Below are 72,089 nucleotides of genomic sequence, written 5' to 3' on the forward strand. Positions count from 1 at the left end.
TGATGCAAAAATACTTGGAAACTAAATCCAAGTACATATCAAAGACATCATCCACCATGATTAAGTAGGCTTCATCTCAAGGATGTAGGGGTGACTCAGTATATGAAAATCCATCAATGTCATCCACTATATAAACAAAACGAAAGAAAAGAACCACATGATCATCTCATTAGATGCTGAATAAACATTTGACAAAATCTAACACCCCTTCGAGTTAAATTCTTAGAGAGATCAGTGATACAAGATAAGTGCATACCTAGTGATAATAAAGACAGCCCTTCCATCCCTTCCACCCCTTCAACCTGGTCCTTTCTGCATGGGCACACTCTTAGCTGGTCTGCTCCAGTGAAGACACCATATCCTGACCTATCCTAGAGGACGCACTAAATTCAGAGCAGTAAAGGACCGGCTGCACTCAGAGCAGTTGAGGATCAGCTGCACCCAGAGTAGTTGGACAACAGCTTCAGTGCTCCACTGAAGACCCAATGGTCTGAAGGCCCCCAAGAGATCTACTGCAGCCCAGCCAACAGATCAGCAGCTTCTCTGCCCCAATGAAGAGCCCCAAGTTCTAAGGCCCCACAGGTGGTCTGCTACAGCCAAGGATACAGGCCTACCAGGAGACCTGAAGCAACAAAGGAACAAAAGAGGCAGACTCCAGACAGTCACCAAGACTAACAAACACCAGGGATATACAGATGACAAAAGGCAAGCACAAGACTATAAGCAACAGAAGCCAATATAGGTGAGCATCATCAGAACCCAGTTCTCCCACCACAGCAAGCCCTGAATACAACAACACATCTGAAAATCAGGAAGCTAACCTAAAAACCTATCTCATGAAGATAATAGTGTCCTTGAAGGAGCATATCAATAACTCTCTGAAATAAATACAGGAAAATACAGGTAAACAGGTGAAGGAATTGAATAAAGTGATCCAAGACCTAAATGTCAAAATAGAAACAATAAAGAAAACACAAATGGAGATAAACCTGGAAATGGAAAACCTAGAAAAGAGATCAGGAATTGCAGATGTAAATATCACCAACAGAATACAAGAGATAGAAGAGAGAATCTCAGGTGTAGAAGATATGGAAGAAAAGATTGACACAACTGTCAAAGAAAATTCAAAACATAAAACACTCCTAACCCAAAACATCCAAGAAATTCAGGACACAATGAAAAGACCAAATCTAAGAATAATCAGAATAGATGAGAGCAAATATTTCCAGCTGAAAGGACCTGAAAATGTCTTCAACAAATCATAGAAGAAAACGTCCCCAATCCAAAGAAAGAAATGGTTCTAAAGGTGCAAGAAGCCTATAGAACACCAAATAAATGGGATCAGAAAAGAAAATTCACTCATTACATAGTAATCAAAACACTAAACGCACAGAACAAAGTAAGGATATTAAAAGCTGCAAGGGAAAGGGGCAAGTAACATACAAAGGTAGACCTATCAGAATTACACCAGACTTCTCAACAGAGACTATGAAAGCCAGAAAAGTCTGGTCAGAGGTCATGTAGACTCCAAGAGAACACAAATGCCAGCCCAGGCTACTATACTCAGCAAAAATTTCAATCAACACAGATGGAGAAACCGAAATATTCCAGGACAAAACCAAATTCAAACAGTATCTATCTACCAATCCAGCCCTACAGAGAATCCTAGAAGTAAAACTCCAACACAAGGAAGGTACCTGCACCAAAGAAAGAACAAGATATTAAGCATCTCACAAGGCCAAAAAGAAGGAACCACAAGCACATAAAGCCACTTACAAAAACAAACATATCAGGAATCAAGTCATATATCTTTAATATCTCTTAATATTAATGGACTCAATTCACCTATAAAAGGACATAAGCTAATAGACTGGATATACAAACAAGATCCAGCATTTTGCTGCATTCAAGAAACACACCTCAATAACAAAGACAGACATGATCTCAGAGCAAAAGTATGGAAAAAGGTCTTCCACACAAATGATTCCAGGAAACAGGCAGGAGTTTCCATCCTAATATCCAATAAAATAGACTTTCAACCAAAAGTTATTAAGCATGATGAAGAAAGACACTTCATATTCATCAAGGGAAAAGTCCACCAAGAGAAAGACTCAATTCTGAACATTTATGCCCCAAATGCAAGAGCACCCACATCCACAAAAGAAACTTTACTAAAGCTCAAAACATACATTGAAACCCACACAATAATAGTGGGAGATTTCAGCATCCCACTATCACCAATAGACACGTCATTGATACAGAAACTAAACAGAGACACAGTGAAACTAAGAGAGGTTCTGAACCAAATGTATTTAACAGATATCTATAGAACATTTCACCTCGAAACAAAAGAATACACCTTCTTCTCAGCACCTCATGGTACCTTCTCCAAAATCAACCATAGAATTGGTCACAAAACAATCCTCAACCAAGGATTGAAATAATGCCATGCAGCCTATCAGATCACCATAGCCTAAAGGTGGTCTTCAATGACAGAAAAACTACAGAAAGACCACATACATGTGGAAACTGAACAACTCTTTACTCAATGGTAACTTTGTCAGGGAAGAAATAAATAAAGTAATTAAAGACTTCCTGGAATTTAATGAAAATGTTGACACATCATACCCAAACGTACGGGACACAATGAAAGCATGTTAAGAAGAAAGTTCATAGCACCAATTGCCCTGGTAAAGAAACTGGAGAGATCTTAAACTAACAACTTAACAGCACATAAACTCACCCAGGAGGAGTAGAAGACAGAAAATAGTCAAACTCAGGGTGGAAATCAACCAAATAGAAACACAGAAAACAATATAAAGAGTCAACCAAACCAGAAGCTGGTTCTTTGAGAAAATCAACAAGATAGATAAACCCCAAATCATACTAAGTAAAGGGTCAGAGGCAGTATCCAAATGAACAAAATCAGAAATGAAAAGGGAGACATAACAACAGAAATGGAGGAAATTCAAAAGATCATCAGATCCTACTATAAAAGCCTATACTCAACAAAACTGTTTCCAGTCTAAATGAAATGGATGGTTTTCTAGACAGATGCCACATACTGAAGTTAAATCAAGAGCAGGTAAACTATCTAAACAGGCCCATATCACCCAAGGAAATAGAAGAAAAACATTAAAACCTTCCAACCTCAAAAAAGTCCACAGCCAGGTGGACTTAGTGCAGAATTCTACCAGACCTTCAAAGAAGACCTGATACCAATTTTCCTCAAACTATTCCATATAATAGAAACAGAAGGAACACTACCTAACTCTTATGAAGCCACAATTACTCTGATACCTAAACCACACAAGGGCCCAACCAAAAAAGAAAACTTCAGACCAATCTTTCTTATGAATATCGATGCTAAAATATTCAATAAAATTCTTGCAAACTGAATACAAGAACACATTAATCTATCATTCACCATTATCAAGTAGGCTTCAGCCCAGGGATACAAGATTGGTTTAATATATGAAAATCCATTAACATAATCCACTATATAAACAAACTCAAGGGAAAAATCACATGATCATCTCCTTAGATGCAGAAAAAGCATTGACAAAATACAATACCCCTTCATGTTAAAAGTATTGGAGAGATCAGGAATTCAAAGCCCATACCTAAACATAATAAGGCAATTTTCTGCAAACCAACAGCCAATATCAAATTAAATGGAGACATACTTGAAGAAATCCCACTGAAATTGGGGACAAGAAAAGGATACCCACACTCCTCATATCTATTCAATATAGAACTTGAAGTGCTAGCTAGAACAATAAGACAACAAAAAGAGATCAAGGGGATACAAATTGGCAAAGAAGAACTAAAGGTATCACTATTTGCAGATGATATGATAATATACATAAGTGACCCCAAAAATTCTACCATAGAACTTTTCCAGCTGATAAGCAACTTCAGCAAAGTTGCTGGATATAAAATTAAGTCAAATAAATCAGTAGCCTTCCTTTATACAAATGATAATCAGGTTGAGAAGGAAACTAGGGAAATAACTCCCTTCACAATAACCACAAATAATATAAAATATCTTGGGATAAATCTAACCAAACAAGTGAAAGACCTATATGACAATAACTTCAAGTCTCTCAAAAAAGAAAACAAAGATCTTAGGAAATGGAGAGATCTCCCATGCTCATGGATTGGCAGAATTAACATAGTAAATATGGCCATCCTATCAAAGGCAATCTACAGATTCAATGTAATCCCCATCAAAATCCCAACACAATTCTTCAAAGACAGGGAAAGAGCAATTCTCAAATTCATCTGGAAAGTCAAAACAAAACAAAACAAACAAACAAACAACAAAACTGAATAGCGAAAACAATTTTTAACAATAAAAGAATGGCTGTGGTAATCACCATCCTTAGCCTCAAGCTTTAGAACAGAGCAATAGTGATAAAACTGAATGGTATGGTACAGAGACAGACATGTTGATCAATGGAGTGGAATTGAATACCAAGAAATAAAACCACACACTTAAGGTCACTTGACCTTTGACAAAGGAGCCAAAAGTATACAATGAACAAAAGAATGCATCTTCAATAAATGGTTGATCTAACTGGCTGTCTGTGTGTAGAAAAATGGAAATAGACTCATCTTTGTCTCCTTGCACAAAGTTCAAGCCCAAGTGGATCAAGGACCTCAACATAAAACCAGATCCACTGGATCTAATAGCAGAAAAAGTGGGAAAAAACCTTGAACTCATTGGGACAGGGGGAAAATTCCTAAACAGAACTCCAATGGCTCATGCTCTAAGATCAAGAATTGATAAATGGGACCCCATGAAACTGGAAAGCTTCTGTAAGGGAAAGGACATAGTCAGTAAGACAAATCAGCAACCTACAGATTGGGGGAAAAATCTTCACTAATTCCACATCTGATAGAGGGCTAATATCCAAAATATATAAAGAACTCAAGAAGCTAATCACTGAAAAACCAAACAACCCAATAAAAAATGGGGTATAGAAATAAACTGAGGCCGGGCATTGGTGGCACATGCCTGTAATCCTAGCACTTGCAGAGGCAGAGGCAGAGGCAGAGGCAGAGGCAGAGGCAGAGGCAGAGGCAGAGGCAGAGGCAGAGGCAGAGGCAGAGGCAGAGGCAGAGGCAGAGGCAGAGGCAGAGGCAGAGGCAGAGGCAGAGGCAGAGGCAGAGGCAGAGGCAGAGGCAGGCAGATTTCTGAGTTTGAGGCCAGTCTGGTCTACAGAGTGAGTTCCAGGACAGTTAGGACTGCACAGAGAAACCCTGTCTCGAAAAACCAAAAAAAAAAAAAAAGAGAGAGAAAGAAAGAAAGAAACTGAGATTTCACAACTGAGGAGGCTTGAATGGCTGAAAAGCACCTATAGAAATATTAAAAGTTGTTAGTCATCAGAGAAATGCAAATCAAATCAAAACAACCCTGAGATTCCACTTACACCAATCAGAATGACTAAGATCAAACCACAGATGACAACACATGTTGAAGAAGATTTGGAGGAAGAGGAACACTTGTCCATTGTTGGTCAGATTGCAAACTGGTACAACCACTCTGTAAATCAATCTGGAGGTTCCTCAGAAAATTGGAAATGGATCTAACTGAAGACCCAGCTATACCACTCTTGGGAATATACCCAAAAGATGCTCCACTATACCACAAGGGCATGTGTTCCACTATATTCATAGAGGCCTTATTTCTGATAACCAGAAGCTGGAAATAATTCAGATATCCCACGACAGAAGAATGGATACACAAAATGTGGTTCATTTATACAGTGGAATACTACTTAGCTATTAAGAATGAAGACATCCTGAGTTTTTCAGACAAATGGATGAAGCTAGAAAGTATCATCCTGAGTGAGGTAACTCAGGCCCAAAAGGATATGCATGAATTATAGGGATGGAAATGGAGAGGAGCCTAAGGAAAAGGTGGTCCACTGACAGGCCCAAAGTGGAATACAGCTCAAGGGGAGGTCCCAAGGCCTGATACTATTACTGAGGCTATGGAGCACTCACAGAAAGGGACCTATCATGACTGTCCTCCAAAAGACCCAACAAGCAGCTGAAAGAGTCAGATGCAGATATTTGGACCCAACCAATAGACAGAAGCAGCTGACCCCTGTTGTTGAATTAGGGAAGATTGAATGAAGCTGAAGAGAAAGGCAATCCTGTATGAGGTCCAGCAGTCTCAATTAACCTGTACTCTTGAGATATCTCGGATACTGGAACACCAACCAGGCAGCATACACCAGCTGATATGAGGCCCCCAACACACATACAGTAGAGGATTGCTGGGTCTGTGTTCATTCAGAGATTATGCACCTAACCCTCAAGAGACTGGAGGTCCCAGGGAGTTTAGAGGTCAGGTGGGGTATGGTGTGGGGATATCCACGTGGAGACAGGGGGATGGGGAGAAGGTATGGGATGTGGAAGGTCAGAAGGTTGAAAGAGATGGGGATAAAATATGGAGTGTAAAAGAATAAATATATTACTTAATTTAAAAAGATAATAAAGACAGTATACAGAAAGCCAATAACCAACACCAAATTAAATAGAAAGAAACTTAAAGCAATTTCTCTAAATCATGGTCAAGACAAGGTTGTCCACTCTCTCCCTAACTCTTCAATATAGTAGTTGAAGCTCTATCTAGAGCAATAAGACAACTAAAGAAGATCAAAGGGATACAAATTGGAAAGGAAGAAGTCAAGGTGTCACTATTCACAGATAATATGATATTATATGTAAGTGACTCCCAAAATTCTACCAGAGAACTCCTATAGCTGCTATACACCTTTTACAAAGTGACTGGATACAAAATTAACTCAAAGAAATCAATAGCCTTCCTCTACACAAGTGACAGGCTGAAAGAAGAGAAGTTTCAGAGATAGTACCCTTCACAGTAGCCACAAATAGTATAAAATACCTTGGTGTAACTCTAAGCAAGTGATGACCTGTATGACAAGAACTTCAAGTCTCCAAAGAAAAAAAATTGAAGAAGATATCAGAAGATGGAAAGATTTCCCATGTTAAATGATAAGTAGTGGCCATCTTACCAAAAGCAATCTACAGATTCAATTCAGTCCCTGTCATACTTCAAACCTAATTCTTCACAGACTGTGAAAGGCCAATTCTCAACATCATATGAAAAAACAAACAAACAAAAAACTCAGGATAGCTGAAATGATCTTAAACAATAAAAGTACTTAAGGAGGTAGCACTATCCCTGATACAGAGCAATAGTAATAAAAAAACCTCATAGTGTTGATATAGAAACAAATAGGTTGATCAATAGAATCAAATTGAAGACTGAAAAATAAATCCACACACCTATAGACACTTGATTTTTGACAAAGAAGTCAAAACCATATAATGGAAGAAAGAGAGCATCTTCAACAAGTGATGCTGTTCTAACTGGATGTCTGCATGTAGAAGAATGCAAATAGATCCATATTTATCATCTTGCACAAAACTCAAGTCCAATGTATCAAAGACCTCAGTGTAACTAGATAGGCTGAATCTAATAGATTAGATTCTCCAGAAAGTGGAGAATAACTTTGAACTCCTCTACAGGAGACAATGTCCTGAACAGAACACCAATGGCTCAGGCACTAAGGTCAAGAATCACTAAGTGGGACCTCATGAAACTAAGAAGCTTTTGTAAGTCAAAGGACATTGTCATTAGGACAAACAATAGCCTACAGTTTGGGAAAAGTTCTCCACTAATCCTTCATCTGACAGATGGATAATATCCAAAATACATAAAGAACTCAAGAAGTTAGACATCAACAATCCCAATAACCCAATTCAAAGGTTGAGTACGGAGCTAAACAGAGAATTCTCAATAGCGGAATCTCAAGTGGCCAAGAAGCACCTAGATAATGTTCACCATCCTTAGTCACCAGGGAAATAGAAATCAAAACGATTCTGAGGTTCTACTTACACCCATGAGAATGGGTAAGATAAAAGCTCAAAGGACAGCACATGTTGGCAAAGTTGTATAGCAAGGGGAATACTCCTCCACTGCTAGTGGGAGTGCAAACTTGTACAACCACTCTAGAAATTAATTTGGCAGTTTCTCCGAATATTGGGAACAGTTCTACTAAAGACTCAGCTCTATTACTCCTGGGCATAAAAACAAAAGATGGTCTACCATCCCACAAGGACACTTGTTCAGCTATGTTCATAGCAGCTTTACTTGTAATAGCCAGAAATTAGAAACAACCTAGATATCCCTCAACTGAAGATTGCACAAAGGAAATATGGTTCATTTACACAATAGAATACTACACAGACATTAAAAACAAAGACATCATGAATTTCACAGGCAAATGGATGGAACTAGGAAATATCATCCTGAGTGAGGTAACCCAGACCCAAAAGAACATGCAGGGTATGTAGTCACTTATAAATGGATATTAGCCATAAAGTATAGGATAACCATGTAATGATCAACAGATCCAAAGATGTCAAATAACAAGGAAGACTTAAGGGAGAATGGTTAAATCTTTCTCAGAGGTGGGGGAAATGGAATGTTGGAGGTCAATGGAAGCAGAGAACTGGTTGGAAGTTGGAATGGGGAGGGGAGCAGTGTGGGTGGAGGATCAGGGAGAGCAGAGGAGAGAGAAAGAAAATTGGTGGTGGGGCAATCTCTTAAGCTGTTCCATAGACCTGGGAAAGGGGGATGATCCTAGAGTCAGTGACTCTAGCTGAGACTAGTGAGGGATATGGTTCCTGAAGAGTCTATTTCCTGCACCCAGGCATGACTTCCAGAGGGAGAATAAGAAGAGCAACCCACTCACAAAACCTTTGACTGAAAACGTATCCTCCTATAAGATGTACAGGAACAAAGAAAGAGTAGAGAAGGAAGGAATGGCCAACCAATGACTGCCCCAAATTGAGACCCATGGGCAAGAACCAATCCCTGATACTATTAATGGTACTCTGTTATGCTTGCAGACAGGAAACAAGCATAACTGTCCTCTGAGAGCTTTACTCAGCATCCAATGAAAGAGATGCAGAGATTCATACCCAAACATTAGATGGAACTAAGGGAGGATTATGGAAGAGTTGGGGAAAGGATTGAGGGACCCAAAGAGGACAGGGACTCCACAAGAAGACCAATGAAGTCAACCAACCTAGACCACTGGGGCTCCCAGAGACTGAATCTCCAACCAAAGAGCAAATAGGGACCCCCAGCACATATGTAGCAGATGAGCAGCTTGATCTTCATGCTGGTCCCCCAACAACTGAAGCAGGGGTTGAGCCTGAGCCTGTTGCCTGTGGATCTCAGGCCCTTAAATGGATCACCTTGGCTGACCTTAAAGGTAGAAGATTCACCTTGTTCCATAGTGACTGGATGTGCAAGGATGGTAGAGTATTGTGGGAGGGAGGTGACACCCAGAGAGGGTCTTCCCTCTCTCTTTTGAGAAGGGGAAGGTAGATTGGGGTAGGACCACTATGAGGATACCTGGAGGGAAGTGATGATACTGGGATGTAAAGTGAATACATAAATTTTAAAAAAGAAGGGTGTAAGTGATTCTAATGTTTGTCTTTGGGTACAGACATGAATGCTGGCTTTTTATTTTAACTAATGTTTAAATTGTGCACAATGTGTGTGTCTGTGTTCAAGTTAAGTGTATGTGAGTACAGGTCCCCACATAACCCAGAGGAATTGGATTCCCTGGATCTGGAGGTATAGGAAGTTATGAACTCTCTGTGCTAGGCACGGAACTCATGTTGTCTATAAGAGTGGAGTTTGCCTTTAATTGTTGAAACATATTTCTAGCCCCCCAAGTTGTTTTTTGTTTGGTTTGTTGGTTTAAAATATTTTTATTTTCATCTTTAGTTCATTCTTCTCTCTCCTTGGTCTGCTTTCCCACCAGGGGCAATACCTACAGAAGCTCCTCAACAGAATAGTGTAAGTAGAAGGCTGAAAGGTTCACATAACTAAACTACCCCAGTCAGAACCTGGTCCTGCTCATCATGGCTGGGCTCAAGTCTGCCATGCAAGGTAATACAATATGACATTAAAGTTCTGAGAACTCTCTTCCTGGGAGGCAAGTTCTTCCTTTGAATGGTAGCATAGATTCAGTCTTTCCCTTTTCCTTGCATGGATTCCTGGGAATTTTAAAAATTATTTCAGACCCATGTTTCAGTAGTGTGGAACACTAAGAGGAGCCAGTGAGTTTACATAGAGGAAGGAGATGGAGAGAAACAGAGAGAAACACACAGAAAGACAGAGAGAAGCAGAGACACAGACAGACAGAGACAAACAAAGAAAGACAGAGACACAGAGAGACAAACAGAGAGGGAGAGAACATGAAGTTGAGTGATAAAGGTATGAGAGGGAGTAGGGGAAAATTGAAGGAGAGGGAATAGGAAGGTGAATTTGATTAAACTATATTATATGCATGTGTGAAATTCTCAAACAATAAAAATTCCTCTTCTTTCATGAGGATTATAATAGGAGGAGGAAGAAAGCTCTTTTCTTTTTTTTCCTGTGAAATGCAAGATCTAGCAATGCAGGGTTATAGAAGCCTTATCATTGGAGAGTCTTATGGAAATAAATAGCTGGTACAGTGAGGACTTGGTGATGGACATTAAAGGCACCAGGTGAATGTTTGCTCCCAGGAAAGACATTTGTACACTTTCTGTAATTCTCATAGTAACACATATTAATAACCAAAAGAACAAAGAATCTTTTCATCGAAGGAGTGTGGTAGACCACACTGTCAGAAAGTAAACAAAGCACTGTTCTTCATTAGTGGGATAAAATGACAGCAGGCTGTTGCTGATAGGAGTCGCTAAGAAAGGTAAAATGTCACCCCAGGAGCATCCTTCTCAAAGTGCATAGATTGGATCAAAATATAAGAAAAGATATAACCAGTCTTGACAGACTGCAGCAGAGCCAGTGAGCATTCTTTGAGGCAGTCCACTGTCTGCAAGACAATGTTTGTATAAGTTCCAAGTTAAATGGGCAAGATTAGAATATGGGAGCATATTGAAACATGGTTGAATCAATATTAAATTTTGGAAAGGATAATTTCACTGTGATTATGCATGAAGCTGGCCTTGTTGTTGGGCAAAACACACTGAATTATTTAGTGGTGAAAGTTCATGATCTTTGTAACTTGCCCTGGAATGTTCAACAAAACATAAGAGTTGGTAGAGTAGAAAAAACAAGCATGCCCCAGTTTCAACAGTTCATGATCTAGAAGAAGGGGGAGCTGAGAGTGCAAAGCAGTATTCATTAATGTTTGCAAGGCTCATTGTTTTCCAAAATAAAAACATTCATTAAAATAATAAAAAGCAATGAGAAAGAATGGAGACAAAATATCATATCAGGTCACCATTTCAGAGAAGTAAACATCTCATTGTATAACCCACCAGTGGGAAGACCCAGGAGGGATGAAACTCATCCTGTTTTAAAAACCACTAGTAACCTTTCCCGGTTATTCTGAAGCGGGTCACTGCACCCCAACCTCATTCTTACCCTCCTTCTAGTTAATGAGGCAGACAACAAACCGAAAACCACAGCACAACAAGAAGCCACTTCTCAGACTCTCTCACAAATAGACAGGAAACACTGGCAGATGTAGGGGAACCCAGGGCTTCTCTTGGCAGCAGCTTCACAGGGTCCATCAGTCAACTTCCTGGAATTCACACTGCAATGATACCTTCCCCATCTATCAGACACTATGCCCTTGTCTATGCTCCATGCCCTTGCCTGGGAGAATCAGGGCAGCAATAATGGCAGGAATATTTTGCTTCTAGCCCAGGCCTACTGGAGCCACAGAGGTACTGGCAATAGTTCAGGGGTACAAGGCCAGCCTGGACTACATAGCTCCCCAAGCTCCCAGAGCAATCAGTCTTCAAATGTTTTAACTGCACTAGGCCCATCAGCACCACCTGAGAGCTTGTTAAAAACACCAATTCTCAGTCTCACCTCAGACTTACCCAGAATAAGAAACTGGTGGCAACCTCTGCAGTAACAAGTCCCCCAGGTGATTCCGATGGAAACTCAGGCTTGAGTTATTGAGTTATTATATAGAGCTCTAGAATTTGTTAAAGGGGTCCAGACTAAGAGAAAGAACTACAAGTCCTCTGCTGAGTCTGTCAACTCCACACCCCCTTGCATTACATTCTATTCTGTTTTAAAGTCAGTCAACCAACCTAACACATATCTGGTCACTAGGGTTGATTTAATTGTGTCAAGTAGAAGTGATCATTTTCATCATGAGAACAGAGGACGTTAGTTTTCAATTACTCAACAAACCTGACCTTAGTCTTGTGCCCTGGTGATCAATAAAGTCGGAAGAGCAATTGGAATGTGTTGTGTTCACCACTGGAAGGCACAACCATCTGAGAATAGTGAGAACAGGTGGAGATCTACATTTGAGCATACAGGAGCCACATCACAGATAAGGTGAGCCTGAGGTCCCTTTGGGTCTCCGTTCAGCTTGACTTAACTAACTCCTAAGAAAGACTATACTGGGGATACAAAATAACCAAATACCCAGCTATCAAAATGACATTTTTTTCTTTTTTTTTTTTTTTTACAACTGCACATTAAAGCCAAACAAATAGTCAGTATTTAAGTAAATAATGGTGTGTTCTTTCCATTTAGGGTTCAAAACTTTGTTTTAATTCTAGAAATTAGGAATAAGTGTCTTCAGACGGCAGACTAATATGATTCAGAGAGGGATACTGGTTAGTTTTAATGATTGATTTTAATTGCTTTCAGTAAATCATTTTCTCAATACCCTTTACATTTTGTGGCCAACATAAAGAGAATTGAATCTTAATAGGTGTAAGACGTGAAGTGAAAGTATAAATTTAAAAGTTCCTAAGTCTTTTGTCCCTTAAAGAAACAAAGGAAGGAAACCCATTGCTCCAAAAGAGGAAAGGAAAAAACAATTGGCCAAGTGTAGCTCTATTTATACCAGAGCCTGTGCTCTTGGAGTTAGTGTTACATATATATATATATATATATATATATATATATATATACTCAGCCCTTCCCTTTGTTCAGAAACACTTAACTCTTATTTCAGACAGGATTTCTGTTACATATTCACCATTAGGAGGGTGAAATAAGCACTATGAAAATTAACACATCAAAAACTAAAATTACAGTATATTGTGAAGATATACCCCAAACCTTCATTCACTGTGTGAGGAGCAAGTTCTACTTTTTGGTCTACAATGAGCTATGTCCAGACTGCAGTCCTCCCACCTTGTGGATCCCAGGATAGCTATGAATAGAGCTCCAGACAGTTGTAGATGACAACATCAAGGCACAATGTCAAAAGGTACATCCCTGCATGTGGTCTTCAGGGAGTGGTACCAGGAGTCTAAGCATGGAAGCAAAAGATACTCTTTTTCCCTGTTCATGGAAGATAGTATTTTTTTCCTTTATCTTTGTCTATTTTCAGTGATAGGGATGGAGAATTCTACAATACAGCTAACAACCACTTGTGTTCTGACTTTGAACTCTCCGACTGGCAGGCTGGTGGCAAGCTGAAAGCTTAGTTCTTGGTACCCCCACCCGTGCTTCCCCACATGTTCGCTTGTTTTGAAATTCTTACATTGATTGGGCATGACTACAGTGCGATTCCCTTCCTGCAGACAAGTCATTTGTATTGCAAATTGTTAATAGTATCCTAAAGTCCAATAATATCATCATCACGGGGGCCCCACAGCCTTCATATCCCCTTCCGCATTATTGAGCTAACAAGCCGGGATGTGGGAACAGCTGTAGCTCCTGGTGAAGCTTCTGTGCTGGCTTTCCCACTGGGGATTGCAAACTATTAAAAGGTTGTGGCAGATTGAGCAAACTTGATGACAAGAGGTGAAAGCACTGGCTTCGTTTGTCCTTGGGTGTCGATGGCACAAACAATATCAGAAAATGACCATTCTTTTTTAGTGGATAGATACCTGCCTATATGCACCCCTATTTATATTTACTTATAGTTTGTACTCAACATCTCCTCTCCAAATCTAACAAGATGCAAACTTATCCAAGAATGTACATAACACATACACCAATAGGCTTTGCAATAAAATACACTCGAGTTGGAATTTTGGCTTCTCCGGTGCCTTTCGTCAGGATCCTTTTGTCCTTTTTCTTGCTTCTTCGTCTCAAATATATAAATAGCAGTAATCTTTTGCATACTTAATGAGTTGTATTTAATGAGAATGTGGATTAAAGTGCTTATGTACAATAAATGCCAGCTACAACAAGAGCTAATTATGTAAAATACTTTCTGCAACAAGAACATGCTATTTCGTGGATTTAAAAAGAGCAGTGTGTGTGTGTGTGTGTGTGTGTGTGTGTGTGTATTTCATGCATGTTGCGGGTGTACCTGGAGAAGAGGGCATCATATCCCCTGGAGCTGGAGTCACATGTGCTTGGGAGCTGCTCCATTTACCACTGGGCTCTGAAAGAACATCAAATGCTCTTTCCCACAGAGCTATCTCTCCAGTCCCTATATCTTAGAGTTTAGTTGAATTAAAGGTACATTGAATTGTTTCAATAAATATAAATACTTTCAAACTGCATTCTGAGTGTTGGAATCTCAAGGAACAAAAGACTCATTTTGAATTTTTAGATCAATAAATAATTCTTATTTGGACTATGGGCAGACATTTACTTAATCATTCTAGGTTCAAGGGAACTTTATTATATATTGACCATGACCAATTTTTTCAGGGTTTTAATACTTAGACCAAAAATATAGTAACTGAAGATTTCTATTTCTGGGTATATTAGATTAGCATAGAGCTGACCCAAGTCTACACCAAGAACACTAGAAAAGGTAAATGCAAAAACAAAATTAAAACAACAACAACAAAAAAATTTGGGCAGGTATCAGAAAGCAATCAAGACAGTTATTAGATGTGAAGCCAAGAACCTGGAGAGAAGGGAAAAATACTGGAGGTGAGCCCAACATCCTACATTTTCTGGGAATGCATTTGCAGATTGTTGAACAGCATGGGGTCAGCTGCAAAAAAGCCAGCACAAAGCATCTAAAGTTGTGCTTTTCACAGGCTCTCAGGTGGAACAGCCAGAGACTGGAGATAAAGTATTTTAAAGGAGTCAAGATTTGGGGAACCAAATCCTGAAGGGAATGGAAATGAGCCATATGTCCATATGTATTCCTCCAGACCTCATGCTTCATCTTAAAGTGGCTCGGTCATGGAAAGGGCTCACAGAGTGATTAGCAAAGAACAAGATTGGCTTCTGCGTAGGCTGAAGTATAGCTCAGGTTAGAACCTTGGCTAGATATCAGGAAGCCCTGAGTTCAAACCCTAGAATGATCACAATTGAATGACAACGCACAACCCTAATCTCATCACTCAGGAGGTAGAGGGGTCATCCTTGGCTACACAGTGAAGTCAAGGCTAGCCTGGAATACATAAGACCCCATTCACAAACAAGTTCCATGCATCAATTTTAAGCTAACTTTTTCAAGGAATATGGGCTTTAAAAGGCATGGTCGGCCTTTTGATATTGCAACAGCTCTGTTATCTGCAAAGTTCACTGCTTATAATTTGGCAATCAAACTACAAGAAATATTTAGAAAATCAAAAATAAAATAAAATGTATTAAGTATGTGTATCATTTTTGCATAAGGCTGCATACATACAACCATCTGTTATAACCTACAACATTTTTAGGCAATAATGATCAACATTTAGGTAGAAAATGATCCTGCAAGATTGTAAGATCGGGCTCTAGTAGAGTCTCGGGATAAAATATATGCAGCTGCCTTTTCTCCTCTTCAACAGAAACTGACAGGCACCACACTGACACATTGTCTGTGAACCACTGCCTAATAGACTTCCCTGTGCCAGGATATGGCACTTGGAAAGTAAGTTTACATCAAAGCCACATTTTCAAAACAATTCACTCTCTTCTCTGTCACCCATCAGAAAAGCTATACCAGTAAAGTCTTGCCAACATGGCTGCCTAAATGTAAATTGAGCAAGGACAATATCAATCGATGTGCTGACACAGAAAGCTCACTGGTTCTCAGTCCTGCAGAAGGTAAGGGATGCTAAACGTGGGAGAAAAGGTTTTTTTCCAGAGAAGAACATAGTAATTGATTATCCAGTACCAATTGATCAACCCTGAGCACATGTATATGGATAACATTATACAGACTGAGCAGATCATATGCAGGTATATATGCATGCAGCAATTATTAATAGGTGGGAAGGCTATTAATTTTAAGGAAATCAGGGAGGGGTATATTGGAGGACTTAGAGGGAGGAAAGGAAAGGGGAAATGCGTATAATTATAAGGTCAAAGGAAGAAATATGTTTTAAAAAGAGGACATGAGTTACAGAGACAAACTTTAGAGATGAGAAGGAAGGAACGACCATGCAGATACTGCCCCATCTGGGGATTCATACCATAATCAACCACCAAACACAGACACTATTGCATACACCAGCAAGATTTTGCTGACAGGACCCTGATATAGCTGACTCTTGTGAGGCTATGCCAGTGCCTGGCAAATACAGAAGTGGATGCTCAGAGTCATCTATTGGATGGAACACAGGGCCCCCAATGGAGAAGCTAGAGAAAGTACCCAAGGAGCTGAAGGGATCTCTAACCCTATAGGAGGAACAGCAATTTGAACTAACCAGTATCCCCTGAACTTGTGTCTTTACCTGCATATGTAGCAGAAGATGGCCTAATCGGCCATCATTGGAAGGAGAGGCCCTTGGTCTTGCAAAGATTATATGCCCCAGTACAGGGGAATACCAAAGCCAGGAAGCAAGAGTGGTTAGGTTGGAGAGCAGGGTAGGGGGAGGGTATAAGGGGTTTTTGGGATAGCATTTGAATTGTAAATGAAGAAAATATCTAATAAAAATAAAAGGACATGAAGCTGGGGTAGGTAGGTGGGATGTTTCTAGGAGGAATTAGGAGAAGAAGTGGTTGGTAAATATGACAAAAATATATTATATGAAATTCTCAAAGAATCAAAGATAGATAGATAGATAGATAGATAGATAGATAGATAGATAGATAAGAGGGCCTAGCTGTAGGTTTTTGCTGTGGGCCTCTCCCATCCTCAGAAAGCTGTAACAACAGACTCCACATGGACTCTGATTTCTCTCTCTAGAGACCCTACCATGCTGCCGGGTTCTGGCATGGGCCCTGAGTTCAGAGCTCTAGAGCTCTTCAGAGCTCTAGAATGCTGTCACCTCTCTGGATGTCTGTGGTGTTACTAAATCTTCTAAAAACAAACAAACGAATGAACAAATAAAACTCCTTACTCTCCATTCATCTGTTTCATTGTCTCCTGAATCCCCTGCCAGTCCCCAAATTGACAGATACTAAGCCCCAACAACTGAGTAATGGGAGAAGCGGAAGCAGAAGCGAGCATCCTGCTCTGAAGACAGGACTCGTCGCTGTCAGGCTTTCAGACTTGTTTTCCTAGCTATTATTAATGGTATCAATCCACCAAGTTTTGAAGCTTGTCTTTGCTTCTGTGAGTATCCACCTTGATTGCCTCTGACTTTCATCTTCCTCTGAATCCACAAAGCAAAGACTGCTTCCTAATTTCACTGTCTGGATGGTTGGAAGTTGCCATGTCAACATTTCTCAAGCACTAGCATCAACTTCTTACTGCAGTAGGGAAGGATTTGTACCTGACTGACTCGGGTTCTGGATATAACAGCAGACGGTCTTTGACTTCCACTCCTCTGCTTGTTTGAATTAAGCCATTATGTTCACATTTCTTTGCATGTGCATGAAAAAAAATCTAAAAGAACCAGGTCTAGGTAGCTGAGCCTCCCCATCACCACAACTTTAACAAGAACAATGATTTTCTTCAATTTCAATTTACTTTAAGGATTCATGATCTGCCTCTGTTTTTCAGTAGACTCACCCTAAATGACTTCACATCCATATACATGTGGGGTCTTTATGTTTCTTTATCCATTTATTATTTATTGTCATCATGCCCTTGGTTCTGTGAGATCACTCTCTCTGTACAGAAGTCAATATAGTGTATGAAAAGGAAATATTACTGGTTTTTATAATTACTCATCTGTTTAGATCTTCTGACAATCTCATGAGGCTGTTTCTGCTCCCTAGCTTTGCAGCTTTGATGGTTCATATTATAAATGGCTTTTATCTTCACCATCCACATTTGGAAGAAAAATGTTTTTCCTCTAAACAAATAACACTTTAATTGCCAGCAAACAAAATGGAAGATATCATCACCTTGCTGATCTGTGAGTCAATATCCAGCAAGCATCTGAGCCAGAACACACAGCTCAGCTGGATTCTGCCTGAGGAAGAGGGTGAGATTTTAGGGAAAATTTTAGCATTTAAAATCCAAGAGCAGAAGTTCAGCTGATGTTAATAACAGGCTAGTACATCAGACCAAATTCCATCGTGAGGGTTACTAATATAAACTGGGTGACATTTGAGTGAATGACCTCACATTCATACATACACTCAAACGTATGCATACACATTCACACACGTGCATACACACATGGAGACACACACTCACATACTCAGGCATGCACATACCCACTCAATCTCATACATATTCTCTCTCTCTCTCTCTCTCTCTCTCTCTCTCTCTCTCTCTCACACACACACACACACACACACACACACACACATATACATCGAAGACACTTGGATATTAGTGGAGCTAACATCTAGGAAAAGAGAAAAGCCATGATACTTGGTCCTGGTATTTGGTTCTATTCTTCAGACAAGACCCTGGCAACTCTAAAAGTTGCAAAGAGAACAGGAAAGCAGATATTTCCACAGTTACATGAAATTAGAAGAGAAAAAGACCAACACTGAGATTGGGAAGTGTCCTGGTAAGTTATTCCAGATTTTTTTGGGGGTGGTGGTGGTGGGGGGGTGTTCCTGATGTCTCTACACAAAGTCACACCAGAAAGCTCCTACAACCAACACTGAAATGGCTACTTTGAAGTGAACACAATTCCTCATTAGAGTCAGGAGTTCTACTTGTAGCTAGTTATCTGCTTAAAATAGAAATACTTATGTCATACCTCTGGTCTAGCATTTAAAATTCAAATGAATCAAAACCTGACATAAAAGAAGAATAAGAAAAACCATATATAAAACAGATGGAAAAGAGAATCAGTACAAATATGTAATATGTACCTTGAAACAATGATAGTTTTGGAAACATTAAATGGCAGGACAGAATTTGGCAGGAAGCAAAAGCCTTCAATAAAGTGTCAGATGAAACTTGGAGAAATACAGCCAAAAAACTGAGACCAGCTCTTACCTGGAGAGCTGAGGGTAGTTTTGACACAATGAGAGAAATAACTTAACAGAACAGATGAGAAGAAAGGCCAAGCATGAAGCACAAAGAGAAACCAGCATTTAAAATAATGAAAGTAATTTAAACAGATGGGTCATGGACACGAGGCTGATGTACATGCAACTGTAGTCCCAGGAGAGAAGGGAAAAGCAATGAAACATCTCCAAAGTTAATAAAATATACCGAGCCACAAGCTTATGAAGTGCTAACAAATACCACACAGAAATATAATTAGTAGAAGTCCACAGATAAAGACTAATAAAAAATAAAATAGGTAAATTAATCTCAAAAATCAGTCAGAAAAAAACCCCAGATATCAATATTACCATTAAAATGATAGGACTGGTAACTAGCCTATAGAGTGAATCCCCTGAGAATAGAAACTTGGATCAATGATCAAGATCACTTACTGTTTTTAAAGAGGATACAAGTTTGGTTCCCAGAACCCACATAGCAGCTCATGCCCTTTTCTGCAGACATGAATGTAATACATATACTATAAAGCAGGTAAATACAGACACACACACACACACACACACACATACATGAAATAAATCTTTAAAATAAAAATAAGAAGTAATACAGGCAAACTGTAGCTGTACCACATAATTATAAAAAAAATGAAAGAACTTATAATCAACATAGAGTTCAATAATTAATAAAGTATTCATCATTAAAATGGAGGCAAAGCATCAAAATAAACAAAATTTGAGAGCATCTCTCACCCCAACTCTTCATGCGGATTGTCCTTAGTAGCAGGCAATGGTATGAGTAAAACGCATGAATAAACGTGTAGCAAAGACAATGATTATTATTTCCATGACAAAATATCCCAAAACCTTACAAAATTTGAAAGTCATAATCTAATCAGCTTCAATTATCCCTGGGCCAGAGAGACAGTAGTACTCTAAGGGCTCAGCATAAACCTATGTGTATCAAAAGTAAGCTTAAATTAGACTTCAAATTAATTCATAGTATGCACTACAATCAATAGAGTAACTGTGTGTGTGTGTGTGTGTGTGTGTGTGTGTGTGTGTGTGTGTGTGCATCATGTGCATCCAGGAACCCATACAGGCCCGAAGGGGGCAACATCTTTCCTGGACCTGAGTTACAGATGTTCTGAGCTATCATGTGGATTCGGTGGCCCAAACCCAAGTCCTATGAAACAAGAGGGAGCTCTCTTAAGCCCTCACCCAACTCTCTCCAGCCACCAGAGAAACATTTGAACACAAACAGGGTATTCTTTAGTTTGTAAGCTAATATATATGTAAGAGGAATAATAATCAAACAGGGCTTCCTTAGGCCCTCCTGAAGAAAAAAGGATTTTTGAGCTCATAGTTTTGGAGAGATGTAATTCTGGGGGTGGGGGTGTGGCTTAAAGTTGTAAATGGGAAGGAAAGAATATTAATGGAGAGCTGTGTGCACTACTTAACCACCATGATGGACTGCCAGGACACCCCATCTAGTACTACCTGGGGATATTGGATGAGGTAGATGGCAGAAATGAATGCCTAAGACCTGGATAGGGGAACATGTTGCCCATTGCTCAAATGTGGCCCCATGGGCACTAACTGTCCTGCACACTTGGGCCTTTAAGGGTGTTGCAGTATAAAGCATTAAGTGACTCCTGTTTAGGTAATGAGACGATATACAGACAGACTCAAGGCAGCCAGTCTCTGCTAGCACTTGCCAAAAGGGGGCCAACTCTGCACGAATCTGCCACCCAAAATCATGCTTAGAGAAATAAGTAGGACTGCCCATGTTTTCCAGCTAGTGTGTAAGAGACATAGCACGATCTGGCTTATAAGAGACCTAGCACAATCTGGCTTATTGGTCCTGTGGATGACGTAGCCCAGTTCTTCAGACCACAGATCCTTTGAGTCTCCCAACTTTCTCCCAATAAATCCTGAGTTTATATAAGTGACCCAGTATATCTTAGTCCTGTAAGCAATTGAAAATACTGGCTGATAGAAAGTAGAACACTATATCCAGGGATTCCAGGGATCCATCCCATAATCAGCTTCCAAACGCTGACACCATTGCATACACTAGCAAGATTTTGCTGAAAGGACTCAGATATAGCTGTCTCTTGTGAGACAATGCGGGGGCCTAGCAAACAAAGAAGTGGATGCTCACAGTCAGCTATTGGATGGATCACAGGGCCCCCAATGGAGGAGCTAGAGAAAGAACCCAAGGAGCTAAAGGGAACTGCAACCCCATAGGTAGATCATTATTATGAACTAACCAGTACCCCAGAGCTCTTGTCTCTAGCTGCATTTGTATCAAAAGATGGCCTAGTCGGCCACCACTGGAAAGAGAGGCCCATTGGACTTGCCAACTTTATATGCCCCAGTACAGGGGAATGCCAGGGCCAAGGGGTGGGGGTGGATGGGTGGGGAACTGGGGGGGGGGGGAGTGTATTGGGGACTTTTTGGATAGCATTGGAAATGTAATTGAGGAAATTACCTAATTAAAAAAAAAGTGTAAGGTGAAAAAAAAAAAAAAAAAAGAAAGTAGAACACTGAGTATCTGGGCACAATCTTTGACTTTAAAGAACCAAATGTTTGCAGTCATATCTTCAAGAAACCATTAATATCTCTGAGAAAAGACAACACAGCAGAATGTAGCTTTGTAAATGAGGCATGGACTTCATGTGTGATATCACAGTGGTTCTTAACCTGTGGGTTGAGACCCCTTTGGAGGTCAAATGGCCCTTCTATAGGGGGTCACATATCAGATATCCTGCATAACAGAAATTTACATTATGGTTAATAACAGTAGCAAAATTACAGCTATGAAGTAGCAATGTAAATAATTGTATCCTTGGGGGTCACCACAACATGAGGAACTGTATTAAGGAGTTGTAGAATTAGGGAGGTTGAAAAATCACTGCAATATCTGGATCATCAGAGATACCATGAACACTCTACTAAAGGGAAAGAGGTACCAGGAAAGGCAGTCTTTGAAGAGAGTCATGCAACTGAAGATAATAAAAGACTGGTCTAGAAATGAAAGAGTTTGAAGAAACAGGCACAAGCTAAAGAAGGAGGATGCTCAAAGCTGTAGGAACAGGATTACACTCCACCAGGATATATCCCAGATTCAATGTTGTATCAAAATGCAAGAGAAACCCTTAAAAATTGTTCTATACGAAATAATTAGTATGAAAAATAAATGCTTGACTCAAGGCAGAAATAACAAATAAAGTGGTTTAACACTATCAAGGTACACACTCACCTTTAGTTTGTCCTTTTCAATGTCAATGGTCATCATTAACCTGTAATATAGAAATATGAGGTTTAGTGTACAAGGAAACACTGGCATGTAAGTCCTTTGGTATTTAATAACTTATTTTTAATAAATTTGTTAAACAGCAATCTTAGGTGTTCATCTAAAAGAATTCAGAGGGGCTTGAGAGATGGGTCAAATGTTAAAAGCAATTGTGCAGTCATGAGGACCTGAGTTCAGGTCTCAGGACGCAAGCTAAGCATCCTGAAGATGCTAGTAACTCCAGCTCTGAGAGATACAACATCTTCTGATGTAACACCCACACACCATATATCATACATACACACATACACACACATGCACATATGCACACACATACACAGAGAGGCACATGCATATGCACCTGTATACACATGTGTATGTGCTCTCATTCATATACACCACACACACACACACACACACACACACACACGCATACACAGAGAGGCACATGCATATGAACCTGTATACACATGTGTATGTGCTCTCATTCATATACACCACACACACACACACACACACACACACACACTTTTAAACAAAAAGACCTAGTCAGGTTATATTGATGTTAATTGATGGGGAAATACCTTCTGCTAGACAGATGCTAGGTAGAATCTTCCTGTTGTGTAGTTGTTTCCTCTGAACAAAAGCATTCATTCCTGAAGAAGGATAAAGACTTGTAAGGTCCGAAAGTGAGCAAAATCTATTAAGGCAGGACTATCTTGAAGCTTACAAAGTACACAAGACCCTTCCCCAAGGTTGTATATGCAGGAACATTTGATGAAAATAGGAGTCTTTCTGATTAGCCACACTGTTTGCAATCTGTTCAAGGCACACCAGGAGTGAAGTTTCTGTGAGTCCTCACCCATGCTGGGGTGGGACATTTGTGGACACAGCTGCCTTCAAACCATCCATGCCACACATTCTCCATACTACTGTGAGGAATGCCAATCAACTTGCTGGTTCATGCAGCTAGCCCTGGGCTGGACCAGTTCTTTGATGCTCTAACTGGAATGAACAGATGCCTGTTTAGGTCTCCCTTGGGAGACACTCAGAAAGCACAACTCATCCAAGGCAACAGATAAGCAAAGTTAGGTCATTTGAGGAGCTGACAGCATTTAGGTTATAGAACATAAGACTGGAGACCATGTATGCTTAGCCTAGAGTCAAGAACACATGTATTTGCAAGGTTGCCATGTTCCATGATGCCATTGATCATATAAAATAAATCCTTCTGAATGAATTCCTAAGACTTTGTGTATCTTCTTCCCATCCAAGTTACATCAGAGTGTAGTGCCTTTTCTAAAGATCTTGTTTTTATTTATGTGCCTCTGTGCATAGCTGCATATGTGTGCATGTGAATGTTGGTACACAGAGAGGCCAGAAGAGGGCATCAGGCAGCCTGGGGCTGGAGTTACAGGCAGTTATGGTCCACCTGATGAGGGTGCTGGATGAGCAGCAAGCATTCTTAATCACTAAGCCAGCCTAAGAAGTGCCTTTCTTAGAGAGTCTATCTTCTCTTCAGTTTAGTTCCTTCTACTTAGAGGTTGGATTTCCTCAGGAAGCAGATCGATGCAGTAATGATCCTCTGGTTTTCTCATAGCACAAGGCTGACAAACAGAAGGACTCGCATGTGTGACCCAAGATAATGCCTGGGGAATGGACAAGCCTGTTTCCTTCCATAGACTAATATGAAACTCCATGATAACCAGAGGACAATTTCCAGAGTAAAAACATGTACCTTTTAAAATACATCAAAAATATCCCTAGTGGGTGGCACTCCTACCCTTTTGAAATAATATTTTCATTCTTCAAAAGTTTCATACATCTATACTATATATGTTGATAATATCCATTCAATACCACCTCCCTCCAGTCCCCTCTAGTGTCTTCACCCCATTTCCTTTCCAATTTCATATCCTTTTTTAATTGTTATTAATAACCCCCTGAGTCCAACTAGTGCTGCCTAACTGCTCACGGGTATGTGGCTATTCACTGGAGCACGAACAACCTACCAGCAATCCTGTCCCTGTAGGAGAGTGACTCTGCCTCCATCAGCAACCATCAAAAAATAGTACTTCCAATGAAGGAACGAATTTGGGGGCTCCTCCCCCATCCACACTGAAATTCTCAGGGAGTGTCCTAGAAGGCAGGTCAGGGGCAGACAGAATATAAGATCTGGCACCTGGGGAGAAGGGCTATGGGATGCCAATTTTTGGACATGATATGGCTGTTGCACTCAGCAATTCACAGCAGCTCTTGGCTACCAATATAAGAAATCTCCTTAGGCCCCTGTAATCCACCTTCTCCATCGATTCTGGAACTTGACACACAGTGCCCAGTGCACTAAGCCATGTGTTTCTTAGACAGGAAGTAGGCAATCCACAGCAGAGCAAAGGGCTTTTCTGAAATAGATGCGACCCAGCCCTTTAAGCAGATCTCCAAGGCTCCCTTAGCCACTTGCATTGCTTGCCTGCATCCTATGTTCTCTGTTGGGTTCTTCCATGCCAGTCATAGCCTGCGATTCATGCAGCATGCTAATTTAATTTAACTGGATGTAGATTCCTCTGCTAGAATTTCTCAATGGATGGTTTGCTTTAATTAGCCAGAGAGCTGAATATATGACAAGGGGCCAGTCCAGCTATCTTAGCCATTCAAAGGACAACTCATTCAACTGTAAGACTGTCGTTTCTACTGCTCAGAGTAGAGGTCTTCAGGCAATTGAAAATATGTTTGACCTTCAAATGACATACTTCAGAAATGACTTAGCCTACTTTGTTCCAGAAATTAAATAAAATAAAAATATAATTAACCTAGGTAGACTTGTTTGTATGACCTTTTAAATACTCATACATTTGATTCTTTAATTTTATATGAGTCATATACTTTTAAAGGTACTTACCTTTACCCTTATTGTAGAAATTTAGTATTTTTATGAGCAAGAAGTGTGTTATGTGACTAAGAAAATACTTCATTGGGGTAGAGAAAGCAGTGGAGTGTGCTGGGTGCCTGAGCCTGGAGCCAGCTTGCCTCCACTGAAAATTAGGCTGTTCACCAACTGTGTGACCTTAGGAAAGCAAGGTGAATTGTCTCAGCTTGCTTCTTTTTAAAATGCATATAATATTAACAGCATACCTTTTTCTAAAGTGGAGTATAATCATGCAGGTGAAATGTTTAGAATAAAAAATCCAATGCTGATTATTTTCCCTAAAAAATTCTCAGATGGATATTTATACAATCATGTTCATGGCAGCTTTGCTTAGAATAGTCAAAAGGCAGAAACAAACATATGTTTCATATCTACCTATCTATATATCTGTTTCTCAATTATCTATCTATATGTTTATTTATCAACCATCTATCATGTATCAGTCATCATCATCTATTAGCTGTCTATTACCTATCAGCTATCAGCTATCTATCTAGCTGTCTGTCTATCTCTTCCATAGTGTACATGACTTGAAGATTGTGTGCCAAGTGAAATAAGCCAGTTTTATATCATATGAGTCTATTTTATGAGGTTTTTACAGTATGTCAAAATAGTAGTAATGGATGGAGAGATGAGAGGTGGCTGCCAAAGAAGCAGAGACTAGACAGTTACTGATTAGCATGTACAGTGTTTTTAAGCTGGAATGGTAAGTTCTCCAGACACATAGAAGTGAAGGTGGCACAGTGAAAAAGACATCTCACACCACTAACCTGGAGCTGGAAGTAGTTAAAGAGTGTGGTATAGATCCTTTTTACATTTATTTATTGATTTACTCATTGTGTGTTTGTGTGCATGTGTATGTGAGCATGTGTCAACTTCAAGGAGTCAGTTCTGCTTTCCATCAGAAAGTCCCAAGGATAGATCACCTGAAGTCTTGAACTAACCAGTACCCCAGAGCTCTTGACTCTAGCTGCATATGTATCAAAAGATGGCCTAGTCGGCCATCACTGGAAAGAGAGGCCCATTGGACTTGCAAACTTTATATGCCCCAGTATAGGGGAACGCCAGGGCCAAAAAGTAGGAGTGGGTGGGTAGGGGAGTGGGGGGAGTGTATTGGGGACTTTTTGGATAGCATTGGAAATATAAATGAGGAAAATACCTAATAAAAAAAATTAATTCAAAAAAAAAAAAAAGAAAGTCCCAAGGATCAAACTCATATCCTCAGGCATGTTGGCCCTTTCTAGATGTGCTATGTCACTGGCTATATGTGTATTCTTTTTAAACAGTAAAATGCTTTCAACAAACTGGGAAGAGTAGTTCTCAAGTTTTGTATTTAGACCAAAAGTCTTAGCATCCCATGGGATTTAGGAAAAACAGGAATCCTCAGACCTACAGGCTCGAAGGGGAACACAAGGTAGAGCAGCCAATCAGGGGCTGGAAGGGGAACACATGGTAGAGCAGCCAATCAGGTCCTGCAGCTGACTCTGATATGCATGCAAGCTAATGTTCCATGGCATAGGAGAGGCCAATGGTTTAAGAAGCTTATGGACAGTAGCATCAGTCACATCTCTGACCTTTCATTTCCACCTCATTCTTTATGTTTCTAGAAAACATTGGTGTCTTAAATTAGCTCATCATTTCCCTTCCAACACTACCTCAAAATTTCATTTGGTTCAAATGGTTAAAAAGGGAAGATATTTGGGGGGAGGGGGGATACTTGGGGGGAAGGGGAAGGAACCTTCACCAAGCTATCTGCTGGGAAAGCATAATCGCTTGCCTTATCTTTCATGTGTTTGAGTAACAGATAGACAGGAGGTCGTTTCCATAGCAACACACATCCTGCCATTTATACCTTGCAATATAGCAAGAAGGGAATCATTGGGAAAGGCTGTGGAAATGGCAACGTTTTATAGCAGAAATGTTTGTAATTCCTAAAAATTTGCAGGTTCCCCCTCATGATAAACACAGAGGTTATGGGTTATTTAAATGCTGCCGTAAGTGTCTGCGGGCCATTGTGATCCTCATTAAACCCCCAGTAACCATAAAGACCTCTTTATTCTTCAAATGAACACACTGTGAAGGAAGTCATTGCAAAATACCCATTCTGTAGCAGACATTCACCTCCTGCATCACCAGCATCTCCTTCTACACAAGTCCAATAAAACCTGGGAATTCTCAACTGGAAGCACTTCCCTTTCTACAGACAAGTTGGCTGTCTGGAAATCTATCAATCAAGTTAATTTCCCTCTTCGGAAGGAAACTGCATTCTTTCCTCCCAGTTCAGCAGGCTCTAAAATGTGGATAAATGCTCTATTTGGTAACTCAAGATCATTTATTTAGGAATCCTGTTAAGTTTGCTTCCTGTTGCTGTGATAAGCCCCAGGACTCTAAACAAGTTGGGGAGGAAACCATTTGTTTGGCTTATAAGTTACAGCATGTCATGAAGGGAAACCAAGGCAGGGACTCAAGGCAGGAGCTGAAGCAGAGATGAAGGAAAAACACTTCTTACTGGCTTGCTCCCCATCTATATCCAGATGTTTTTTTTTTATGTCTTCTCAGGGATGGTGGCTTAGGGTTTCTCTTGCTGTGATGAAAAACCATAACCAAAAACACAAGCTGGGGAAGAAAGGGTTAATTAATCTTACACTTCCAGATCACAGTCCATCATTGGAGGAAGTCGGGACAAGAACTCAAGCAGGGCTGGAACCTGGAGGTAGGCGCTGATGCAGAGACCATAGAGCGGTGCTGCTTACTGACTTGCTTCATGTAGCTTGCTCAGCTTGCTTTTTCTCACAGGATTCAGGACTACCAGCTCAGGGATGGCACCACCCACCATAGGCTGGATCCTTTCCCCTTGATCACTAATTGAGAAAATGCCCTACAGCTGGATCTCATGGAGGCATTTACTCAACTGAGGCTCCTTTCTGTGTGATGCCTCTCATCTCATTGTGTGTCGAGTTGACACACAAAAACAGGCAGTACAGATGGTATTAGCCTAAGTGTACTGGGCCTTCCTTTGTCAATTAACTGTCAAGAAAACACCCCGATGGACATGTCTACAGTTCAGTCTTGATGGTGGCAATTTTTAATTAAGGTTCCTTCTTCCCAGGTGTGCCAACCACAACAAATTCAAATGCACAGCAAAGACAAACAACCCTGTTCACAATGCTTTGAGTGGGAACAGATGTGGGATCAACCTCTTCAGGTGTTTTCCTTCTGGAATGGATATCTTAAAGAAGGTAGGTTGATTATGATATGCCTCATGTTGAAGCTAGAAGTGTGCTAGATATATTTTTAGGCTTCCTCTAAACTTTCACCCCAATTTGTGTTCTGGACTGGAATCAGAAAGGTGTACCCCTCAATAGTAAATGGTGACAGCAAATAGTAAAAGGAAAAAAAAAAACCAAGCAGTTACTAACCATCCTAGTCACAGTCTAGATATAACACTAAACCATAAATAAGATAGGGCTGGAGAGAGAGCTCGGTCAGTAAACTGTTTGCCCAAGCAGAAAGACCTGAATTCAATTCCCAGTCCCATGTTTTAAAAAAGGCAGGTTTGTTGCACGTATTAGAAAACCCCAGTGCTAGGTACAGAGAGATCTCTAGGGGTGGCTGATCAGCCAGTTTTAGCTTCACAACCAGTTCTAGGTCAGTGAGATACACTATCAAAAACCAAAAGGTGGACACCACCTATGGGAAGACACCTGAGCTTGTCTTCTGGCTTTCAAGGAATAGGTATATACATGCATACGAACACTTACCTATAAACACACATGCACACAATTAAATCAGAATCTTTCTAAAGTTCTTTGGAAGTTCTAAGATCCTATGGTCTTCCACTTATTCCCTCGGGGAAAGTTATGAGAAGGAAGTGTACTGTACAAAATCAATGACTAGTAATTTGGGGATAAAAGAAAAATAAATGATCCCTGATTGACAATCGTTGTTCTCGAAGCAGTGGTCATATTGCAGGAAACAAAATGATTCCAACTTGAATCTCTGTTGGAGGATCATTTGCCTTTGTGTGGAACTTTGGGTACTGGGTCTACATATAGGAAAACATCTTTAGATGCTTCAAAGGGACCATTATCAGCTCTGCATATAAACAGTAAGACTCTACAGAACTGTCAAACATCTGCTGTGGAAAAGGAAATAAAAATTTCTGGTGTTAGAAAATTAATGCAATATTTGTATTTTTTTGAGAATTCCATACACACACATAAGATATTTTAACCCTACTTCTCCATACTCTCTTCTAACTCCTCCAAGTTCACTACTCATACCAATTCTATATTTTTTTTTTTTAGTAGTCCAAATCCAACATGTGCTGCTCACATACTCATGAATTTGGGACAGTCCAATGAAGCATAATCAACAGGAAAGATTTTCGATTTTCCTTTCTCCAGAAGTCATCTATTGTTCACAGCTCCTGAGCTAGAAATGGGAATTCCTGAGGCTGTTCCCTTCCAAGCTGAAATGCTGACTGGCTTGAGCTTGTGCAAGTCTTGTACAGGCAATCAGGTTTATGTGAGCTCATGAGAATAGTGGTTCTATCGTGTTGGGAATACACGATAGCACCCCAGTCCTCTCTGACCTTCTTGCATTGGTTGCTAAATCTTGAGGGAAGGAGTATGATGCAGATGTCTCACATATAGCTGTGCAGCCCACAGATATCTCTTCTCTGCATTTCTAAGCAGCTGTGAATTTCTGCATTAACTGCTATCCACTGCACAGAGAAACTGTCTGCTGAGTTTTGAGAACTTCACTAACTTATAGGTAGAGAGCTATGATGTACATTCAGCAAGATAATAGTAGTATGGTCATCCCTGGGGCTAATGAGCGCGCAACCATCTTCTTACCTAGATTTTTAGCTCCATGAATGTTTGCTCCTATAAAATGGACCAATAAGGAAGAAGTTGGTATTGCATAATATTCATGTCACTATTGCGCCCATGGGCACATCTTTTCAATCTGGTCATGCCTCTAACTACACAAGATTCTTTTTTTTTTTCTTTCTTTCTTTTTTTTAATTAGATATTTTCTTTATTTGCATTTCAAATGCCATCCCGAAAGTTCCCTATACCCTCCCACAGCCCTGCTCCCCTACCCACCTACTCCCACTTCTTGGCCCTGGAATTCCCCTGTACTGGGGGTATATAAAGTTTGCAATACCAAGGGGCCTCTCTTCTCAGTGATGGCCAACTAGGCCATCTTCTGCTACATATGCAGCTAGAGACATGAGCTCAGGGGGTACTGGTTAGTTCATATTGTTGTTCCATCTATAGGGTTGCAGACCCCTTCAGCTCCTTGAGTGCTTTCTCTAGCTTCTCCATTGGGGCCCCTGTGTTCCATCCTGTAGATGACTGTGAGCATCCACTTCTGTATTTGCCAGGCACTGGCATAGCCTCATAGGAGACAGCTATACCAGGGTCCCTTCATGAAAATCTCGCTGGCATATGCAATAGTGTCTGGGTTGGTGGCTGATTATGGAATGGATCCCCAGGTGGGGCAGTCTCTGGATAGTCATCCTTTCGTCTTAGCTCCAAACTTTGTCTCTGTAACTCCTTTCATGGGTATTTTGTTCCCTATTCTAAGGAGGAATGAAGTATCCACACATTGGTCTTCCCTCTTCTTGATTTTCTTGTGTTTTGCAAATTGTATCTTGGGTATTCTAAGTTTTGGGGGCTAATATCCACTTATCAGTGAGTGCATATCTAATTACTTCTTTTACTGCACAAGATTCTTATCTGGGTAAGACTGCTGGTGAGTCCTCTCCCCAAGATAACTACATAGCATCTTCCAGTTCTATCCAAGTTGGACAACAGGGAGGGAGCTGCTTGATCAGTACCAACTTGATTTTTCCATGTCCTGCAACCAAAGTATGTGGCACTACTGTGAATAGGGTCTTTCCAACAAGCTCTGGCAACCAAGGACAATAGCAATATCTCAGGTTGTTTGGAGTTCTCTAGGACCAACAACCTGAGGGAAAGTATCCCATATCTGGCACTGGGCTTTTAAGCTTACAACCTATGGCTTCTTGGAGGAGAATCTGCCCCTATGTATAGTAACTCTAGTATACTCTTTAATATGAATATAAATGTTCATATATATGAGACTTATAAAATAATAGGTTTCCACTTGGCTTGTCTAGATATTTTTAGTGTAAGTTATCTCCTCCCCATCTCCCTACTTCCCTCCCAGTCTATCCCTCTACCCAGTTAAAGCTCCATTCATTATTCCCCTTCCCTGATTCATATTACCAAAGGTATACTTTCCTCCTCTCTTCAGATATTTTTTTTCTCCCTCCCCACAGACGATCCCTTTCTAGTTTCCTGATCAAGTTTAATCCAACTAAAGCAAGAAAAATGCAGTTATTCCAAAGGTTCTGAGACAATTCTTGCCAATAACAACCCATGGTAAGGACTTGGGGAACCCACAGCCCCATTTAAAAAAACAAACCAATTTGAGTCCACGGTTTCCTAGCACAAAGGTCTATTAAACCCGGGTTCACTGGGAGAAAGTGCCTGCAAAGTTTAAGGCCCATTTCATGGCTGCCTCTCTCTAGTCTATGCCTTTTTGTTTTGCTCCTTATTCCCAAGTAAGCTGTTGTGTGAAGACTGGAAAATCTTAATGATGTGTGTGAACTCATTCACAGTCCCCATAGCTGCCTCTCTTAGGTCAGTGTTCTGGAAAAGTCTTAGGCTCCCTACACGGGGTCTTTCTTACAAAACTTATCATGCCAGCTATTGATGAGGATGGTCATTGTGGCACCAGAGTGACCACCGATGTTTCCAACTGCATGCGTGTAAGGGAATGTTTCAATGCTGCGATCTCCTTGTTCTACTGGGGTCTACGCTGTCACTGGATGAATCTGCCTATGGATGTCTTCTGCCTTTGAGCACAGAGGACTCCTAGATCTGTGAAAGACAGCAACAACCCTGCCTGTGGGACGTTGGACTCAGGTTTTTACGCAGAGACCAGTTTCACTCTATGGCTTGTGTGGCCTCTAAGTAATACTGAGCAGTACTCTCATCAAAGGATTCTGGGAAGCTTTCTCATTGGTCAAGTGTCAAGGATGTGGATTATGCTGGAGCCTGTCTTAAGGTCCAGACTGGGATACTGCTTTTCTCTTCCCACTCAAAGATAGCTCTCTCTCTCTCTCTCTCTCTAGATAATGGAGACTTCCCATATATTCATCTTCCATAAGATTCCATTCTAGCCCACATCCAAATCCCCAGTGACATCCTCCCTGAACACAAGTCACCTTGTTTAAGCTCTGAAAATATAGAAGCAATGTCTGGGATTTAGTGAAGAAAGCCCATACATAGTTCTGTCTTCTCCCAGTACCCTCCAAAACCCTATCTTCAAGTGAAGTGTAGAATGACAGGAGAAAGCCCCAGGAGAGGGTTGCAGTCCCTTCATGCTACAGATGCTTTTGGTTGTGCACGACAACACAACACTGATACCTCATACACTGATACACTTAGTACCTGCAAGCCTAGCTTCTAAGCATGTCATATATTGGCTCAGTTGATTCTCCCAGGAATCCAGGAGACCTGCAATGGTAACAGTCCCCACTTGCCGAAGCTGAATAGTTTAGTCATTGGTATCCATCAATCAAATAGAAAACTAGTTTTTCTTAGGAAAAAGGGCAAATGATATCAGCCACCCAATAGCCAAAGGACCCCATTTTTAACTTCCCTGTGCATATATGTATGTATAACTTGTTGAATGCTAAATGATTGAGTTCATAATTTGATTATTATTCTCATTTGGCTGTCATTCTTTTGAATCAATAAAAAAAAAGCTTCTTTTAAAAAATATCTTGGATAATAAGGCATGGAAATACTGCTCATTTTCAACCAAGGAATGGAAAAGGGGGGTCACGAGAAGATGAAAAAGCAGGTCCATTCATCTCTCCAAAGATGAATAGTTTAGTCATTGGTATCCATCTATTAAATCCTAACTATTATCAGTATTCAGTGCAACTAGCCCTCTCATTCTTGAAGCCTGCCTGTAGCTTGTGTATCAACTTCAGGGCAAGAGGGTAGCACTTGACTGGAAGTAACCTCACATACACTAGCAGGCTATAAGGAAAGATACCTTGTCTTGTTCCCTTATGTATTCATAGCATGTTGCACACTGCTTAAGATAGAGAAAGCTTATAATAAGTTTCTGTTGTTTTATTTGTTTGTTTGTTTGTTTGTTTATTGAGACAGTGTCTCACTCTGTAGCCTTGAACTTACTACATAGACCAGGCAGGCCACGGAATTCACAATTCTCTTGTCTCACCCTCCAAAGCTCTGAGAGTGCAGGCACATACCACTACATTCAGTAAAGTGATTTTTTTAAATTATTAAGTAACTTGTGAGACTACCGCATAAGTCTAAGCAATTGATTTAATTGTCAATATATTAATTATGCTGGAAGACCAGATGGGGTCTTATGTGCTTACTTTAGAAAAGGAAACTTTTTGAATATATTGTGGATTTTGTTTCTAAATCATAAAATTATAGCAGTAGACCAGGGGGATTTAGTGATTTGATGAGCCGTGGAATTAATTGCTTGCTCTGCCCACTTTCAATTACTCTCCCCCTTGTTCAGTCTGTTAAAGATGCTTGGACAGTTTGTTTTACATTTTAAATAGCAGGTCAAATCACCTTTCAGTGTAAACAGGGAACTGTAATCATTCAATTTGGTAGGCAAAACAGTAACCAAGGTAGGGGATGAAAAAAAATCTCCCATATACAAATTTGAAGCAAATGTGCAACCTAGAAAATATCCAAGCATTCCATATTTTCTGATACAGTTCCCTAAAGACAAAGACAATGTCTTTGCCATTATTTTATGACATTATCAGTACCAGTGACGTTCTGACAAGCTTCTTTAGGCCCTCTGGGAAATCTGTAGAAGTTCACTAAACTTTTCTCACAGAGCACAACTCTCTTAAAACTAAAAAATGCAACTATTTCAATCATTATTTCTTAGCATGGCTACTTATCACTGACAATAGAAGTCTATGAGCTGGGTGTTCCCTTTAGATGGCAAAGAAAATATGGGCTTTGTGGGGCATGCTTGAAACGCTGGACTTAAGAGGTAGGACAGGGCAGAAAGACATCAAGTTGAAGCAGGCTTGGGTTATATCAAGCGACCCTGCCTTAAAACAAACAGAACAAACAGGGGATGGGAATGTAGCTCACTGGTAGAATTATTTCCTACTACATGCCAGCCTCGGGTTTGGCACTTAGCACTATCAAAATTTTTTTGTTGAGAGAGAGAGAGAGAGAGAGAGAGAGAGAGAGAGAGAGAGGCAGAGACAGACACAGACAGAGAAAAACAGAGTCAGAGAGACAAGCAAAGACAGAAAGAACACAACATCCGGACCTTGTTAATATTATAGCAAAAAATACCTACATCTACTCAATCTTCAAATAACTTCAAACTATCAAGATAACAACAACAAACAATTCTACGTCATGTTCAACTCTCCTACAATCCAAAATAAATCTTCCTTTTCGTGGCACTGCCTTATAATTTCATCAAAGAAAGCTGAATGTATGAGCACATATAGGGTTAAAGCCACGTCTCTGTACACAAAGGGCTTTCCTCTCAATTTCCTGAGTTCAATCCTCACCGCCTACATAAACAGTTAGGTGAATTTCAGTGCTGGGGAGGCAGAGACAGGAGGATCCCTGTAGTTTACAAGCGTGACAGTATAGCTGAACCTGGTTAGCTCTAGGTTCAGGAAGAGACCTTACCTTAAGGAAAATGATGGAAAGAAACTCAGACAACACACACACACACACACACACACACACACATGCATATCCACACCAAAACACCAACTAAATAGTTAAACTACTTAGAAATAGCAGCATACAAGAGCTATCTGGACCTTATGATTGTTTGGTATCAGAGCCATGTAAAATAAGACATCACTCACTAAGAGAAAACAACAGCTAACGGCAGCATCTATTTAACACATTTATCATTCAGCTCTGTGTTTTCTAGGTTCCTAGCCAGCCTCATTTCTCCAACAGTGCTCCGTTTCAGAGTTAACAACCTGGGACTCGACACGACAACAATTAAATCCAACTGCTGCACGTCCTTACCTGGCCAAAGGGCAGGCAAGAAGCTGAATCAGATTCGAATCAGGCTGTTGAGAATCTGGACTCTGTGCCCTTTTCTCTTCGCCTCCTTGACCTCTACACACACACTGCTAACTCTGTTTTGGTTTAGTCATGTTGCTGGCAAAGTGTGCATTAGACCAACAGCACAGGCTGAAGCATTTTGCCACTTAGCAGCTGCATCAAACTCCCCAAAATGGCTGCATTCCTTGTATAGTGGCCATTCCCACTTGTCCTAGTTAGCATTAACAGTCAACTTGACACAGCCTGGCATCACCTGAAGAGGACCTCAGTGGAGTATTTGTCTTTAATCAGGTTGGCCTGTGGACAATTTTTTTGCAAAAGGCCCAGCTCGCTGTGGGTCAAGCCATTTCCTGAGCAGGTGGGCCTGGGCTACATAGAAAGCTAGCAGAGCATGTGTGAAAGCGAACCAGTGAGCAAGCTGACAGACAGCATTCCTTCAATGCTTCTGACTTTTCTCAGTGATGGGCTGAGATCTGGAGGTGCAAAAAAAAAAAAATTAATCCTTCTCGTTTCATGGTTGCTTTTTATCACAGCAACAGAATGAAACCACAAAAACATTACCATCTCAATTTCTGGTTCATTTAGCATTCACCCCTGGGAAAGGTGTCAGACATATTCTGTGAAAACCTATGAAGTTCAGGAGTATGGCATTGCTCTTCTGAGAAAAGTTTTACAAAGCAGAAAAAAAAATTAGACTGTCAAAAAAAAACCACTTCCTGCTTGGAGTTATAATCTGTCTTAATTATTTTTATTGCTGCCCAGCCTCATTGGAACATTTAAATGTCTCCCTAAGAGTAAGTGAATCTGGTAGGCTGGGAGTCAGTTTTCTTTAGGGATGTGGTTCCCAAGATGCTACATATGGTTCAGTGGATGGTTCTACACTTCTGCACATTCGGGCAGCATCAAGGGGAAAGAGTAGGTTGAGAAACAAAACAGAGGACTCTGGGAAGGAACAGTGGTGGAGAAAGAACAGGAAAGTTGGATGGAAGGAATTTGAGCATGGGTTTTATACACATATGAAATTCTCAAACAATAAAAATAATTCTTAAAAACATGGAAAGAAGACGAAAAAAGTATGCCAGTGTTAGGCCTGAAGTCTTGGCAAAAACTTGTTTGTGTTCCTCTCCCACCAACTTTCTCTGTGATCTAGATTAGCAATTTTGTGCAAGGGACAAAGTGGAAACTTCTTTCTTTGGAAAGTCAGTTATGTCAATGGACAGTTCACTGAAGCAGGCACAGGTGAAAGGATGATTTGCTAAAGCAAACATGTGAAAGGATGCTTGATGACAAATTCTTCATGACACACATGTGTTGGTTTGCCTTACATTGTGTTGTGGATCTCCTCTTGTCGTGACTCCAGAGAGAGAAATGCACACACACACACACACAAAATGTCTAGTGGTGCTCTGGCGGCTTCTTGCACACTGCCTTGGACTTGGGCCGATTGGCAAAGTGATGTCAGGTGATACAGACTCACATGGTGAGGCAAGGCCCATTGGAGGACACATGATGTTTGGAGGGAGTATAAAGAGGACTCAGTGGACAGCGACAGTGGCTGGCTTGCATAGCTTGCTTTACAACACTCCACTGGTCTCTCAGCTTTGCAGAGAGAGGCACAGCCGAGAGCTTCCCCTGGCATCCCTGGTGGTCCTGGTTGCTCTTGTTGACTCGGGCCAATAGGGTTGAGTCCTGGCTATATCTGCCGGGTCATGCCACCTTGCTGACATTTGTGTTTGCTAGCTTAACACTACTGAACTGGACCGCTGGTATATTCATGAAGTATTGGGGAATGGATCAAAGCTGCCACTACTGAATCCTGTGAGCTGAACTGCTGGTTTCCTGACAACACAGATTGGATTTGCTTCAAAGTACAATTTCTATACAGGCCCACTTCTCCCAGATCCCAATAACCTTTCCTTTCCACTACCTCTGGTGAGTGGTGAGCAGAAAGGGAGGTTTCAGCCTACAAAGGGGTTCCATGAGACTAGATTTCTTCCTTTTATTTATTTATTTTCCTTAAAATTGTACCAGAAGTGTTACTTTCTCCTTGCAGCTTTGCATAATCCTAGAGGTTACATACAGGTCCGCCAACCCTGGGGCAGCATCCCTCGTACCTGTAGACTAACTGTCATTAACAATGAGGACTTCCATGTCTGCCTCCACAGATAGAATGGAAGCCCCCAGCAGGAAGCTCTCCCTCTGTGTAAGCCCCTTATCACGTATGGTGCTATCATTAATCTCTTCTTTTTTTCTTTTGAGACAGGGTTTTCCACTGCAGCCCAGGCAGGTTTGGAACTCACAGCAACCCTCCAGTTTCAGCCTCTTCAGTGTTGGGAACACAGGCATTTAATTAGCTTAGAATTCAAAGATGAAATCCTTCATGAAGCCGTGAGGCCTGTACCGCAGAGCTGGGCCATTTGTATCCTCACCCTTTCACCGGAAGATACGTTATAAGGATTGGTACTCATAGATCCACGGTGAATATTAATGGCTGAGGGCAACTTGAACTCCAGACACTGCAACTGTACTCACTCAGACACAGGTGGCATTACACCGGAATATGGAAGTGTGTTGAACATGGGTGTGCTACTGACAACTGGACCAGATGATTACTGGGAAAGGGTCACGTGAGCGGAAGTGCTGTGGGAACATCCCATCCACTACAGGATATTTAAACAGCACCCTTAGCCTTTGTCTGCTGGATTCCCTTAACCCCTCCCCAGTCTTGACAATCAGAGATGCCTCTCATGTCATCAAATATGGTCTTTAGTTTTGCAACCACTTCCTCTAGAAGAAGTAGACTATACTAATTGGCATCCTCACTTCTGGCCAGTCACATTGCCAGTGATAGTTTTTTGTTTTTTGTTTTTTTTTTTAGAATAAAAATTCCAGCAGTGTTTCTCTTATCCTAATACTTTTTAACCAAGCCCCTGTGTCTACAGAATTTATAATTTGCACTGCAAATAATGACATTGTAGAAAGAACTCCTGAGATATTAGCATCGTACCATGTCTGCCAAGAAGGGCTACTCTGACCTCAGTTAGTGAGTTGACCTCCCTGGATTCCTAGTCCTTGATTTCAACAGCCATGCTGAATGATTTACTACACTCTTCTTATGCACAGCCTGGGCTCCGTTATACAATCCAGTTATTCATGCAGATTCGGAGAGACTGTCTTCATGCTTGGTGCTATGTTCAGGCCAAAGCTATTTTTGAAATATTTAAGAAATCATAGCCATCTGGTCTGCAGTGCTTTCTAGGAATCAGCATTTAAGCAAATGTCCTTCCTCTGTGGTGACATGAAGCCCTGAGCCAACTTCCCACATCACAGTACTCTGAAATCAAGTTTGTTCTTTTTCCAGCAGTCTAAAGACGGCGCTGCTTCATTCCACTTTGTTTTTAATGAAGTCGTGTAGCCAGAGAGATGTCTCAGCAGCTAAGAGCACAGGCTCCTCTTTCAGAAGACTTGAGTTTTGTCTGCAACGCACATGTTGGGTAGCTCACAACGACCTGTAACTTCAGCTCCAGTGGATCTCAAACCTTCTTCTGGCTTCCTTGGGCCCATGCAGTAATGCACACACACACACACACACACACACACACACACACACACACACACACCAGTGAGAATAAAAGATATCTTTAAAAATTGAGATCCTAAATCTTATTAATTTCCCATTTCCTGCCATTAAAAAAATGAGTAAATCTTTCCAAACCTAAACCCTGTCTATAGAGTAGAAATAACAATATGGAAAAAAAAAGAAATAACAATATGTCTTCTAAAATAAAATTTAATGTTTAGCACCATTTCTATAGTTCATGAGTATGCAAGCAGTTTTTAGAAACAACTGCAATTCTGTGAGAAGATTCTTCTCTATGTACATACAAGAGTGGGGATTCTTGTCATTTTCTGTGGCCTAGATCAGAGGGATTGTAGTGTTCTTGACTTTGCAATGCCAAAAGAATTTAGCTCCCTGACATAAATGTCAAACTAGTAATAGCTGGCACATACAAGCTTCTGTGACATATGCATATAGTTTTACTTGATTGAAACTGTGACTCCACTGACCTACATGCAAACTAACACATTTACTTCTTGTGCATGATCTAGATTAAGTTAAAAAATATAAATTTCTCTTAATTTGCCTAATTTGCATACAGTGTCCTTTAGTTGTAGCATTTAATTAATATTGTAACTCATCAAAAGTAAGTGCCGAATAATAATATTTGGACAATCCCTAATGGCCACATGTTAATTCAGATTTTTCACACCAGAGAAATTAAGGCTCGAAGTGGTTGTGTTAGAACCTAAGGGTATCTATGTTTATGATTATTTCCCAAGCTGCTAATTATTCTCCTAATATATGATAAGTAAAAGCAACATGAATGCAAAACGCATCTTATCACGTGACACCTTTACATTCCTGTCACGTGGACGCTCAGCCCAAAGAACCTAATAACACGTGACCATGAAAGCTGATCTGTGCACATAAGAGGATGGTAAATGAGATGTGGATTTAAAATGTTATCATGCATTCATGGATGAAACTGATGTTATGGAAAACTAAATGCGATTCAACCAAAGAAATACTCAGGCAATGGCTGGAAGTTGGGCTGGACTGTAACCCAGCAGTGGGCTCACCTTAGCCCACTAGGACCTGGATGTAAAGGAACACGTCGACCTTAGGACTCCTTTTTAAAAATGTTTTAGTTTTTGCTTTTTTTTTTTTTAAATAAAAATAGATTCAGCCTGATTATGTTTTCCCCTCCCCCCTGCTCCTGTCAGGACCTCCACACCTCTCCTCTCATCAAGATCCACTCCCTTCCTGTCTCATTAAAAAAATAAACAGGCTTCTGAGGGATAATAAAGTTAAATGTAATATAATAATATAATGATATATAAGAAAACCTATTGCATCAGAGTTGGACAAGACAAGCGAACAGAAGGAAAAGAGCCCAAGAGAAGGCGCAAGACTCAGAGATCCACTCATTCACACGCTCATGAATCCCATCAAAACACTAAACTGGAAGTCATCATAGAAGGGCAGAGGGTCTGGTGCAGACCTGTGCAGACGCTATGCATGCTGCTTCAGTCTCTGTGAGCTCATATGAGCTCTGATCATGTTGAGTTAGAAGGCTTGTTTCCTTGGTGTCCTCCATTTCCTCTGGCTCTTACGCTCTTTCTTCCTCCCTTTCTGTGGGTTCCCTGAGTCCTGTGAGGAGGGATTTGATACAGACATCCCCGTTAGGGTTGAGTGGTCCAAGGTCTCACTCTCTGCACCCTGTTTGGCTGTGGGTGTCTGTAGCGTTCTCACCGCAGGAAGAACTCTGATGATGGCTGAGCAAGGCGCTGATCTATGAGTACAGCAGAATGTCGTTAGGGGTCATTTTATCGCTGCAATAGGTTTGTTTATTTCTGTGTTAGAATAGTAGTATTTGGTTTTATCCTAGATCTCTGGGGGTATCTAGTCTCTTGTCCTTGCTACCCAAGCAGTTTGGGGTATTAGTTCCATTTTTATTTTGAATTCTGTATATATGTATGTCTGGACTCATGAGTGAAGGTACCCTCAGAGGCCAGAAGAGGGTGTTAGATGCCCTGCAGCTAGAGTTACAAGTGGTCGAGAGTAATATGGGTGCTGGAAACTGAACTCTGGTCCTCTGGAAGAGTTGCAAGCACAAGTGAGAATTGAATCAGCGCCCCCTGGTGACAGCTCTTAAGAACTGCCCAAGAGTTTCTGACACTTCGCCAGAATTGGTAAATAGCTAAGTTATCAGAGATGGAGGTTACAGAAATCCAAAAAAAAAAAAAAAAAAACCGTACTGAAAATATATAAAAGGACCAAGTTAATGTAGCAAAGGTGCTTATACCCTTAGGGCGAGGCGCTTAGGTAGACAGACTGATATGATTACGGAGATGGAGGGAACTTTGGCTTCAGTACTTTGGTAATTCTTAAAGAGGATCATCTCTTAAAATCCCCTGAGGAATGACAGAGCCATAACTTTTGGTAATAATATTCATGTTACCACATTACCAATAGCTTCCAACATTAGCGTGTTCTCAAGACACAGATTTCTGGATTATGATTATCTGTTAGTATAGCTTTATTAGAAATCCTCTATTGTTTTGCTATGAGAAAAAGTCAAAGTGTGAAATTTGATTATAATTGATACAATTTCCATTCAGAGTACAGAGAATGAGGTCATAAAGAAAGGCACTAGGGGACCCAGCACAATAATTATATAACAGTAATCAGAGACATTTTTGTATAGGTTGTATTTTATTTTTACTCATGTGTAAAAGCCCAGGTTTCCTCAGAGGCTAATGTAGTGCATGGATGGATTCTTCTGGCACTGGAGTTACAGGCCAGATGTGGATGCTAGGAGCCATTGCAAGAATAGTGCATGCCTTTAACTTCAGAGTCATGTTTCCATACCCAGAAAACACCTCTCTCTGTCTCTGTCTCTCTCTCTGTCTCTGTCTCTGTCTCTGTCTCTGTCTCTGTCTCTCTCTCTGTCTCTCTCTCTGTCTCTCTCTCTGTCTCTGTCTCTCCTTTTTGGATCCAGCTGGAATCAACCTAAGTAGAGAAACATGAGTGCTGTTTTGCTTATTTTGTTTTTATTTCTTTCTTTTTTTTTTTTTATTTAAAGAAAGTGTTTCATTATGTAGCTCAGGCTAGCTGTTTCCTAGACTACAACGTATTAAACCATTTGCTAATTTTTATTTCTTATTATAATAAATTTAAATACAAAAGTTTCTGTGAGAAATGATTTAGGAGTGTTGGGATGATTTTAAGCATAAATGTGCTGTGCTTAGGATATTTTCTCTCATGCCAAAATAAAAACAATGGTGGTCAGTTCTTTATTTTTATTAGGTACTTATTTTTCTTTGTTTTTAATTGCAAGGATATATGTGTACCTGTGTGTTGACATGTGCACATGTGTGTAGGTGGCCACATTGTCCAGAAAAGTGTATTAGATTCCCTAGAGATGTAATTCTAGGTGGGGGTAACTTGAGTGGATCTCATCCACAAGAGCTGCAAATGCTCTTAACTGCTGAGCCATCTCTGCAGCCCCTAAGCCTGGTCATTTCTGCAAAAGGCATAAAGTGACAGACATGAAACATTTTTATTCATATTCTCTCTCTCTCTCTCTCTCTCTCTCTCTCTCTCTCTCTCTCTCTCTCTCTCTCTCTCTCTCCCCTGAAATGCATGAAAAGGAAACTTTGCATACATTTTCTACTAAGCTAGGCATATCCTGAAGACCTTACCTTTAGCAATCATTTAGTTTGACTATGGAAACAAGCATACACTGTATTTGCTTGACTGTTTTGGCATGGCCTTTTGAAGTACAGAGTCTGCATTGTTCTTTGTGCCAGGTTTACACTTATACATAATTAGATAGATAATTAGCCTAACATGTTAACAAATCTCGTAGAGAAATGTGACTTTCACCTGACCTCAATCCCATTGATACAAGGCTACTCCTTGTGGTCCAGCCTGCTGGCTTCACAGTAATATGGGTGTACCATGCTATGGCTGACACTGGAGCATTTTGAACCTGCCAGCCTGCCCTTCCCTCCTCCTTGGGCTAGTTCATATCTTTCCAGCTCTCAGGTCAGGGGCAAGCTCTGCCAACCACGCTCTCCGCTGCACAGTCTCTGTACTAAGTCGCTGTTTCTGTTTCTCTGCAGTGCATATCCTCTAATGATCTTGCTTATTGATTGTTTTCCTTGCCTGTCCTCTTGCTTCCTCTACCAGCATGTGGCTTTCAAGGAGGCAGGTGTTTTGTCTGTCAGGCTCACAGTTGAGCTCCTAACTGGACACTTCCTGGTGTGTGGCATGCATCCACACATCATTTTCTGGATAAACAAATGAAAGAGAATCCTCCTACCATACTCAATGGAGAGATAGGATGCCAAGCTTCCCTCCCTATCTCCACACCCAATCTCACTGTACTTTTACAGCCCTTCCTCCGTGCAAAGTAGACAAGATGTTAATAACCCATTCTTCTCAGTGTTTGCCAAGTTCTTGCAATTTATTTCTAAACTTTCTGTTTCTATCTACTTTCCAGTCTCACATAGATGTTTGCTATGGTAGGATCTCATATCTAAATACCAGTTTACTATAGACAGTTACTTTAAAATTTAGGAGAGAGATGGAGGAGGAAAGGGGAGGGGGAGGGGGAGGGGTGGGGGAGGGGGAGGGGAGGGGGAGGGGGAGAAAGAAAGAAAGAAAGAAAGAAAGAAAGAAAGAAAGAAAGAAAGAAAGATATGGTTCTGTTGATACAGTGCTCTCCTAGCATGCACAAGACCATGGCTTCCATCCCTAGTATCACATGGGGACATGGTAGTGCATATCTGTAATCCAGGCACTCAGAAGGTGGATGCTGGATAATCAGAAGTGAAAGGTTATCCTTGGCTCCATAGTGAATTCCAGGTCACCCTGGGCTACATGAGACCTTGTTCTATCCTCCCCATAAAAGGAAAGCAACAGGCAGAGGCAGGTGGATTTCTAAGTTCAAGGCCAGCCTGGTCTACAAAGTGAGTTCCAGGACAGCCAGGGCTATACAGAGAAACCCTGTCTCGAAAAACCAAAAAAAAAAAAAAAAGGAAAGCAACGAGTTCCATTCTTTCACATCCTTCCTCACTGGGAATTTGCAGGTCTTCCTACTTTGGAAATAAGGTTATTTCTCCTGTGCCTGACTCCCTCCTTGGCTGAGGATGTGTGTTGACGGGTAGAAGTCAGTGATGATGGTGAGGCTGTTACCAAGCAACTGTTTCTCTTAGAAACTCCTGGCCACCTTGGGGAAGAGTCTGGAGAGCCTGACTCACAGTCAATTTAAAGAGGTCAGAATCCAGGTGAGAGCATACTGCCTACCTGACTCATGGAGTTAACATAGATAAAGTACTGTTGTTACCTTGGGGACAGGGAGGGACTAGTAGAGCCCAGACTAGCTTCAAAATCCCTAAGTAGCTCAGTATGACCTTGAAGCTCAGGTCCTCTTGCCTCTATCCCCTAAGAACTAGGATTATGACAATATGGCATAATACCACTCTGAGTGTGTGTGTGATTATGACAATGTGGCATAATATCACTCTGAGTGTGTGTGTGTGTGTGTGTGTGTGTGTGTGTGTAGCTGGGGATGAACCCTTAGGTCTTTTACAAATTAAGTAAGTACTCTACCAACTGCCACATCCCCAGCCTTACTGTTTTCAATGGATAAATTTTAAGGTGATTTGCTGTGCAAATAGATGCCTGACAGAGAACACAGTATCTAGATGTGAGATGTTACCATAAAGAAATACGTAAAATTCAGAAAAGTAGCCGAGAAAACAAAGAGCTGGGAGAGAAATTACAAGACCCTTAACAAAGCCTGGAAAGTGACATTTGATCAGTTCTGGAAATAGGGAGTTTATTGTAACAAACAACAGCCAAAATTGCTGCTCATGGGTGGAAAACAGAAACATCACATTTAAGGAATGCTAAGTTCTGAAAAGACATCCTCCAATTGGAAAATTAAAATGTTGCTGGTTTGTGCTATACATGGAGGTATAACAAGAGTCAAAAGCTGGTGGTACATTAAGCACACCTCACTAAAAAGCAGACCCTAGCTCAAATTCTCAGCTTCCTCACACATCCATACACACACACACACACACACACACACACACACACACACACACACCGAGAGAGAGAGAGACAGAGACAGAGACAGAGACAGAGACAGAGACAGAGACAGAGAGACAGAGACAGAGACAGAGAGACAGAGAGACAGAGAGACAGACAGAACCATAACCCATTTAGTATTATTCATATATGCATGTTTTTAGGGTTGCCCATCTGAGATGGGCTAGCCTCTCATTCCTGGAGAAAACATTCTCCCCCTCTCTCAGCAGTCACTGAATAAGTCTTTCTCTCAGTCTCAGTAGATTTCTTCATGTGATGCAGTTGGGGAGGGGGAGAGTGGCTTATGAAACGTCTGAGGTCCATGTTGGGATGTAAGCTGGTGCTGTCAGTACAGAACTCTTTGTCAGCAAGCCTACTGTTGCGATTGCATGGATACAGCTTCCCTGCCATGGCTAGATGACTTTATGTAGCAGCACGCATCCTGTTCCCCTGGCTTTGACACTCTTTGCATTCCGTTTTCTCTGATCTTAGGTATAGGAGTTGGGTTGTAGATACATTAACTGTGACTGGGCACCCCATCATCAATCGCTGTCTGCATTTTTATGAGGTGAGGATCTCTGTGATAGTCCCCATTCAATGCAATAAAATAAGCTCTTTGTTCGATAAAAGATGAGAGCTGCACTCACCTGTGGCTATATGGATACATATTTAGAATGTTGCTGGAACTTATACTGGTCTAGGGAAATGGCATTCTTGTTTTTGTAAGTTCTATCAATTTATCAAGGTGCAAGTTTAGCTACTGCTTAATGAAGCTGGTTGTGGTACACAGTACTCTGGGTCACTTATAAAAGCATACCATCTACTAACTAGAACTTCTAGATTGTTTGCTTATTTTTAAGTATGTTTTTTTAGCAGCATTAATATTACCACATATGCCCAGGCAGTCTGATGACCTTTGTTGGATTTTTCCCCCTTTTTCTATTTATCTTTACATCTTTTGCTAGCCAGTGGTCTTTCCTCTGAAGATTCTGCCCTGCTGTAGTGTCCTTGTTAACTTGACCTATCAGTCATTTGTATCTGGAAGATACCCATCCTGTGGATGATCTTCCCACCTGTCCATCTTACATACAACCTGAAACAGCAACAAGTGCTGTGAACTGCTAAGCTTCCATATAGAATTAATGAGAAAGTCCAATTCCTCCATGTCCTGGCTTGCCACAGTGTGTTCTTTCTACTTCTAGCATAGGAGCAGACCTTGATGTGTGTCTGGGGGTTTCACTTCCTCTCACTTCCTCTCCCTACCATTTTCCTCTCATTTTTTTAACCATGTAACCAGGCACTACTGCTTCAGTCAAGAATCACCAACCCACCACAAAGAATAGAAAGTGCATATATGGATTGTGTTTATAGCAGGTAACAATTTAGTTGAGGAAATAATGTAACAAATATCAAGAGAAGAATTACACATTATTAAAAAATGATTTGGGGATATTTGCCTTAACAACCAGAGAATGAGTAAATGATTAATACAGCCATACTGTATTCTTAAATTATTCATCTGGGATGATTTTCATGTAGAAAAGCAAAGAGACTAAACCTATTCTTGTGTCTTCTTCCTTCAGCCACAGGGATTTCTGTGTCCTATACTGCTGTGCGATCTGAGTTCGTGTAAATGAAATGGATCTTTTATTAATACCATCATCGGTTGTGTTTCCTCAGGCCTGCCAGTGAATAGATGACTGTTCCTCACTGCAGATGTTTATAGATGCTCGTATTTTCATGAATTAACATCTGAGCTCAATGAGGAATGTAGTGTCAGGTTCTAATAAGGGCCTGGACCTGTCAGAAAACAGGATGAGTGGCAGTGGGTAGCAAACGCTACTCTCCACACTTGGTGAAACTTTCTCCATGCTTCTATCTGATGAGAAGTAGAGACTCACACATTGGTGGGGCCAGAAATCATAGCTCAAAAAGAACACCTAGCCAGAACACTTTCACATCTGAGAGTCATCTAAAAAGCTATCTTGTTCTTCGACCAGTGGTGTGATGTTGTCCCTAGACAATTGATTACTAAAGAAAGGAAAGCCTGTTGGGGAGCACTCGGGAGGCAGAGGCAGGTGGATTTCTGAGTTCGAGGCCAGCCTGGTCTACAAAGTGAGTTCCAGGACAGCCAGAGCTATACAGAGAAACCCTGTCTCGAAAACCAAAAAAAAAAATAATAATAATAATTTTGGCTTAAAATTACTTCTGTGTTGAATTCTCTGATGGCCCACCTTTCTGCCCTGCATTTCTATTATATTTCTATTATGCATCAACCCACTATGAAATAACTATTGAATGTAATAATACATCAATTTGATGGAAAGTCGCTCAAACACATATCAGTTTTATCGCATAAAATAAAAAATAGTGGTGGTTGTTAGAAGTGAATGACTAAGTCAGAGTGTGTAAACCACTAAATAGTTTTGGAATGATGGTCCCTCCTTTCTTCCTCTCCTCCCCCATCATCTCAACAAGCATCATTCTGTCCTTTTTCTGAATTCCCGTGGTAATTAATCTAGCACCTCAGCTGTGAGTTACCTGCTGTAATGGCACATGGAACATCATATTAGCAACTTAAAAAACAAATCAAAAAACAGCCCAGAAGGGTCACACGATTAGTGTGTTTTGCCTTGGTCATACTGTGTGGTGGAGTTGAAACTTGTCTCCAAGTTCATTGAAACTGAGTCCTGGAATTCACAATATTTCAACATGGGGCACTTTTATTGCCCCTAACTTACCCATCACTTGAAGTACTTATAATTTCATTTGGGTAAAAACATTCAAACCTTTCTCATCTAAACAACCGAAAAAATAATCAACAATAATAAGCTACTGCACACAGAACATTAGAACTTAATCATCTGTTTAACAATGACTTTGAAACAGCAAACTAACCCCTTCTCCCCTTCTCCACCCACTTAGATGTAAAGGTCTCCATTACCAGGAGGGCAAAGATTAACATGAAAATCATGACAGTGACTGCTATCAAATTGTCCTTCAGCCCAAAGTACATTTAAGTTGAAAGCAACAGCTTGAAAAGGCTGCTTCAGTAAACTTTACCACTATGGAGCTGTAAACCTTTAGTACTGAAGACATCTATAATGAGTTATTATCTACATTTGAATACAAAGCAATGATTTTCACATATAAGTGAGAAGTATGGAAAGCTCATCTTATAGGAGAGAGTAGAATTCAGATCCCCAAAGGTTGGGAAGAGGTTGGGGGATGAGGGGAGAAGGGGTTAGTTAGGGGAAGTTTTGAAAAACTTCAAAAGCAAAGCATCAAATTAGTGATTCAATATTGGAGAGATGGCTCAGTCGATAAAGCACTTTTCTTGGGAGCTCGAGGACCTGAAATCAATCTCCAGAAATCATGTGGCAGAATCTGGGTTTGATGTATAGTTTTAACCTATGTTTTGGTTTATGCAGAGACAGGAGGATGCCTGATACTCTCTGACCTGATAATCTAGGCATCTTAGCAAATTCCAGTCCAGTGAGAGAGCCTCTCTCTCTCTCTCTCTCTTTATATATATATATATAGAGATAAAACCAGAGGAACAACATACATGTGAGATTATCCTCTCATGTTCACATGCACATACACATATTATGGTGTGAGTCTGTTCACACATATGCACATCTGCATCCACAAACACACTTGTTCCCACAAGCACGAATGTAGAATGTGCACACATGTACACAGAATACTTTATATTTTAAACTCTACCAGTTACCTAACACATCTATATTTCCATGTCTGATAAATCAGAATTACTATAGACTGACCTACTACCTATCAAGCCTTTATACTTTAATAAAATATTCTACTAAAATGTTTCTGTTATTTAATTTTAAAGTATTTGACAGCCTCTACTGATATGAAATGGTAAGCCACCTCTGATTTCTATTCACGAGAATATGTTAATGGTTAATATTTTGCCTGATTTAAGATCCTAGTTATTGGCATTGAAGATAATCCATGACACCTGGCTCATCGAGAGAACTGTTCCAAGACGATGATTGCTTTATTATTTGTTTATTATTTATTGCATATTTCAAACTTTAAATTGGTTGGAAACAAGAAGCAGTTTTTTTAAAAAAAATACTGTTTAGGGTCAAATCTTCTCCCTGTGTCCTATATGCAGGCTGGAGCGAATCCCTCCTTCACAGAACAAAGAGGAAGTAGAAAGAATCAGGGAAATAAAGCCATGTTCTAGCAATGCCATGCAGTAGGCCCTAGCTAAGACACAGTCACCCGTAGGAGGATGGCTTTGAAATAAACACCTTCCTTGTCATCGTTTTGTAATCTAGAGACGAGACTCTCCTGTGGAACCTACCCCACTCACTGCCAAAGAAAGAGAAAAACCATGAATCTCAATGCTTGGATTCTACTCTTCCCTTTCCTCCCAAATCAGGAAACACCTCACTTTGCTTTGATTTGATTCTCCTCATGTATTTTTGGTATAACCTAATTTTCTCCATGTCAAGCCTATCACCTTCCCATGACCAATTTTACTTCCAAATATCCCCCAGGAAGCTAGCCACAGCTCCAGACCTACAATTAGCACTGGCTCTTGCTGCCTCCTGGAGCCAAGAGGAGTGCAGAAGTCTAGTTTCCATGCATGGATGGCTAATTATCTTCTCCTGGTAGAGTCTCACCATGGGATCCACCTGCACTAGTGACTGGGCTGCCCTAGAGACAAAGGGTTTATGTTTTCAAATCAGGCTCTATGTCATCCAAATTTCATCAAGTCCAAGCTTATTCTCACACTCTCTTCCTCTGGACAGAACAAACAGGTTGTTTGCAAGAGCCAGTTCTTAGGTGAATGCCGGTCATCCTGACACCTCTCCCAGACCCTCATCTCTACTACCACCATTGCTTCTGGAAAGCAGCACACCACCCACAAGAGCAAGCCAGAGGCCCACCCATGTGTACTTCTTTCTACTAATCTACCTTTTTATTGTTTTATGCTTAATAATATGTCAGATTATTAAATTTGCTTCCACCTTTTATTCAGGCCACTAAACAGGTTGAGATAACATTTCCAATGGGTCAATGCATATTAATAAAGCACCTACTTTGCTTCAGGCAGGGAGGGACCTGGCTGCTTTAAAATTAGCAGCAAGCTCTAGGTACGCAGGCTGGCAATAACTAACAAAGCAACATGAGAACATTTGTAGAGACACTTACTTTGCTATGGCTGAGAAAGAAGTGCAATAAAGGCAGCGTAGAAGACAGAGTGACAGAGGACATAATATAATTTTGTATTTCAAGATCAGAAACACAGTCCCTGGAGTACCAACATTGTAGATGAGCCCTAAATAGGCTACAGAAGGAAGACAGCCCGCTTTCTGATCACATCAACCAGGCTCTTGCCTGTATGTTGCTTTAGAAGTTTGAATTTTCTTCTGAGTGAGATGGGAAATCATTGGAGAATTATGAGCAGGATATGATGTGGTTTGGCTCCGTAAATAAAGTGATGTGCTCTGAATTAATAAGAAAGGCTTACCTGCTGCTTGTGGAGTAAGCACTTCATTATGAAAAGGTTGGAAGTGTACATGGACTTCTTAACACTACAACAAAGGAGCAGAGGGCGGGTGGGTGCCTATTTAAGTTTCCTTTTCTTTTGTAGGACAAAGGATTGAACTGAGGACCTCATACATGGAAGAATAAGTGCTCTACTGCTGAGCTACATCCCCATTCGATGTAGAAGATCTCAGGTAAGCTGTTTAGACAAGCCTTGAACTTGTCACCCTCCTGACCCAGCCTCCAGTGTCGCTAGGGTTACAGGCCTGTATCACCAGTCCTAACTTCTGAGCTTTCAACACAGGATCATCAGCATTTGGCTGAAAGGTGGGTGATATGCGTTTAACAGAAGGCTCTATGGAGGGGTCAAGGGACTTCTGTTGCAGCTACTGTCTAGAGAGGTGCTGCATAGAGGAGAGGAGACCAGGCAGAAAGATGGGTTCAGGGTGGGTAGCTCTGTAGAGCAAGAACACAAACATTTAAACATAGACCACAATGGTATTGGAATACAGAACCAAAAATGATACTCAGTGACCCAGGAAACCTGCACTAGTTATGAAAAAAATTGAAAGATATTTATCTATGAGTCAACTTTTAAGTCTAAGTTTGTTATTTTTTCCTAAGTTGGCTGAGAAAGATAATGCAAGGTAAAATAAGGATCCTCCCAATTAGTACATTACATAACAATGGCTTTCATTATGATATTACATTCCTGTATACAATGTATTTTGGTCACATGATACCACATTACATGCCTGTGTCCTCCACCCCTAAAATATCCCTTCTACTTTTATGCCATTATTATTATTATTATTAATAATTATATTATCAATTAATTTCCTTAGGGTTGCGTGAGGGAATGTGTGCAGGGGGTTAACTACAAGACCAACCTACCAGTGTCTGTTATTGAAGAAAATGTCTCCACCCCAGTAACTACACAAGCCTACAGATAGTCAGAGAGAATCTGGCCTACCGAGCCCCTAATTGTTAGCAACTATTAACTGCCCCTAAATCCTTAGGATGCTTAAGATAGCTTTTCAACCTGACTCTTAAATGACCAGAAAACAAAACGATTGGTTCTCTATTTCCTGTGTGATGCTGATTTGTAGTAGACAGTGTTTATTCCAGTAAATTATTGTATTGCTTTTCATTAAATTTTTATAGCAAGTCCATTGGTTTTTCTTCTATATTTAAATTAGTTCCCATCTCTGATCAAATTCAATGAAATGATCTTTATATCCATAAACCATTTTAATAGGTGACTCTTTTGATAAGTCTACCCTATAAAGCAAAGACCATAATTGGGGCTCACTTATCCCCCACAACTGGGCTTCTGCATGCTTACTGAAATATCCTCAATTAGCCCATAAATTGAGTTTACCTTGGGCTCAATATGCTAACTACTGAATGTCTCTGTGTCTGTATCCACCAATCCAATCTCTAGAAAACATTTCCACCCTTGAATTTTTCTGAATAGGCATTGGCCTTCCCACTTCAGCCCCTGATGTTCAGTGCACACTCCACCAAAAGACTTCATCTAACATCTAAGACTAGCAATCTGTGATATGCATATGCTACAAGCTGGCTTGGGGAGAAGGTAAGATGTTCACACTCAGGTATGCTGAATTTGAAACACTTTGAGATATCCTAGTAGAGAATTCCAATTATTATCCTTTTCATACAGCAGCAACTGAGGGACTTTGCCTCTTCCAGCTGGGGCTTTTGGTAGAGAATCCCCTGAATATTTATAAACCCAAGCATGTCTTCCTATACTTGAGAGGTTTGAATTCCTAATATTGTTGTAATTGAGAAAAACCCAGGCTGAGAAATAAATTTAAAACCATTCACTATTGATACTGCACCTGCACCCTTGCTGGAGTTAATAACATATTTACAAAAGAATAGGCATTCCATCGATCTAAGGAGTTGGGTTTTGAGATAGATTCATCCAAGATGACTTCATAATTCAGAATTATAAGACATATTAAGGGAAAAAGCCACCACACAAAAATTAACAGAATCAGAAGAACTATAGATTTTAGAATATTGGAAACAATGTATTTAAAAATGTTTGAATAAACTAAAAATTTAGTTTGAATAAACTAAAATATAGGAATAGGACAACACAAAGGTATAAGTCAGAGTAGATTTTGATTTGCAGTTGTTGATGAAAAGAAATTACAAATTATCATTTGTGTACTTACCAACAAGAAAATATGTGCAAGAATTAAACAGATCTCAGCAGCAGCAAAAGGCAGGTTCTCAGTATAAAATACAGCAAAACAAAACAAGATCAGGACAAGTGGAGCAGAAACATCCGAAACTACAAACTAGTACATAGAATCTATGGGACATGCAGACTCAGATGCAGTAGCTCTAAGATAGAATCAAAAGAAAGCAGAAATAACAGGTAAGCAAAAGATGTCTGAAAATGCTACCTGCAGATGACTAGATACAGCTAAAGAAATGTTCCTAAACTTGTAGATAGTCAGTCTAGACATCGCAAGCCAAAACGCTGGGCAGTACAAAGAGCGGTAGACATAATTCCCCACGATATAACATCTAACGACTTTAAGACAACTTCAAAACAAGTAGGGAGCATGTGAGAGTCGTTAGTGTGCTGTGAGCAGCAATGGGGCAGAGATACCCTCAGTGTCAAGTTGATTGGACTTAGAATCATCTAGGAAACAATTCACTGAGCATGGAAGCAAGTGAAAGCATTTCCAGAAAGGATTGCCTGAGTCAGGAAGACCCAGTCTGAATGTGAAGAGCATCCGTCCATAGTCTGGGCCCCTGAATTAAACTCCTATTTCTGTGCCTTCCCTCCCAGAATGGACTGTGCCTTCAAGCTGTGAATCAAAACCTCTTCTTTCCTCAAGTTCTTTTTGTTGAGTATTTTGTTGCCGTAATGAGAAAAACAACAGGTACAATACTTGACAGGATAATAGCCAGATCATTGCCAACATGAGTCAGGCAGCAAATCATCCATCCAGGAAATTCAGAGGGCACTGAAAAGATAAATCACAGAAATCTAAAACCAAGGATGCCACAGGCTGAAAAAAAAAAGAACAACAACAACAAAAGAACAAAATAGAACCTTGGGCCAGCGATATAACTTGGTCTTCAGGATTGCTGCAGTGGGGCCTTGTCTTCAATCCCCAGAATCTACATTGTCAAAGAAGAGAACCCTCTTCTGCAACTTGTCCTCTGACAGTCACATGTACGCTGTGCACACAAACAAGTAAGTAATGGAATCTTAATAGAAGAGCAAGGAGAAATGATCTTATTGCCAGAGGAATAAGCTCAGAATCACAGTGGTTTGTTTTTTTTTTTTTTTAAACACCATGCAACTATAATGACCACTGGGTAAAATAAATTAAAAGAAACAACAGTCTAAGTGGTTTTGTTTTGTTTTGTTTTTTTAGTTTCAGGGAAATTATCTTTCAAGAGGACAAAATAAATGAAGGCTGAAGGATTTGTAGCCAATAAACCTGATCTCCTACACACATTAGAAAAAATTTCATAGGTAGGAGAAAGTTAAAAAAATTAAAAAGGACATAAAAGAACAACATTGGGAAATAATACATGAAACAATACAGTACATCTTACTCTTAGTTAATCTAGTGCATCACTATAGATTAACAAAATGAATGGCAACAGCACTGTAGGGCAGAGGAAAGAAGACTAGAGAATAATGCCTGGTCCCCAACTGGTAACTGTTTTTGAAAAGTTGCGGAACAATTGGGAAGTGACGCCTACATGGAAGAAATAGTTCCATGAGTATATGCAGTAGAGGATTGTAGCCACACTTTGCTTCCTCTGTCCATTGAGACGTGACAGACAGCCTCGTGCTGCCCACTGCTGTGCCATCACTGCCATGATGACTGTGTGATGACTGTGAGCTTAGATAAATCCTTCCTCCCTTGCTTCTGCCAGGCCTTCCATCACAGGGCGGGGGAAGCAGCTCATAGGGATACAAAGCATCTGCAGTAGCCAAGAAGCAGGAGCACGGACATGTGCTGAGATTCTGTATGCTCTAAACTCCACATCACTCCTAACAAAGAACTCCATACCCAAAGCACATGCACACCAGAAAACACAGGCTTCTTAAAGACAGGCAAACAAACTTCATTGAGAAAAGCATTGCTAAACAAGGCTGCAGAGATGCTGTGTGGTTAAGAACACTCAGTGATTTTCCAGAGGACCCACATTTGGGTACCAGCACCCATGCTAAGAAGCACATAGCTGCCTGTAACTCCAGATCTAAAGCGTTTGACACTACCTTGCAGTTTCTGTAGGTACCTGGACATGATTGGTATACACTCAAAGACAAGACAAAGACAGACAGACAGACGAACACACACACACACACACACACACACACACTAGGAGAGAAAGACCATTTACAAAAAATGTGTTAAATCTTTAAGAAGATAATAAATCAAAAGAAATAATGCAGTTATAGCAGTGTAACACAAGAGCTGGAACACATGAAGGAGATGTCAGATAGCATGAAGACTATGCCGCCATTTGTGGGGGCTTTATTTGTGGGGAACGTTATAAAACTCGTCGTTTAGATGTGATGATGTTTAAGACTACAAGGATCAGACATGTAGTTCCTAGGTACATGCACCTTCCAAAACAAATCAAAATGACAAGGTCAAGATCTGTTGAGCTGAAAAGACTGGAGACTTGCATGAACACTATGATGTTCCCTCAAGTTGGGTAGACAACTGGATAAAATCACTCAGCTGAAAATTTTAATATGACACATATGATAATAGCTGTATATTCAGATAGGAGGTAAAAGTCATAGTATGTAAAGTACTTGGAAACGGCATATAGACCTGCATTAGTTAAAATCATTATCGTCTGTATTATTCCTTCATTATGAGTTTACCTCTAGAAAGTAATTTTTGTGTTTGAATTCGAGGGTGCTGTATTATGTAAGACACTGCAGAAAATAGATCAGGTAAACACAAACAGATTAATAGGAATATTGATATATTTTTCTATATTATGCTGTGCTGCCTATATTAAATGTTTTTAAAGATTTTTAGAGAAGTAGCACTGTATGGAAATCTGTACGTCAAACAGATGTCTTCTGGACAGGGTCTGGCTCTTGAGCTCATGAACTCACTGCAGCTGTAATTCCCTGCACAAGATAGCATGAGATTGGGCCCATCGACATTTCATCAGAATTAGGAGAAGGGCTCATGACACTCCATTCCTGAGGGACTATTGGTCATCAGCGAGGGGGCTTGTAAGTTTTTTTATTGGTCTATCTATTGATAAGTTCCCCATGCTCCAGTAAACAGCTTCTTGCTCATGAAGACAAACCCAAATAATTCATATCACACACACACACACACACACACAGAGAGAGAGAGAGAGAGAGAGAGAGAGAGAGAGAGGGAGAGAGAGAGAGAGAGAGAGAGAAGAGGAGGAACCATTGTTAGGAAGAAGAGTTTGAACAGAAGAAAGAGGGTAGAGTGACAAATAGATGAAAATGACTAAAATTATTATACATATAAAATTATTATATTTATATATAATTACATATTATGTATTTAATATACAATACATATTATTTAACATATATTCTGCATAATAGTATGTATTATATATTATATTTTATTATATGTTAATTATATGTTACATATTATGTATTATTTACATGGATTATGTATTGTACTTTATTATGTATTATATACTATATATAATATGTTAATTATATTATATATTCATAATAATTATAATTGCTATATATGTATAAGAAATTGTCAAATAATAAATAAATGAAATTTAAAAGATTATTTCAAAAGAAGTTGGATTGGCATAGAAATATCCCAGTCATTGGCTCTATGAACACCAGGAATAAAACATGTGAAAATGCCATTATTTTGTTAGTCAGACAATGAGCTCTGCTCTTATATAAATGAAAAAGGAGGCAGTCTCTGACTGCTTCTTGCTGCCCTTCCACACCTCTTGCAGTGGTCACATTCCTCTGGGAGGAGTGTGCTTGCTGGCTGACTTACTACTGTGTACTCCTAATCATATTTGAATAACTGCACACATCTCCTTGTATATGAATGTTTGGAAAATATTATTTTCTTGTAAGTTGTACCAAAGACTTGAAATGAATAATCTGTGGCAACTTGAGATTTAGCTATTACATCATTTCTGTTCTGCTATTGTATGGCATGTAAAAGAAAAATTACTGTTATCCTTGGGCTTGAGTCTTAGAGTGTGTGTTCTGCTAAAAGGCCATGTCTATAAGCATGAGTGATAATCTTAAGTAAATATCTCTGGCATATTAAAAAGGTGGACCTCATAAAATCCAAATGTGATTGTTTTCATCATGGCCTTTGTCATCATCTTCTAAAAACTCCCTAATGGGACATTACTGAAGAAAAAGAAACGAAAAGACCGGAGTGATGGCTCGTGGGTCAACAGCACTGGCTGCTTTTCCACTGGACCCTGGTTTAATTCCCAATACCCACATGGCAGCTTATAACTATACCTCCATTCAAGGGATCTGACACCATCTCACAGGGATTCACACAGGCAAAACACCAATGCACACAAGCTCCAGGGATCTGCATACTTCAGAGACCTGCATTTCACCCAGCATCAGCCCTAGTGATGTGTTTTGGCATGCCTGGCCTTTCACTTGGCTGCTAGGGATCTGAATCCAGGCTGTTGTGCCTGTATCGCCAGGCACTGACCAATTTTTCTATCTCCGTAGCTGAGGTGTTTGATTTTTACAACCTTGGTTTATATGCCTAATAGATTATGAATCTAATGCATGTATAAATGATGCACACCCAGTAATGGCCAGAATAACTACGCAATGAACATTCTAGAACACCCTTCTTGAAGTTGTAAAGATACAATCTGAAGGAAAATGTAAGACCAGGAGGAACTGTGGGGTTGTTTGTTTGTTTGTTTGTTTGTTTGTTTAAGAGATGTATATAGAAAAGTAATTTCATTCTTTTTATTTAGTTTTATTAAAAACTTTCCCTACTAGAGAAACCAGTCTGAATTTTGGAAAGCAGCAAACATATTTTCTCTCCAATTTATTGAAATCCATCTACATCTTGAATTTAATTCCATCATTTCAAACTTCCAGTTTAACCTTCAGTACCAAAGAGTAATCCAGGCTCAGAACTGATTTGAAAGTAACTGCACACCGGTAAAATATTTAGGTTTCACATTTGTAACAATTTATTTTAGAGGTAGGTTGACAGGATCATTGAATTAAAAGAAATACTGTTAACAGATGCAATTAAAAATTTTAAGGAGACAGATGAATGAAATGATATGAGGCCACACTCACATCTCTAATGAACATAGACATAAATTATTAGCCATAATTTTGTGTCAAGAAAATGACCATACAACATATTGAAATCTGCAGATTCTAAGTGTAGGATCAAATCATTCAGAGAACTAATTATATGTAAACTCTGAAGGGTGGGCTGGAATCAGGGCTATTAAGATGGCTCAGTGGTTTAGAGCATTTTTGCTCTTGGACAGGACCTGGGTTTGATTCCCAGAATCCACACGATGGATGGCTCACAACTAGCCATAACTTCAGTCCCACGGTATCCAACATCCTCTTCTAGCCTCTGCAAACACCAAACATGCACATGTTACACATACATACATGCATACACAACACCCATACACTTAATAGAGTAAATAAGTCTGCAAAGAAGGCCTACCTCAAAAGAGATGGCACTTCATGAGAGTATGAGATTTACCAACAGCCAAGAGCGTGGTCTAGACTGTGTGTCTCCAGCTTCCCTGAGTCTTCTTCCTGCACACATGCTCATGAATGTTTAAAGAGGTGGTGACAGCTGTGGGCAGAGGCAGCTAAACTACTGCAGACTGCAAATGCCCAGAGTGGGTCACAAACTTTGCTACTTTTCTAACCTGTACCCAAGTGTCTGGACACCAAAGAACAGTTTACAAAGGTTTACAAAGGTTTCAACGGCACTGTGAAATAACATAAGCAGCTCTATAATGAATTGGAAATCAATAAAGCATTAAAAATGCAAATACATTCTTGTTAATATGATATAATTGTGAGAAACTTTTAGGCATTCAATTACCATTTAACACAAAAGCCTGAAAGGATTTAATTAGGAATCCTTCACCTAATTGAGGTCAAGATTGTTAGCAGTGAATGTCTAATTAGCTTGCTTACAGCAGCCATCTTCTTTGAAACCTCCATTAGTAGAATCTTTCCTTAAAGACATCCCTTCCTCCATTACACATACTTGCAGAAGTAATGTATCAAAAAAAGTTGAATTCCAAATATAGGCATTCCTCTGATTTATGGACGGAGACATTTCAGAACCACTGAAAGTACCTGCCGGTACAAGTAAATGTTTTATATGTTTTGAGACCTTTCCCCCTAAAGGAAGTATTCTCCCACTCTCCTTTGGCACATCTGAATTGGTGGCATGGTAGATTTTAACTCTCTATTGCATCATTATTGGACCATTACTAGGTACAATAACCGTTACTTGATAGGTTGATACATTTTGCATTGCTATGATGATAATCCTTGACAGACACAAGCAAGTTGAAGACATATTTGGGTTCAGGGTTTAAGTTCATCATGATGGGGAAAGCACAGCAGAGAGATTCATATCATGGCATCTGGGACATGTGACATAGGCCATTCACATCACAGTGGATCAGCAAAAAGTCTGTCAGGACCCAGGGTTTAGGTACAAGCTTAAAATTCTGTCACTCTTGGTCTACTTCTTCCACATAGATCCCCATCTTCTAATGGTTCCCTGGAAAATAGTGCAGCAAGAATTAACATTTGAAACACCATCCTCCTGTGCAGGGTACTTCAGTTTATGTCACTGATCACAGCACTGGTAACAGTCGATCTCATAACTGATGGTAGTTGCAAAACAGGCTGGTAGAGTATATAATCAGTATATAACCGATGTATAATAGCTAGACAAAGGGACAATTCTCATCCCAGAGAGGATGGGACAGGATGGCAAGGTACTTCATCAGGGTGCCTAGCAGATGGCACATAATTTAAACCAAAGACTTACTGATCTGGAATTATCTATATAATATTAGAGACTGAAAATATTTTAATGGAAATCATGAAAAGAGAACCCTTCTGTAGAGTCTCTACCTGAGAAAACGGTGCTGTGGCACATGGCTTTGACTATACACTCTGGCTGTAGAATGCCATGGGGGAATGCATGATGGGTAATTCAAAACTAATTAGTTCTACAACTTTGGAGCAGGGTGTTCTACAATTTCAATGGAAAACATAAAATGCATCCATATCTTTCAGGATTGTAAGACAGAACTTGGGTTATCTTTTGGCTTTCATGATTATTTTAGACAAGAGCTGCTTCTGGGAAGTAAGTCAAAATTAATGTGGCATTTGATATAGTTCAAGGAAATACCAGGCTGGTCAAAACAAATTAATTAAGATGACCTCGGATCACAGCAGCATTTCTCACAGATGGAGGAAGGGATTCTCCTGTTCCCATCCCTAGTCAGCTTTGGACCAGATTTTGGTCTTTCACTCTCTCTGTACAAAACCTCAGCCAGAAATAAAACCTTGCACCAAGTCATCACTGTAGGCTTTTTGCTTAAGTGAATCTAGAGCCCATTTTACCCTCTCTACTATCAAGGCCTTCATAGTTACTTTGATGGTAAGGCATAAAAAGGAGTTCCATATTGTTGAAGCCTCATAAAGATCCATGAAGATTCTTTGATGTAGAATCTTCTGTAATGGAGGTCTTCTTAACCATCAATGCCCCCCAAGGTGGTTGGGAGAGAAAGGGGCAGTAGGAATAGAAAATACAGAACTGCCCAAGGGCAGTGCCTTGTTTCCATGGTAAATACCTGAGGATTTTTCCAGCTGGTACTTGGGATATGCTGAGGAAATCTGGCCTGAAAATTGCTATCCAGGTCAGGATATTTAAAGTCAGTGTTCTATAGAAACACATGTTGAGAACAGTTAGTTTGGAGAAAACACCCGTTTCCTAATTACACCTAGCACCAGCAACCCAAATTAGAAATGTATATCACAAACAGCCCAAGGGCTTCCTTAAAGGACAACCTAGAACTGATGGTCACTCAGTTCACTGTGCTTGAGGCTTAATAACATTTGTTATGGTTGCTTCCCTTTCTTTATGTGCATATTTTTCTTTTTCATTTTAATTTTGAAATTGATTTTTTTCAAGATCACAGATGAGACATTGATTTTTTTCTTTATCTTGGTTATAGATTGTGAAGTTCATGGTCTGCCTGTCTAGAAGTATTGTTCCCTGCTGAGGGCAAACCATCCCTCTTTCATCCAAGACAGTCCTCTGTCCAGAACAGCAAGTTCTCCCATAGTCCACAGCCCCATCACTGGCTACTTTCTTCACATAGAAGCTGTTTCCCCCTTCCCTGCTACTTTTTAATCCCCTATCTAGCCATCATATAAATGTCAATTCAAATGGCCAATTGAAGATCTAAGATACTAGATAAAACTGACTGACTTTAAGCAAGGAGATCTCAAAGAATCATAAGGATTTCCAAGCTGGAGAGAAAAAATAATCCCAAGTCTTTCAAGTCTCGATACACAAAATGTACTCAATGTATGCATGTTCCGTGTATACCCCAGGTCCACAGTTGGAATGGCTGCGTTGAGTCATCCCAAGGCCATAGGTTAGGTAGAGGGAGATTTCATCCAAGCATTCTAACACACCAACTGTCACCCTGTGAACTTAAGGGTAGATGGAACCCAGTCACTGAAAATCATTAGGATTATACCAAGAGCTTTGTTATATCTATTCTCACATCTAATTTGTTACTTACAATCTGTTATAACTGTATGCACTCCGGTATCAGTTTCATACCAGGCCCAATTCCTACTCTAACTCCCCGCATATTAGCTAAATTTGTTACCAACCTCGTCTTAGAATATTTTTACTAATTCTAAGCTCTCAGCTGTAGACACTGGCCTGCCTAATATTTTCCATGTCCAAACAGTTCCCCACTTCAGTTTCATGTAAGGCCATGACACTGACAAAGAAGACATAAGAGAGGCAATAGTCAAACCTTGGCCAAAGAAGTGAAAATGAAACATTGGCATGGAATCATTTTATTTATTCACTAAACAAGTATGACTGATCAGTCTTGTTGGCTAAAGGCACACGAGGAGCCACGGTTTGAACTTTCAATGCCAATTGTGAATATTAGCTCTGCTCCTCCTTGATAGTCAACACTGTGTGCTAAGCCAAGTGATTTATCTCCTGTCTCACTTTTGGCTCTCCACCTGTTTTTCAAGTTTTTCCATCAGTAGCTATGACATGGATCACATATTTTTTATATATAAAGATTAAAGAGATTGTTGCTCTTTATTATTTTATATGTTTTAAGATAATGTTTACCCACTGACCTTGCTGTTTGTGTAAATATATTCAAAATGAAATCTTGATTGTCACCTTCATTTAAAACTTGATCCTAAATTTGTAGGGATAGAAAATTAAATTGTGAGAAAAATATAAAAAGAAGAGTGTTAAGCTGTGTGTGATTCATAACCCTACCACTCAGAAGGCTGAGACAGGAGCATCTTGGGTTCAGTGACATAGTTGGACAGATTCTGTTTTTTAAAATGAGAAAAGGCAATTAAATTACAAAAATATAGGTGTATGTTTACTGAAATGGAAAATAGTAGCTTGAGAAACTATTCAAAACAGCTCCTAAATTGTCTGATGAAGTATATAAGGATTTATTATTAATAATAAAAATGTCAAAGTCACAGTCATAAAAGAGCCCAGGACTTCTCCACAAAGTGGTGACTTCCCTCTGGGTCACTTGCTTCTATGTATCAATTACATGGTAACTGATTTCATTGGGGACTTTTCTGAAGGTGTCTCTTCCAATAAACATGGTAGGTCTATTACATAAAATATGAAAAGTGACCAGATTTCAAAAGAGGACATAAACATTATTTCATGCCATACAAACTTCCTTTAGTTTCTGTGACAGACCTTTCAGTGTATTTGGCTTGAAACAATGAAATGCAACAGATGTCACAACTCTAGAAGCATCTTACAGGAAGTAGGTGTGGAAGCAAGAGCCAGCACTGTGGTTATGTGGAGAGAAACATGAGTTTAAAATGCTTTACACAGAATGACAATATTTGGTAAGAATAAATCACACATCTCCAATCAATTGCTTCGAACTTCATCTGATATTTATGTCTCTATTTTGGGAAACTACAAACACATTTTGAAAATGATGAATTAGTGGTTGCTTTCCATTGAGTTGATATATAGTCAATTTCTTCTATTATTTGCATACAAGATCCTTAATTATAAAGCTAATTACAATATGCTAATATAGTCTATTATTAATTTTTATTAAACCATAATGTATGCATAAATTGTCATAGATTTGGTGGGATCAAATTTTCATACTTTTACATTTTAATTTGAATGCGATAACTATTTGGTTTTTATTTTGCTCTCAAAGCTAATTGCAATTCGATCTGTATTCATCGCTGTATTTATGCTTTCAATGTCTTTCTTTTCCTAATTCTCATAGAAAAGAAATAAAGAGAAGAGAAAATGAAAAAAACATTAGGGAGACAGCTCAGCTTTTAATGTGTTTGCAGCAGAGCCATGAGGCCCCTAGTTGAAGCCTTGCTACCTGTATGAAGTGTTGACCATGCTGTGTGCTTCTGACCCTTGAGCTGGGGAAGCAGCAATAGAAAGATGTCTGAGGATTGCTGGCAACCAGACCACCTTAACCCATGAGCCCCATGTTCCACTGAGAGAACTCATATCATCACACAGAATGGGCCATCTCTGAACCTGAGGAACCCATTCTTGAGATTGGCCACTGCCCTACACACACACACACACACACACACACACCTGTGACCTGTGTAAGAGTGCATATCTAGATGCACACGAGCACACGCACAAACACAAAGATAATGATGCTATGATATAGGCTGTGTAAACTGAAATTATGCCCCTTTATATCATAAATTATATCATATAGTAGAGATTAATAAGCACACCAATTTAATTGTAGAACTACCCCTCACTGTATATTATCACAGCAAAGAACCACCAACTTCTCACATATAAATGTGAAAAGAATGGACGTATGTGTCACATCTTGACATCCTATCTGAATCTCTTTATCCTAGACATAATAGAGTCATAATAGAGTAACGCCTAGGATAACAGACAGTAGTGTTAAAAAAAAATGGTGTGAAGGGAAGTTCCGTTTTGGGACAACAGGGAAAGGGTTACAAGCAAAGGAGTAAGTATTGGATAAGTTTGACTTCCTCACATAAATAAAAGAGATCCATTGCAATGGCGCGGTCCCACTGGAAATATGGTTAAGAATCTTTGCAAATCAGCTGCTTTATGGATTTTCAACCAAAACAAGTATAGGAATTGTTCAAATTCCCATACAGTTTTCCCAAGTGTTGTGGTTTCTCACTTCTGACTTTTATCTTTGAGGAATGTATGCAACACATATACGCTACCACCCATCTCTTTATTTAGCCTGTCCTCACCATACGTAATTCCTTCCCTACACCAATGTCATTTGGTCCGTGCTATTAAGGGCTTTAATATAGAGATGCTGCTGCTTTCCTTAAAGATCAACAGATGATTTAGGTATTGCATGGATTACCTTCATTTCCTTATTTTCTCTCTTACTTTCAGTTCTCTTAATTTTTTTCTTTTCTTTCTTTCCTTTTCTTTTTCTTTCTTTCTTTTTTCTTCCTTTCTTCCTTTCTTTTTAAAAATCTAACATAAAAATCCAAAATCAGAGTCAAATTGAGAAAAGAAGACTGGTGATAGGGACATCATTTCAGAATGGTTAGCTTGAAATGAGGTGGCAAAAGATATGGAGCTGTAAATGGGATAACTTTGGATATAGGGGATGAAATATGTACCCTGTGTGCTGTGTATATGTACTTAGGATTGTGTACAAGCACACATGTATACACATACTTCTTATTATAATTCTAAAATGATGGCACTTGACACATATTAAATCAACCCACCTACATAAACATGGATCTTTATTCCTTTCTGTTGTTGTGAGAAGACATGCTGACCAAAAGCAACTTAGGGGTGTCAAGGGTGTATTGCACACTCACATCCAGATCATGGTTCATCACTGAGGGATTAAAAACAAGAACTCAAGCAGAAATTTGAAACAGAAATCATGGAGGAATAATGCCTGATGCCTCATGCAGCTTATATTTAGCTATTTTGTAATATAGCCTAGGACCAACTGCTCAGGGAATGTTGCCACCCACAGTGGGCTGGGCCCTCTTATGCCAATTATCAACTATAACAATCTCCCACAGATGCACCCACAGCCAATCTAATCTAGGCAATTCTTCATCTGAGACACACTTTTCAGGGAAAGATTGCCCTTCTCAGGTAACACTAGGCTGTGTCATTTTGACAGTTGAAGCTAACTATGACATACACTGTTTTCTTTCTCCATGAAATGTTATATTATTTTTTATGTTATCTTAGTAAGAGATCTTGAACAAGTATGCACTTTCCAGTTTTAATGGAAGTTAGACATAAAAGAACTTTAGAAAGCCTACAAAGACTTTACATGCTTGGGGTTTCCTACCAAAAGGAACCAAATGAAATCAGTCACCCAGCTGTCTGACCCTGCAATGGTAGGTTGGGTCCTGTCCGGAAAGCTTTCAGATATATCATCCTGACTTCATTCTTTTGGTGTGTTTCCATCCTATAATGTTTGAGAGCACAGCAGATAGATGGAAGGAATATTTTCAGTGACCTTTCTCTACAATGCTAGAGATTCTGTTGCTTTTCACTCAGATTCTGTAAAGTCCGGAGCATGCCTTCGCCAGTCTATAGCACCTTGTTTTGGCACAGCAAATAGGGTTATGGAAAAATGCCAGTCTGTAAGCAACAACAAATAATTTAAAGTTATGAGGAGCAAAGAATAGCTGAAAGGAATTCAAGGAAGATAAATGAAGTGAGAGAAGCTACCCAGCTGGCTAAAGACCGAGGAGCTTCATGTGAGTGAACTGACAGGGTCTATCTCTGGCTTCTCATTGAAGAATATTTTAAGAACATGGATGTCAGAAGCTCTATTTAATGCATTACTTGCTCTTCAACACATTGCATCATTATTGCTCTACCCCAAATCCTAAGGGTGTGATTGAACCTATCAAGCATACAATTCCTATAAACAATATGTTTTGGTTATATTTTGTCATATTGACTCAAACCTAGATGTGTTTGGGGAAATCTCAATTGGGGAATCATTGTAATTGGATTGGCCTATGGGACATACTATTAATTGCTAACTGATCTGGGGCAGCCCTGGCCCACTAAATGCAGCGTCATCCTTGAGGCAGATGATAGTGGGTTGTATAAAGAAGATAGCTGAGCAAGCCAGATGAAGCAAGCAAGTGAGCAGCATCACTTCCTTGTTCCTTCTTCTAATCCTGATTAAGTTCCTGCCCTGACTATCCTCCATGAAGGACTATAATCAGGACAGGAAAGCCACATACCTACCTTACACACACGAACCAAGTTGTTTTATCACAGCAATGAGAGGTAAACTAGAGCACAAAGTTCGGTTGTAATTTCATTACTCTGTTCATGAGAAAAAAAATTTCTGAGTTTCTACCATGAAGCATACATAGAAGAATAAACAAGACAATGAGATGGCATACAATGAGACTGAACAGGACAAGTTGACCATGACTGATATCGCTTCTCAAGAAGTAACAGATTCGGGAAGTGTTTTGAACTTTCAAAACTGATGAGTCTTTGTGTTGTAAACCAGTTTTTTTTTTCTGGCAGGAAATGACCAGCTGGCATATAAGGTCTAGAGGAAGTAGTTAACAGAAGAGTGCTTTACATGATAAACTAGGGCTGTCAAAATTAAAATGAGACTGACTGTGGTTCCTGGCAGCCTGGATCACAGAACAGAAGGGAGTTGACTAGAAGCCAATGCTGTGGGGGCAGCAGCCAAAGAGCAGCATGGAACACCATCACCCAATGGAGACGACACTGTTAAGCTGGCCAGAGGTGGCTGTGGAAAGGAGGCAGAAGTCTAGGGGTCTAGGGGTTGTAGAGATGAAGAGGATGCCAACAAGGGGGATGCTGAGTGAGCTGTGTGTAGGGATAATCTCGTATGCACTGTGTAAAAGCATCACTGACAATAAAGAGCTGAATGGCCTATAGCAAGAGAGGAGAAAGTGGGTGGGATTTCCAGAAGAGAGAGAGGATGATGGAAAAGAATCAGACCTGGGAGATTCACCACAGAGATGTGAAGGAAGCCAGATATATGAAACTGAGGAGATGAAAACAGCCATGTGGTAGAACCTAGATTAGTATAGATGTGAGAATTGAGTTACAAGCTAGTTGGGAACAAGCCTAGCTTAAGAGCTAGGCATTAATTCATAAGTAAATAAGCCTCCATGTGAATATTCAGGGACTGGGGTGAACATAGAAAAGCCCCAATGGTTACATGTGTGCATGGTCACTGCCTTCACCATTTCCAGCCATTTATAGCAAGCTATTCCTTCCCTTTGTTCATACATGATATCCTCATGTCCCCCCCTCCAGTTGCAGAACCTTGTCCTAGAAGGGACCATGGGTTATCAAATAGGCTACGACACCAGTGTCAAGACCAAAGCCAAGTCCAACTTTGACTCGTGACAAAGACACTCACTCTCTTTGACCACACTTTGTTTTGATTTTTCTGAGTTGTCTTCTTGGTCATCTTGATTAGGCTTGACCTCAGTTTCCATGTCTGTTTTGACCTTGTGTAGCCTGTATCTCTCATTCTCTAAGCCCATGAAATGAGTATCTCTCTACCTTTGATATTTTGTCACCTTCATATGTGATGAATTCATTCCCTCCTGTCTTTAAGGTATAATTATATCTTAGTTAGTTATATGTTAGTTACTTTTATATTATCGGGCTTAAAATATCTGATATAAACAATATCTGATAGGAAAACATCCATTTTGATTTGTGGTTTCAAAGGGTTTAGGAAATGCTTACTGAGTCTTGTGAACTTTGGTAGGACATCATGGTGGTAGATTCATAGGGTGGAAGATTGTCCTATATCAAGGTTTACATAAAAACAGAGAAATTAGGGCACAGAAAGAGGGCAAAGCTAACAATGACCACCAAGGAAACACCATAGGGAACCACTTCCTCTAACCTCTGGTTTTTCTATACCTCTGGTTTTTCACCATCTCTCAATAATATTGCCATATGGGAACATATCATCAAATGAATCAATTCAATAAGTCAAAGTTCTTACAATGTATTTATCTCTGGAAACACCATTTCCAACACCCAGATTATACTAATGTCCTAGGCATTTCTAAACCAAATCAAGTTGACAAAGAACATTCCCATCATGGTCATTTTGTTAAGATCCCCCTACTCTTATTGTTTATTTGTGGTGGTTTTCCATCTGCAGAATGCCTCCCTATATTGGTTAGTTGTCAGTTTCCATGTATTCTTTGTGTACTGAAAGTTGAGTCGAATCACTCTTTCCTAATAGGCTAGTTCTATTAAATTAGCTTTGAATAAAATCATTCTTATTTTAACATATGTCAGAATCATTTTTCCTTAACCTGTGTTCACCATCCTCTATCTCTGTATCTCTATATCTCTCTGTCTCTGTCTCTCTCATCTATCTATATCTATCTATCTATCTATCTATCTATCTATCTATCTATCTATCTATCTATCTATCTATCATCTCTGTCTCTCTGCCTCTCTATTTGCCTCTCTGTATCACTCTTTGTCTCCCTGTCTTGCCCCCCTCTCTGTCTTTGCAGAGAATAAAGTTCCTCTGCTTTCTTTTCCTAGGAAAAGGCAACTAATCAGGAATAGGAGACTCTTCTAGGTAGTTCCATGACCTGTGGGCAGACAAAGCCTCAGGTCATCCCTCTTCCTGCTGATTTCAAGGTTATCCAAAGTAACCATACTAACAAGGATCCATTACATAACATACTAATATGCTTATGGCATTGAAATCATGCTATAACTTTGTCTTTTAGTCCAAGCAACTGGAATCATCAGTGAAGTTAAGCATCACCATACTCTAGAGATCAGCCCAGAGGTTTCTTTAGCTTCAGTAGCATTAATGGATGCTTAAAAATACTGCAGAGGGGAAAGGTGGGTTTCCCCATGCTCTTGTACTCTCTTCTCCACTGGAATCTCAGTCCTGGGCAACACGCCTGGTATTTCCCTCCACTAACACTGGAGAGTAGCACATTTGAAATCTTTTATTAGACATGTTCATCTCTCACCAATAGGAAAGCACTGCGGAGGTCTATAGTTGCATTTGTTCTCCCTGTGACAAAATGCCTGCTATGAGCAGCTAAAGGGGAGAGATTTCTTTGGCTCACAGCTCTGGGGAGAATCCATAATGATAGGTAAGCCATGGTGTCTTTCCTACTATACCATCAGGAGGCTGCTTGCTTACATCCTGGCAGGAAGCAGCGAAAAGGGAACGCTGGTACTCAGCTGCCATTCTCACAAATCCCACCCCACTCTCACCCCACCCCCCAAACCAGCCCCCCCCCCCACCACCACCCCCAGCTCAACCCCACCCCCAGCTTTTATTTTCAGTTCAAGATTCTAGTTCATGCGATAGTGTTACCTATATTCAAGATAGGTCTTATCACTTCATTGAAATTCTGTGTAGGTGTAGTGTTTTTGTGCACTGTGTAAAGTTTATCTTTGTATTATTCAAATGCTGATTTCTCTGCCCTCATATCTCCTTTGCAATCGGAACACAGCAATGTAAAGCTTATGTCAAGAATCGCATGTCTCAAGTCTGTGCAAACAATGCTCATCATTTATCCCCTACCTTGTCAATGAAAACTGAGAAAGCCAATAACTCAGCAATAGAGAGGATAGGGCTGGACTTCTGCCAGGCAGGGAAGTGGGGAGAGAAAGAGAGGAGAGAAGAGTCACCATAGAAGAAGGGGTCCAGAGAGACATCAGGCAGAATATACCTGAAACACAAATATCCAGCCCAGCCCAGAGACCCAGACCAGTACAAAAATGCATGCATCTCAGAGATTTTGGCTGGGGGTAGCCAGATTGGATTGGAGGATTAGACTAGCATGTTTAGTTATCATACTTTAAGGTGAAAACAAACTTTGGTTTCTCTATATCATGATTGGGGAACTAGCTACAGTAAAGAAAAACATATTCTGTATTAATTTACTGCATAGGTTTATATTAAATTTACCATTATAATTCTGTCTACAAATAGTCTCATAAACACACCCAAAGATGTGTGTCCCTAAAGTTCTAGGAATTTCTTCTTCTTCATCATCTATTATTAATTATTATTATTACTATTATTAATGTATTTTACATCTCAATTGCAGCTTCCATTCCCTCTTCTCCTCCCAGACCCCACCTCTCAACTCCATTTCTCCAACCCATTCTCCCCTTCTCTCAGAAAAGGTGAGGCCTCCCTCTCTTTCGCAGGATTCTCCAAAATCCACGTAATGTTTGGCTATGGGTCTCTGCATTAGTTCCTATCACTTGCTTGGTGAAGCCTCTCTGTGTACAATGCTAGGCTCATGTCTGCGAGTAAAGTAGAATATCACTTATAGTCTCAGAGGTGGGCTCGCTCTCATGGGATGGGTCTCATAGTCTCAGAGGTGGGCTTGCTCTCATGGATGGGTCTCAAGCTGGGACAGTCATTGTTGATCCTTCCCTCAAATTCTGTTCCATACTTTACTCCTGCACATCTTATAGGCAGGAAAAAATGTGACTGGGTTGGTGTCCCAATCCTTTAATTCTTTGGTTACAGAGATGGCAGTTTCAGGTTCCATGTCTCCCATTGCTAGGGGTCTTAGCTATGGTCACTCTCATAGATTTCTGGGAGTATCTATTGTCCTAGATTTCTAGCTTGTCCCAGAAATTCCAGCCCCCTTATATAGTTGTTTCTCCTGGTACTTATTCTCTCTCTCTCTCTCTCTCTCTCTCTCTCTCTCTCTCTCTCTCTCTCTCTCTCTCTCTCTCTCCCTCTCTCTCTCTCTCCTCTCTCTCTTCTCCCTATACCTCATCCTACCTTTTCCCATCCCCACCCCCTCTCCCACCTAGTCCCTTCCATATATCTGCCTTCTGTGTTAATTTATTTCCTTTTCTCAGTGAGATTCAAGAATTTCCCCTTGGGCTGTCCTTGATACTTAATTTCTTTGGGAGTTTTGTAGCATGGTTATTCTATACTTTATGACTAATATTCACTTATAAGTGAATATATAATATGTTTGTCTTTCCAGGTCTGGATTACCTCACTCAGGATGATCTTTTCAAGTTTTATCCATTTGCCTGCAAATTTCTTGATGCCATTTCTGTTGATGGCTAAGTAATACTCCACTGTGTAAATGTGTAAAAGATAACTTTATCCATTCTTCAGCTGAGGGACATCTAGGTTGTTTCCAGTTTCTGGATATATATTCCATTAGTTTTGCAACTTTAGAGAAGTCTAACTAACACAGAATTATTACCAGGAGTGGAGTGTTTCAGCTGGTAGATCTCTTGAGTTCAAGAAAGGCCTGGTACAGAGAAAGTTCCAGGTAAAGAAAAGTTAAAGGACTAGATGTGGTGATACATGCCTTTAATTCCAGCACTCGGGAGACAGGGGCATGCAGATCTCTGAGGTCAATCCAGTCTAGAGAGCAAGTTCTAGGAGAGCCAAGCACAGGCAATGAAGAAAATCATCAAAAGCAGAAAGCTGAGAAGATGTAATAAAACAAGGGGCCATCCCTACTCCAGTGTAGGCAAGCAGCAGAGCTTGGCAGCTTCGGCTTCAGCTACATGGCTCTAGCAATAGAATCAAGAATAGAAGGGGTTATTAGGACAATTAATGTTGATTATCTGGAGCAAAGAAATTAATGGTGATTAAAAAGAGACCAGCATCACTGATGTGAAAATTTCTTGGAAATGTTTTCTGAATGCATGAAGCCAGATATAGATATTGTGCTGGCTGCCAGACTTGGTAATGTGTAAGAATCACCCTGGTGGCATGAAGGCAGGAAGGGGTCATGGAGAGCAGTTGAGGCTTGGCACTGTGAAAGTCCAAGTGAGGCCACTGGTAAAGGTGCAGTCTCAATTACAGTTGATGGCCCAGGACTGAAGGGGACATGCAAAGAAGTTGAGGCTCGGCAC

At 40.1% G+C, this 72,089-nt stretch overlaps 1 long non-coding RNA gene across 2 annotated transcripts; it reads left to right on the plus strand.

Annotated features, from left to right (window-relative positions):
- The first annotated feature begins 12,322 nt into the window (after positions 1-12,322).
- Positions 12,323-53,913, plus strand: LOC115031768 (uncharacterized). Of its 2 annotated transcripts, XR_003837430.2 has the most exons (5): positions 12,323-12,421; positions 28,631-28,760; positions 50,972-51,059; positions 52,343-52,462; positions 53,696-53,913. It is a non-coding gene; the product is annotated as an uncharacterized LOC115031768 (long non-coding RNA). The 2 variants fall into 2 exon arrangements; XR_015048594.1 differs by lacking the exons at positions 50,972-51,059; positions 52,343-52,462; positions 53,696-53,913 and adding an exon at positions 37,936-39,320.
- The last annotated feature ends 18,176 nt before the right edge of the window (positions 53,914-72,089 follow it).

This window comes from Mus caroli, unplaced genomic scaffold (genome assembly GCF_978045245.1).
Source record: "Mus caroli unplaced genomic scaffold, Mus_caroli_1 scaffold_10, whole genome shotgun sequence".
In the NCBI taxonomy this organism is placed as follows: domain Eukaryota; kingdom Metazoa; phylum Chordata; class Mammalia; order Rodentia; family Muridae; genus Mus; species Mus caroli.